The sequence below is a fragment of the Mustela nigripes genome, chromosome 10, assembly GCF_022355385.1.
Source record: "Mustela nigripes isolate SB6536 chromosome 10, MUSNIG.SB6536, whole genome shotgun sequence".
Taxonomy (NCBI): Eukaryota; Metazoa; Chordata; class Mammalia; order Carnivora; family Mustelidae; genus Mustela; species Mustela nigripes.
This window is the reverse complement of record NC_081566.1, coordinates 23,781,711-23,852,018: the sequence shown is the minus strand read 5'-3', so window position 1 is coordinate 23,852,018 and position 70,308 is coordinate 23,781,711. Positions and strand designations below refer to the sequence as shown.

The following is a 70,308-nucleotide window of genomic DNA, read 5'->3' as shown; positions in this document are numbered from 1 at the left end:
AGGAGCCAGGCGCTGGGGCCAGGCCAGTGTGGGGTCCCCAATTCACAGTGACGTGGGCGGACACCTGTGTCAGGCCCTGACCAGCTTCCACCTGTCTCTGAGGCATGCATCCCGTGCTCAAGGAGCCCGAAGGCTTCGAGGCGCTCTCTTTGGTCCCAGGGAGCTCCCTGGGGGAGAGGCTGGGGGCTTGAGGCCAAATGCCTGGGCTGAGCTGGAGCGGTGCCCTTCTGCAGGCAACTGAGGCGTGAAGGGGGGAGCGGTGCGCGGGCCACGACTCTCGGGCCTCCTTGGGCGACAGGGCCCTCCCCCCAGGGACACGTGGACTGGGGTGGGGCTCAAAGCGGAGGCCAGAGCGCCCCGGGCCCCACCTCTGGGACAGAGAGGGTCACCCGACAGCCAGCCCAGCTCAACGGCGAGAACAGGACCTGCAGGGGCCGGGGCCCTTCCTTGCAGGGCTAGGAGTTCCCGGGGCGCGTGGGCTAGGAGGGAGGGCGCGGGGCGGCGTGGTTCCCCGGGGGCTGGAGAGCCGTTGGTGGGGTGACAGGGGGGCGGCCAGGGGTGAGCTTGGAGCCATGCTGTGGAAGCTGGGCCTGGCGCTCATCCCTGTCGCAGGAGGGAAGGCTGGGGACGCGGCGGGGGGTGGGTGGGTCTCGTCAGGCCACGGACAAGGACAGATGGCATCCAGCGACCAAAGCCGGACACGGCACAGAGTAGGGAAGCCGGCACCGGCCTCCACTCCCCCAGGCCCCGCTGCGGCCCTCTGCTTCTTGCACGCCTGGCCTTGCCCATTCAGTTTGGTCTGGGGCCGACAGGCAGGGGCCAGGCTAGACCTTGGATGGGAACCAGATGAGAGGATCTCACCCAGTTTCTGAGCCACATCTGCCCACTGGCCCAGCCCTGGCGCTGTTGCCTTCAGGATAAGACCATTTCCTTTGACCCTCTCAGGGGTTTCCTCTGCAGGACCAGGGTGTTCCCGCTCAGCCTTAAGCACCTAGCCCACCTGCAATCAGTCACCCACTCCCCTTTGTGAGCTAACTCCTCCTGTGGTCCTAAACAAGTATAGAATCACCTGTTCCAGGAAAGCCAGATCATCACAGGGACTGGCCACTCGCCTCCCATGTCCCCACCATGCCTGTGACTGTACATGCGACACTAACTATCACGGCCTTGGGGTCCTTCAGAGGGGTCCCTGATTTTACTGTGTCCCCAGAACATAAATGAAGCTCTGGGCGACCATGAGCAAGTCCCCTATCTTCTCTGTGTCCTCAGCAAAGACAATAAAGTGTTTTTCAGATGGAGGGATCTGGAACAAAGCCAGGAGAACTGTTTTACCCTCAATTACCCTACTTAGCTTCAGAGCTCTTGGGAAGCAAAATGAGGTAATAGCTGTGAAGATGTTTCCGGAATTTAAAAGGGCCATAGGAGTGCAATCACTGTCGTTCCGAACATGTCGCCCCACAGAATCCCATCTTCCCTCCACCCAGAGGAGCCTGAAATCACAAGGGATTCCTCAGCCGCCTCTCCTGTGCCCCCTCTCTAGTTGCCAACCTCAAAGTCCCCTCTGATGACTCGGGAGCACGGCCCAGCATCAGACCCTCAGTCTCCCAGGCTGGCCCTCACCACCATGCACGGGGCCACACAGCCTCTCTGGGGCCTCCCCGTTCTGGAGCTGCAAGTTAGTGGCCCAGTTCAAGGAGGGAGGTTGAAGGAGACCGAGTCCCCCTTCTCCAAACCCAGCTGGCCCTGCAGAGGGCTGGAAGGTGGGCTGGAAAATCCTCTTCTGGGAGGCTCCCATGGGGCCGACCCCGTGCTGCTGCATGCAGGTGACCTCTCCACCTCTCAGGCCCTGGAGAGCCCGGAACCCAAGAACAGGTCCAAAGAGCCCGCAGAGAACAGAAAACAGGGATGTACTTGGCCTGAGTGTTGGCTCCACGGTCGCTTCTGAGGAGGAAGCGTGAAAGGCTGAAGAGAGAGGGGCGGACTTCCGGTGCCCAATGGAGGGGTCTGCAAGGAAGGAGGGAGAGCGGTGAGGGCAGGCCTGCCGCGGGACACAGCGCCCCGGTCGGCCTCACCTGGGCGTCGCTCAGCGGCCCACATCTCAGCCACCTCGGTGCACCTGCGAGGGCTGATCACAGAAGGGGCTTTTGGGGTCTTTAATCCTCACAGGAGCCCTGCAGAGAGGAACCATCGTTCCTCCTTTACACATAAAGACTGCCGTTCTCATTAAATCCGAAACATGAAAAGAAACCGCCAAGAACAGGCAAATCCACAGAGACAGGAAGTGCATTAGCGGCTGCTGGGGCTGGGGTGTGGGAGAAAGGGGAGCGACTGCTCGAGGCTGAGGAGTTCCTGCTGCGGTGATCAAACGTCCTACAATTAGGTAGCAGTGAAGCTTGCGCACCCCCATAACTACTAAAACCCACTGAGTCAGACACTTCAAAGGGGTGATTTTTAAGGTATGTGGACTGTATGTCAGTAAAGCTATTGCAAAAATTAAGAAGGCTGGACAGGAGGAAGGGAGGGAAAGGGGGAGGAAGGAGAGGAAGGAAGGCAAGGGAGGAGGAGCGAAAAGAGAAGGGAACGGCCAGACAGAATGCGACCTGCTGCTGAGGACACACGATACAGGGATCCAGAATAAGCAGGCGGGCCTCTGGCTCCCGTGACCTCCGGTGCAACACTGACGCGGGCGAGCGTGTGCGGGCGCTCACTCCGGGTCCGCATCTCTACCAGCTTCCTTTATACTCCTCCTCATTCAGTCTCTGAAGCCCTCCTCAGAGGTGCGTATCAACAACACCATTTGGTTAAATGGATTTCCCAAAGAGGAAAAATGTCTAGCTCTGGTAGAGCCAGTCTACTCTAGGTAGACCCTGATTCCAAAGTCCATGTTTTAACCTCTGCATCGCCCTAAAACTCATTGCCATTGCTAATGGCGAAAGCCCTGAGACTCCGTAGGGTCCATGTCATTCTTGAAAACTCCCTCAAAATTAGAATAAAGCCTGTGCCTGTTACTCTCGGGGCCTAGAAGCTCTTCCTTGGGTCTACCCTCAATGTCTTCGGCTGCCATAAACCCACGCGCCGTCCCCATTCCAGCCCCGGGGGAGCCCGGGGTCAGCAGGGGAGGGGTGGCCACGCACCGTAGAAGCAGATGAAGGGCTTCAGGGCAGAGCAGGCCAGTGCATACACTCTGGGGGGGTAGCGCGCGTAGGTGCGGAGCCCCGCACATAGTCCTGCCCCGAACTTAGGCACCTGGAGCCAGGTGGGGACGCTGGCGCCCAGGCCGCTCGACCAGCTCAGGGTCCCAGAGGCTGGGTTGAAGTAGAGGCCGATCCAGGCCTCAGTCTCCTCAGTGATGGACCTCAAGTCCTCCCTGCCGGCCTCGTCGGTCACCTGCTGCAGGTCGGCCAGGTCCGTGTGGTGGCCGCGGCAATAGAGCAGGGCTGCCTGCCAGGTCAGCTCCCGGGAAAACCGTAGGAACGTCTGTCGGCCAATCTGGACCACGGCTGCGGGCGAAGAACAGGGACACCCGAGGCCTGAGACCTGGACCTCTGATAGCCCAGGCCTCGCTCCTCCCCCAGGACAGAACTCTGGTCTGATTCAGGCCCTTCGTCCCCACTACCCCCGACCTGGGTGTGAGGTTGGATGAAACCCCTGATTTTCCAGGACTAAACACCAGGTTAGGAGAATGGAGGAGTTATCGTGGCAGCAGCTGGGAGCAAGGACATTAGGAAAAGCATGGGTGAAGCAGAGCTCTCCTCGTAGCGAAAGGCCCTATAAGTGAAGTCAAAGTCTCAGTTTTGTCACCTGTGCAATGGGGCGAGTAATGTCACCTGAACAGATTTAAAGGCTCCCATGAGAACCATGGAAACGAGTGGGTTCACACAGGACATGCAAATAATTAGCACTTAATTAAAGGGTGGTTAAACTCTGTGGGGGCGTGATGAGGAAGAGGGGATAATCCTGGCTAAGAGGCAGCCTCATGTGTGAGTCCCAGGAGCCTCTGGTGCTGGCTCTCAGGAGGCTCTGGGCTGAGGCAGAACAGAGAAAGTGTGGAGTACTCTTCCTGCCAGGAGAGTCAGGGAGAAAGACGAGCCTGGTGAGGGAAGACCCGCGGGACGACAGGAGGCAGAGTGGGCCCGTCCCCCTCGCCCCTGACTTCCGGTGGGGCTCAGGCATGCAGGCTGCCGACCTCCCACAGCCTCTACCCTCGGTCTCTGCCTGACACTGGCCTGGGCCACCCCTCACGAACCCCACCTGCCCTGCCGCTTGCCAGTCCTGTCTCATCTGTCGCACACCAGCCAAACATCCGATTCCAAACAATGGAAGGTAGGAAATGATGTGGCGTGGGATCCTGAGGGAAGGATTCTGGAGCCCCGCTGGAAGAAACGCCTCTATTTGCAGAATACAAAGCCACATGCTCAGATTCAAATCGGGCCTCCCAAAACCTCGGACACACACCTGTTCATCTAAGCCCGTCAAGATTTGCCTGAGGTTTCCCTAACTTTCCCTATCTAAGCTGATTTTTTTAAAGCTACTGTCTATTAAGTAACCAATGCTCCCCAGCCCTGAGCTGTGCTGCGGCGTCCGTCATCTGCTCAAATCCTCACTATAATCCTGAGAGGTCGATGTTGTGAACCTCATCTTACAGGTGGGAAAAGGGGGGCTCGGGTGGGTGATGATTTGCCCAAACTCATGTCATATTAAACGCAAGACGAGATTCAGCCTTGGAAGCCCCGGCCATCTTCACGCTGCAACTACACATTCCCTAGCATGCAGAAAACCACCTCTATAAAGCCGGTGGAGGGAAGGGTTTAGATTTCCTTTGTCATGGATTCTTGACACCAGATGTGAAGAAAGTAAAAAAAAAAAAAAAAAAAAAATTTAGGATAGTAATAATCAGAAGGGAAGTCCCCCTCACCAGCTGGGTGGGCCTGGGCTGTGAATAGGTGCTCCCTCTCCCCCACCTCCAAGCCAGTGAAGCAAGGGTGGTGGTGAGGGGGGCTGGTAATCACAAGAGCTGGGATACAGCCTTGGCCACTGATGTCACTGTCTGGTCGGAGACCTTTCAGCAAGTCACCTCCTTGTCTGAATTATAAAACAATAATAAATAATCTGCATACTCTTTCTCTCAAATAAATAAATAAATAAATAAAACTTGGGGTGGGGTGGGATGTGGTGTCCCTGGGTGGCTCAATCAATCAAGCCTCTGACTTCGGCTCAGGTCATGATCCATGATCTCAAGGTCGTCTGCTCTGCCCTCTCCCCACCCCCTCCCCCAGCTCGTGCACGTGTGCGCGCGCTCTCTCTCTCCCACAAATCAATAAATAAAATCTTTAAAAAAAATAATAATCTGAATAATAACCCTGGGTTGATTCTCTCTATGGGGTTCAGCCCAGGGACAGCAGAGCCTGGGGTCCCTCAGCCAGGCAAGGGAAGCAAAAGGGACACAGGCGGCATGACCTCCATGTGGATGACTCAGGAGGAAGGCAGAGCTCCCCAGTGTGTACCTGGCTTTGGAGAGGTGGTTGGGCTAAGAGCAGGCTCTGTGAAGAGGCGGTGCCCCACAGCAGGGTCTGCAAAAGAGAAAGAGACCACACATTATGGGGAGGGAGAGGGCTGCCGGGGATCCCCTCCACAGCCACCAAGCTGAAGGCAGGGGGGTAGACAGGCTCACCCGTTTCTATTACATGTATTCAAGAACTACATACACAGAGAGAGGGGGTGCCCCTACTTTGTGGCAGCTACATTCTAGGCTCTGGGAAAAGAGCAGAAATAAGGGAAACAGGATCCTCGCTCTTGAAGAGAATATGAGAAGCAGGCAGCCTTGCAAAGCAGGGGGAAGGAATACCCCCAGGAGAGCCAAGGCCAAGACCCTAAGTGGGAAGGACCAGCAAGTATCCAAGGAGCAGAAAGCAGTCAGTGGGGGCAAGGCCAGGGATAGGGGAAGAAGCCAGAAGGGTCAAGAGGGCCTGGTTGGCCTCAAAATGGATAGGATTCTAAGGGCTTAAGGGAACCTACTAAATATGTTCATGCAGAGTGACATGATTTGCATTTTTTGGAGCTCACACTGTGTTGAGAACTGACTATGGGGTAAGGCAGACCACCCCTACCTCCCCAAAGGAGGCCCAGGCGGTGGGCTTGGGGAGAAGGGGAGAAGTGGGTGGAGTCAGGATGCGACTCACTGGAGCCCAAAACAGGGAGAGGAGAGGAGAGCCTACATCCACGGTCCTTTCTTCCAGAGGACTCCCACCCCTGCACACTCAGCACCCCTGAACATCTCTCTGCCAGCTTGGGGAACCCAAGGTCAAACCTCACCCTTGTGGGGAGAAAGCAAAAACTGGCACTTTAGACCAGAAAAATGCCCTCTGGTGTCCAAGCATCCCCCTGCTGTGGGGTCCCAGCACCTTCCTAACGAGGTCAGCATCAGGGGCCAGCAGGAGGCAGGATGGGGGCGTGTTGAGTACCCTGGATATCCTGCTAGGAGGCCTGAAGGTGTGGGCTCCCACCCACTCCCGCCCAGGAGCAAAGTGGCTGCTCCACTCTCCCTGCCGGCAGGAGACAGAAAGCGGGCCCCCTGCTCCGTGAGGAGGAGGAGGAAGAGATGGAATCCGACTCTCGCTGCTGCAGAGATGCAAGTGGACACCCCCCCCCCCCGCTTTTCCTTTCTTCCTCCCTTTCTTTTTCCTCTTCTCCCAAGTCCCTAATTGGTAGGAGGAGACTTGGGGAACATTCCAGATTTTATTTTCTCTCTACCCTGATTTACACCTGTTTCTCTGATGTCAGAGTCTCGGGAATGAGGGACAGAGGAGACAGAAACTCAGGCTGCAGAGAGGACTCTCTACAAAGGTAGATTAGGCTACTGGTCAGTTGTCCCGTGAAAGACTCGAGACTGTCCCCCACCACCACCACCACCACTTGCTCTGAGAATGGGACTCGGAGTGGGACACACCGTAGTAGCAGATGAAGGGCTTCTGCGCCGTGCACGAGGCGGCCCCCAGACTGGGGAAGATGGAGATGGAGTACAGGGTGGCGCAGACGCCCTCCTTGAAGACAGGCAGCGAGCTCCACACCGGCGCGGTGAAGGCGGAGCCACTGGACCACCTCAGGCCCTGAATGCGCACGTCGAAGAAGAGGCCGATCCACGCATGCGCGCTGCTGGTGAGGGCGTAGAGCGAGCCCACGCTGCGCGCGCTGTTCATGCTCTGCAGGTCGGCCAGGTCCGTGTGGTGCCGCCGGCAATAGCGCAGCGCCTCGGACCAGCTCAGCTCCACCTCCACCCTCGAGAAGTTCTTGCCACTGCTCGTAGGCTGCCGGGCTGGGGTGGGAGAGGCTGTCAACGCCCAGCCGGCTGCCCCCTCCCAGCCCTGGTTCCCCAAAGAGCTTTCAGCCTCCACGCAGGTAGCCTCCCCAGTCTCTTCTTTCCCACTCCACCCCTTACGGTGGGCCCTGCACCCACACACCGCTCTGCCCCTGGGCCTTTGCACAGGCTGCCCTCTTGCCTGGAAGGACTGGTCATTCTCGACCCCCTGCTCCCCGAACCCCTCAGTCTCCCATGCTCTGGTCTCCTCTTTCCCTTTGCCCAACTAACCGCTCTCTGCTCTTGCGTCTTCCTGGGGAGGCGCCCCTTTCATTGGCTGCAGTGTTTAATAACTTTTAATAAACTTAATAACTTAATAACCTTTGTTAGTGCTTAATAACAAAGCCCGCGTTTAACTGAGCACTCCTGGCGCGCACCTGTATCTCATTGAATCCTTCCACCAAGTCCCTAGGATGGGCATCACCATGTCTGTTTTACAAATGAGGAAACCTAGTCACAGAGAGGTAAGTGACTTGGCAAGGCCACCTCTGGGGAAGGAATGGAGCTGGGATGCAGGGACTGTGGGTGGAGTTCCCAGGTCCTGGCCCTTGATCATAGCCTGGCATGGCCCTGTGGTAGGCAGGGCTCATCCCTAAGGCTGCACATTAGAGCCCCCTGAGGAGCTTTCCAAATACACTGATGTCCCAGCGCACCCTACAGCAAGGATCTGAATTTGCTGGGATTGCATCAGAATTTGGTAAAGGCCTCTCAGGAAAGGACCTTTTTGCTTGTCTGTCTTCATCACCAGGTGCAAGCAACTTGGGTGCAAAGAATGAGCCTTATTCATCATTGTATTCACAGTGTCCAGCATGTCAGAAGGACCCATTGTGTTGAAAATGAATGAATGAATGAATGAATGAATGAACTAAGGGGCAAGTCAAACCTCTCCTGGGAGCCAACCCCAAGCCCCAAGATCTCCATGTTGGCTTCCTTCCTTCCTAACTCCATGCCCTTGTGGGGTCCCCCCAGAAAAGGCTGCTCAAGGGCAACCCTGCCCTGCCAAGCCCTGCCTGTGTGGAAAGATGGAGGGGCCAGGTGGTAGGGGGGGTGTGGCTAGACCTTAAGGGATCGGCCTCAAACCAGATGCCCTAAGAGAGGAAAATAAGACTAAAAAACTGGGCATACACAGTGGGCAACATGTGCACAATCAGAAGGAGAGGGAAAGGGGTGACGGGACACTTGCCGCCCTGGGTGAATCTCCAGACACCCACCAGAATCCAAGATGCTGCCTGTGGCTGAGAAGAGTCGGAGGATCCCTGCATCAGAGAAAGGGAACATGAAAAAATGTCAGTCTTTCTTATGATGTGTGATTCACTTTGATGCTTTTTATCCTATTCTGTTTAATTTTTTAAAGTCACTGACCGTGGCCCATAGTCGATTTAGGACCCAGTGGGTCACAGCTCTCAGTCTGAGAAACTGGAGGTCAACACTGTGTCCCACTACCTCTCAGACTCCAGCCTCTAGCGCTGAGCTCTGGGTCTGTGTCCCACTCTCCATCTGTCACACATAGATCCACCCTCTGATGTGGTCTGTGCTGGGCTTCCCAGCTCACACCAGCATCCCCAGCTCCCACCCAGGAGTCATCGCGGGTCCCTCCCCTATCCCTCATTCCTGGCATCCAGTCATACCGCAAATCCTGTCATTCCTTGGATCTGGAAACTTCTTGAACTTTCCACATCCTTCCACGCCTGCTGCCATCCTTGCCCCAGCCACCATCCTCTCTGTGACAGACAGCCAGCGGGTCCCTCTGCTTGAACCCCTGGCCACCTCAATAAGTCCTCATGGTCCCCACCCAGTACAGTAGTTCACCGCACCGCTCAAGCCCTCAGTCCCAAGGATGCTTTTCTAGGAGGCCATGGTGGACCTCAGGCATCTTCTCCTCACACGCACCAGGCTCCACGTGGAGGGGCCCAGGCTGCTCCTTTTCCTGTCTTTACTCTCTGCAGTCCTTCATTCACCCCTCAGGCCCAGCCCAAAACACCCCGTTCAATAAACCTTCCCACCCACCGGATCGGCACAGTCACTCCCCGGGACTCTCCCTTCTTGTCACCCTGCTTATCTCCGGCACTGCATGGGGCACATTCTCTAATGTTCAGTTTGCTGTCCCCCAGTCAAATGTCTTTCCCCCATGACAGGGTATGCTCGGGGAGGTCAGGGTCCATTTCTGACCGGCAGGTACAAGGCACTTTGAAAGCAGCTGCCCGCGTGAAGACACAAACGAGAACAGTAAGTGCTAGGTTCTGGGCCCGGGTCTGCGGGGTTGGAAGGGGTGAGAGGAACCCAGCTGGCAGGGTGTGGGGGAGCAGGCTGGCAAGCAGGGGGGAGGTGGCCGAGGCTGACAGCTGAAGAACATGCCTTTCTTTCCACTTTGTCTCCCCTTCAACCTCTAACTGTGAACCTCCAAGGACAGGTGCCCTACCTTTCATGGGACCAGAGCCGTGGGCGTGCACGGAGTCGGGTGCCCTCCTGCCTTCACCCTGGGGACCCCGTGACAGGTAAGGGCAGCCTTACCTGCTGCGCAGCAGAGGGACAGTGACCTCCCCTGGATCCGCATGGCGGCAGCACCTGGAAGACAGAAGGGAGAAGACTCCTCCCCAGCAGAGGCAACACCTGGTCTTCTGGGGTTTTATACCTCACCCTCCACTCCCCTCCTCTTCCTACAAAAACTGACAGATTTTACTGAGCAAATACTTACTCAGTGCCTCCTGCCGGCCAGCTGCTATGTGAGGTGCTGGGGGCAGTTGTGGTGGGGGTGGGGGACACCCAGAAGGAAACATCCCTGTCCTGCAGGTTATAGGGACAGCAGCAGGACCTGGTAGTCAATGAGCAGAGAGAGGGGAGGGGAGGGGGGAGAAGGAGCCCTCGTGAGGGCCCTTGCTTTGCTGGACCCTCCTTCCTGCTCATCCATGTGCCCACACCACCAGGGAGTGGCCATCGGATCCCCAGCGTACACGTGGGAAGCTTGTGGCTGGGAGAAGTGAGCTAACTCACTTATGACTACCTGGTATATGGGCAGTGGCAGGACAGCAGCCCAAGGTCACAGGAAAGCAGAAGGTGGAGGCGGCGGGCCCCCAGCAAGCCCTACTTCAGGGACATCGGAGCACGCCCCCACACACACCCTGGTCTGGTTCTGCCTCCGCGATTAAGCGCAGACCAGAGACCAAGGCATTTTTTCTGGGGAGCCAAGAAGAGCTCTCTCTCTCCCCCTTCCTCCCTCCCTCTCAGCATCCTGTTTATGCCCCAGCTCTCTCCATCCCCTTAAGGGCTAAGCCTTTGGAAACCAGAGTCTGGAAGATTCTTTGCTGCTCTCCAGCCCCTCACACCCTCCCCAGAGGGAAGCGCAAACAGCCCCTCTGACTGAAAGGGCAAAGGGGAAGAGAAAACAATTATGAATGCTTCGAGCCAGTGCTCTGTCACAATATTCTCTTGTGCCGTGATGGCCTCAGATGGTGTCCTCCACGTGGCAGGACGCCTTTGTGCCAGGGCCTCTCCGGGGACAGAGGAAAGCCCGACGATGCTGGCCTAGATGATGCCAGGCCTGCCGGGACCCTCCTCCAGGGCAGCTCGGCCACTCATCCAGGAGTCGTCAAGTCTCGTGATTTAAGGGCCCAGCAAGGCAGCCCTGGCTGCCGGGGGGAACGCAGATGGCACCCCCTGGGGAAGCACAGCAGAATCTCTCAGTAGAGATCCGCTGTTCCGGTTTGTCTCAGGAGAATGTGCTGTTGCTTTTCTCTTTGGATTCCCCCTCCTACCCTGGACTGTCTGGTACACAGACAGAGACCCTGAAGCTGGAAGGAATCAGGAGACTTCAACCCCCAAGGAGGCCCGGAGTGCTGGTGAGGAGGGGAGGATGACAGCCCTGCTCCCAGGACCCGGGTTTCACGGGACTTGGGTTAGGGCAAACGGAAGAGAGAAACAAGGAAGCAGCAGGCTTCCTAAGTGACCTAGGGATGGACCGTTGGATTGCACAAGCGACCGGAAGCAAAGGGGTTCATGAAAATCCCCAGAGTTTCGTACCCCATTCCCCAAAGTAAGAATGCATTTCTGCCCAGACATGATAAACCCTTAAGTGTAAGTCTATGTAACCTTCACTTTTTCACAGTTGGTATATACCTTTTCTCCCAAACCAACTAGATCTGCATTCCCAAAGTGGGAACCTCATTGCCCACACTTGCTTTATTCCTGGGACAGGATCTTCGCCCCCTAGAGAGCAGGCAGGTGTTCTCCTGCATCTCGAGCTGCTAATGACTGTCTAGGGCCCTTGTTAGAGGTGCGCTTTGTGGCCACAAGGCCCCAGCCAAGAACAATGCGAGTGGGTTTCTCTAAGCCTTGATTCCAGATAATGGAAAAAATATGTATATTGGTCTCTAGCATTTCTTGGCACACAGCTTCTAGAACACTTGTCACTTCCTGGGTGACAGGAGTGGCTTTTGTTCTGCTGAGGTGACTCTAGGTAGGCTCCTGCATGGTATGGGGAGCTGCTCACCAGGAGTGCCCCGTCCCCTCGCCAGAGTTCATGACTGGTCATGCCTACGCAGTGACAGCTCCATTAAAATCCCCAGAGTACAGAGAGTGTCCAGGTGGGTGGATGAACCCATGGGGACTGGGGAGAGTGGTGGGCCACAGAAGGGGCACAGAAGCTCCGCCGTTCCCCAGCCCTTGCCCTACGCCTCTCTTCCATCTGACTCTTCCCAAGTTACTTCCTTTTGTGATAAACCAGCGATCTAGTAAGTCCAATGTTTCTCTTTCTGAGGGGCCCTCGCAAATTAGCTGAACCTGAGGAGGGGTCATGGGAATCTCCAACCTATAGCCAGTTGTTCTGAACTACAGACCACCACCTGGCTTTGTGGCTGGCATCCGAAGCAGGGGTTGGGGATTTGGGGTTGGCAGGCTTCCAGGACAGAGCCCCTACCCTGTGGGACGGACCACACACTATCTCCAGGTGCACAGCGTCAGAGCTAAGATTGCCGGGCCCGCAGCTGGTGTCACACAATTGCTGTTGGGGGGGACGTCCCCCCAACATCTGGTATCAGAAGGGTTGTGAGTGTGGCGGTGGCATCCGAGTGAGAGAGACACACAGGAAGACTGGGGACACTTTTCCTGAACAGTTCCCAGGCAGGGCTGTCAATTCCTTGGCCAGGAGGGTCATGACGGTTAGCTTACCAGGGTGTTAGGAGGACTAAACGAAATGATCTTTGCAGCGGATTTGACTCATTCCACAAATTCTAGTGTGCCACAAAACTGTACTTCTTGATTACCAACACCCCAGAATGTTGCCTCCAGCCCTTTGCTGCAGTCCCTGCCCCACCCCAGCTTCTGGCCACCCCCCATCTGCTTCCTGTTACTACAGATGCACTCTGAGCTCTCCGTTTGTTTGGAATTGCCCTCAGGACAGTGTGGGTAAGACTCGACCATTGGTCACACATACCCAGACTTCAGCACTCCTTACAGGCTCAGTGCTGTTCTACTGTAGGAACACACCGCAGTCTCTGTTCTATCTCCTGTTGGCAGTGTGCAGTCTGGTTAGGGGTCATTGTGCACAGAGCCTCTGAACATTCATGAGCAAGTCTTGTCTGGATATATGTGTAGTGTCTGTCTGTCTGTCTGTTTGTCTCTCTCTCTCTCTCGACAGGGGCTGCCGCAGGTTTCTTGGTACAAATAGCACCGACAGAAGCCTGGGGTCATGTGGGTCCCCTTGTCATCACACTGGCAGGCAGAACCCTCTCCGCCAGAGCTTTTGTGGGGGCCTGGGCCACTGTGGGAGGTGCTGTAGCCTGCACCTTGGTTTGTGTCTCGGCCTTGGCCTTTGGCCGGCAGAGCCCGAGACCCTTGGCAATGCGGCCTGAGCATGCTTCCCCAGCTTGGAGTGAGCAATACAGGCAAATCAACTGAGCTCGTGGCTGCTGTTCTTTGGGATCGTGGGCTTGACCCCCTTGGCCTTGACAAGAGCCTTGGTAGCCTCGGCACATGCACTCGTGGCCTTGGTATTGTTGGCCTGCGTCTTCTTCAAACTCTTCCTGTGTACCTTGGCAACACGCACGTTCCCCAGGAACTTGGGTTCTACCTCTTAAGAGATTCATATCTTTGTGACTAGGGTCTTCTGATGCCATTTCTGTGCCGTTTTCATGACTGGTTGTGCGTGGTGTGATTCTTGGACTTGGCCATGTCTACACGGAAGCCCGTGGCTCCCGAAGAGCCTCGGACTGGAAGAGAAAGAGAAAGTCTGGATATCATGTTCTTATTTCTTTGGGGTAGGTGCCTAGAGGTGGGACTGCTGGGTAGCAGGGTAAGATCCATAAGTGGGTGCTCTGAAGAAACAGCTAACTCTCTTCCAGAGTGGCTGTGTCATTCCCACCCCTCCCGAAACACAGGAGACTTCCAGTTACTTTGCTACCGTGGCAACATTAATTATGACTCTGAGCTCTCACCCTACCAAGTAAGGAAGAAATTCAGCCTCGTCTATTTTCAGGGCTGTTCCCACAACACAGACACACACGCACACACAGAGTGGGAGAAGAACAAAGCTTGGGTCTTATACTGTCTACACCACTTACCACTGAGATCTCCATTTTCCTGGATTACTTGACATCTGCCAACCCGGCCACCACTGAGCCCCACAGAGCTGTTCCTCTGTGAGGTCCTTCTTCCCTGGGGGCTAGAAGAAAAGCACAGTTAATAGCTAAAAATGTTATTCTGCCATATATGTAAAGCACTTAGCATAACCCCAGACTCATAGATGATGCTTAGTCAATGCTTCCTCCTCCTTAGTGGAGGGGAAAATTGTTCTCTCCCCCACGGAGATACGTTTTGAGCTGACGGCTAGGACTGATGCTGAGAGCATTACAGAGACAGCACGTCTGTCCTCTGAGAAGGCTCGCTCAGCTGCCTGATCTGAGCATGGTCTACAGTGGCTGCTTGGCTCCAAGTTCCAGCTGCACCTGGTTTGTGTTGTTTGATCCTGTAGACCCACAAGCAATATTCCAGTTAATAAAGGAACAGACATCTCTTAAGTGGACGTGCTCACCACCGACCACATTCTCCACCACAAATTGGGGCTCTAGGGTGAGAGGTTCTTGAGCTTTATTCCAGCTCATTGTTATGAACCATTTATTCCGGTTGTAACCCAAATCCACGCCAACCGTCTTCTGATGCAAACCTGAGTCTCAGGGCCTGGCAATAGGCAGCTGGTACACATATGGATTGAAGAAATGAATGAATGAATCATTGACTGTTGGTGATTTTATGGATGGGGACACGACATGTTGAAGTTAATCGTGCTCTGTGGGGCCATTTCTGCTCAAGAGAAACGTTGTGCTGGGCCTAGCCTGTCTAATCGCTGCATACCTGGGGAAAGTGGTGGGGCACCTGAGGAAGTCCCCAGGAGCCTTCCTTGGACACATTGAGCTCTTGGAGAGAACCACCAGGATCCTTTGCTCTTGGGCGCCCCCTATGGCCGGCACGCAGTAATGGACTTATAGTCCTGTTTCCTCCTGAAGAAATATTTTTCCTTGTGCCTCAAGGAAGAGGAATCCTTAGACTCTAAACTACTGCTAAGTGTATTTTTCATTTATTTGCCCCCTGCTTAAGTGCTATTTTAGTATATCATCTTTTTTAAAAAAAATTCTACTTTATTCCTTTAAAAGTAAACATTTCAGTTAATAAATATATGAAAAAACCTGTTCAACATCACTAATCATTAGGGCAATGTAAATCAAAACTGTAGTGAGATACCAATATACATCCATTAGGATGGCTACTATCAAAAAATCAGAAAATAGCAAGTGTTGGAGAGGATTTGGAGAAAAGGGAATCCTTGAACTCTGTTGGTAGAAACGCAAATTGGTGCCACTACCATAGAAAATAGTATGGAGGCCCCTCAAGAAATTAAAAACATAAGTACTATATGATCCAGCAAGCCCACTGTCAGCAAACACCCAAAGAATTGAAAGCAGTGGGGCACATGGGTGGCTCAGTCAGCTGAGCGTCTGCCCCTCTGACTCCTGATTGCAGCTCAGGTCATGATCTTGGGGTCTTGGGATGGAGCCCAGCCTCATGTTGCACGCTCAGCAGGGAGACTGCTTGAGTTTCTCTCTCCCTCTGCTCCTCTCCCTTACTGTCTCTCTCTCTCAAATATATAAATCTATTTTTAAAAAGCATTAAAAGCAGAGACTCAGAGAGCTGTGCATCTATGTTTATAGCAGCGTTTATTCGCAGTAACTAAGACATGGAAGCAACTCAGTGTCCATGGAAGGAAGAATGGATACAGCAGGGTGTGGTATATACATACACTGGAATACCCTTCAGCCTTTAAACGGAAGGACATTCTGGGGCACCTGGCTGGTTCTGTGGGTAGAGCATGTAACACCTGATCTTGGGGCCATGAGTTCAAACCCCCTCTTGGGTGTAGAGATTACTTAAAAATAAGATCTTTTAAAAATAAAATAAAATAACAAAATAAAATATAAAATAAAAGGAAGGACATTCTGATTCAGGCTACAACATGGATGAACTTTGAGGACATTATGCAAAATGAAATAAGTCAGCCAGATGAAGACAGATACTGTATGATTCCACTTAAATGAGGTACTCAGTCAAATTCATAGATACGGAAAGTAGAATGGGGGTTACCAAGGGCTGGAGAAGGAAGTGCTACTGTTTAATGAATACGGGGCTTCAGTTTTATAAGAAAAAAGAGTTCTAAGTGTATCTAACATCCCTGAACAGTACATTTAAAAATGGTTGAGATGGTAGATTTTGTGTACTTTACTACAATAAAAAATAATTAGAAAAAAATAAATGTCTCCTGAGTTAATATTTATATAATTTGACTCTTTTTCTTTTCTTTAACCTATTATGTGTATTATCTCCAATTTTGCTCACGCTATCTCTCGGGTTACTAAATTCTTTTGGTTTCATCTCGCCGTGTGTAAGCATGTCAGCCTTTTGGTTTAGGCTGTTCTGTTTCACATCATTTTCTTCAACAATTACCTCATCTTCTTAGTAGGTGCCCTAACTTCCTAGATTCATTATTGATTTCCTTCCAATGTTTTATTTCATTTTAACTATGCAGTGAGGGGTTCCAGGAGTTTGGGGGGCACACAGCCCATGCACCAGGATATGGCTTTGTCTGCTGAATCTCCCCCACCCTCACCCCAGTCCACTCCTGGGCTGGGTCCAGAGCCACAGGGGACAGGGGTACGATTACAAATAAAAACGAGGCGCCACTAATATCCCTGCTAAAGCGCTGCTGCCTGCCCTGAGAGGTCCTGGCCACCGTGTGAGGGATGGAAGGCAAAGGCGTTGTCCTCATGAACGAGAGGACGGGGGAGCAGCCACAGGTCACAGGAAGCAGGTGCCATACCCTCCACGTCTTTGCCTTCTTTAATTCTAAGAGATAAAATTTTAAAACGCCAGGAGGTAGGTACTCTATTATTACCCCATGCTCTGGAGAGAAAACAAGTTCAGGGTGTGTAAGAAAGTAGCCAAGGTCTGATAGCTGGTATGGAGAGCCCATGGGGTTTGCAGCCAGGTCTGCGTGATCCTGCGGACCTTTCCCCACCCCAGGCTGCTATGGAGGCCTCCCCTCGGGGCTACTGAATCCGAAGGGACGGAGTCCCCAGGTCTGCCGTGTGCGCGCTCCTCTCCTGCAGGCAGGCCGGCCTCACGTATCCTCCTCTCTCTCTCTCTCTAACCCCAATTTTACAAACGTCGAGGTGGGCTGCAGCGGTCCCGCGCCTCGGCCCAGGTGCTCTGGGGAGCAGGTTAGCGGCGGCCTGGGCTCAGGGCTCTCCCACCCAGCTCTGCGACTTCAGAAAATGATTTATGCTGAACCTAACAGCTTGCTCATCTGTGAAACCACGGGAAGGCCTACTTCTTGAGATAGTTCCTTGGATGAAATACACCACCCCCCCAAGTGCTTGGTTAAGACACGAGTTATCTTACTATAGCGATGCCCGGTCTCTGTAGCTGAATCCTTGGCTGTAGTTCACCATGCGAGGGGGCACCCTGGCAGGGGTGCCGGGAAATCAGGGCACCTCTTCAGGGGAACCCTAAGCCCTAAGTCCCTCCTCCCCAATGGGACCGCCCAGTGCTCCTGGCGGGGGGGGGGGGGGCCTTCCGCAGTGGTGCGTGGTGGGGGTCTGTACTGTTGCCATTGACTGAGCTGTGCCACAGGCCTAGGGGACGCAGGGGCTGGGCAGGGGTTTGGAGCTGGGTTTGCTCTCTTGAGAGCAGGTCCGAGAAGAGGCTCAGAAGGGGACCAAGACTGAGCGTCGCCGTGCAGACGTGGCCGAGGGCTGCTGGGGGATCTGAAAAGCAGAGCATTCTGTGTTGAAAGGATCGGGGATCGGAAGGTATGGACAAAAGTCCTCCTAGATAGTTTCCAGGGGACAAAGCACTGTGAGTGAGCAGAGGACGTGTGGCTTGGATAGAATGGGTCTTCCCACAAAGCTCAGCAGACAGAGAGCAATGCCCTCCCTGAAGACTTTGCCTTGATATCACCAGGCATGCTAGTGGCCCGGGAGAAAGCTCTCCAACAAGGAGAAGGGGAGGAAGGCAGGCTCTGGTATCAGAACAGCCAGAGGCCAAGCCAGAGGCCAGTGAAGGCAGATAATGAGCTGTTCTCCAGGTGAAGATTCGGGTCAGGAAGGCAGGAGAGACAGGTCATGTGATGGTTAATTTTATGGGTCACCTTGATTGGGCCAGGGGTCCCCAGATATTTGGTTTAACATTACTGGGGGGGGGGGGAATGTGTGAGGATGTTTCCAGAAGAGATTAGTATTTGAATTGCTGGACTGAATAAACGTGATTGTCACCCTAATGAGGGAGCGACCCAGCCCACCCTGTTGAAGGCTGAGGTCTAGTCCCATATACAATGCAGGTGTTTTCAACACCACATCATTGTTTCAAGCCTCTATCCTCAGAGCAGCCTCTGGGAGCAAGAAAGGCAAGAAGAAAGAAATCTTCCTCTCTGCCTGCCTGTCTTCCAGCTGGGGTGTCAGTCTCCTGTGCTTGGAATGGAACTTTCGCTGTGGGCTCTCCGGGGCCTCCAGCCTGAAGACAGCGCAATGTGTGACTTCTCTGCCTCCATGATCACGTGAGCCGGTTCCTCAAAATCTCTAGGTAGCTAGATGCATGGGTCTACCATAGGCAGGTCTCCTATTGATTCTATCTCTCTGGAGCACTCTAATACAGGTAACCAGGTGGAAGACAAAATAGAAGGTCCAGAGAATGTCCGGGGCGGTGGTGTGGCGGGAGGGGTGGGGGGTTGCTTCTGGCAGGCCCTAGCAGGAAGGAGGTCAGGTCAGGTTACCAAGTAGAATCAGCAAGAGGAACCTCATGGACACCAGACCAGCACAGAGAAGTCTCCTTCGTGTGGACTTCGGGGTTTCCAGTCTCTAATCCTCTGTGTCCTGAGAGCTGAGGGAGACGCATGTATAAAAACCTCAGGGCCGCTCCGCTTATGAATATCCCATTCTTTCCTGTGGCAGGAGCCCATAGCACCCCAGAGAATGTGTTTCCTGCACACGGTCTGACATGGTGAAATATGAGCTTGACCCACACAGCTCAGAGGACACCTTTTTCTACACTGTTTGGGCGGTGCAGATGTAAGTCCTGTCCAAACCGCTAGATATAGTGACAAGGCCAGGTAGAGGTGAACTTGGGCCAGATGGAGCGGAGAAAGCTGATTTGGTATGCGATGCACCTGCCGGGACAGGCTAGGCCCTCTCTAGCCTGGAAGGAGATGTGCCAGAGACCAGTGAACACCATCTAGGGCCCAGCATGGGAGGTGTGTGTTGGTTTCTGGCCCTCCTGGGAGCTTCTCGGGTATAATTTGAAACAACCCCTGTCCTTGGGGCAGGGAGAGCTGGAAGGAGGAGGCAGACATGGGGGCTGGCGGTGGCAGGTGCAGTAAGCGAAGGGGACATGCCAGCCCTGTCCTGGGCAGCAGCAAGAAGAAAGCGACCCTGCACCTGCCCACTGCATCTGAAGAGTTTCTAAGAGGCCTTTACAGGGTCTAGTTCCATAGGCCTGCAGGTGTCTTCAACACCACATCACTATGTCAAGGCTCTATCTTTGGAGCGGCTTCTCGGAGCAAGAAAGGCAAGTGGAAACCATGTACCAAGGGCAGGGGAGGGGCTAGGGGCCTGCAAGTGCTGGGGCCCAGCTCACGGGTCCATGGGTGTCATGTCTATTTGATGACCTTCCCCAGCGGGGTGGTGCCCCCACGGTTAGAGGGAGCCCATCATCTCCAGAGGTCCAGGCAGGTGTTGATGTTAGGAAAGCCAGGCGTGTGGTGCGTAACATGGTGGGTCCTGTGCTCGGTTTTAGAAAAGAACCTGGCTCTAGAGGAACCAGCGTGCTGGGAAGCTCACAAGGCCAGGAATGGGGTCCAGAAGAGCGTGGCAGAGAACCAGCTCCAAGAATGGGCCGGGGCCTCTCCTCTGGGCTCCCTCAGCCCCTCGGCCTACTAACCATGTTGTAAGTGCAATTCTACGGAAGCTTCTGTCAGCCCCACCACCGAAGGGTTCCTCAGAGCCAGCACCATGTCTTAGCTATCTGTGTGCCCCTAGGGTCCCGCAGAGTGCTTGGCACGGAGCTAGAGCTCAGTGAGCGTGAGCTGAAAAGCCCAGGGACTCAGTGTGGAGCCCCCTGCGCAGTGAGCCAGAACTGCGTGCTCAGAACCAGCCTGGCCTGGAGCCTGGGTGAGCAAAGTGTGTGGGTGACTTGTGGGGCTCAGACCCAGGAGCGCCCCAGGCTTCACGGTCCTCTGGATGGGATGTTGTGGTCATGGTTTCTGGAGGTGGGAGAAGGAAGGGGGCCACTTTGTTTCAAGCAGTAATTAGATAAAAATAAAGGAACACTTGTGTTTTAGGGGGCTTGGGAAATGAATATGGCTTGCTTCAGTGTTTGATTCCTTCCAAATTGTCTTCCTCTGTGCCATGATTTTCACACGAGTTTTGCCACCCAGAGGAATGATGTCACTTAAGGCCTCCCTCCTTCAGCTTCAAGTAGGAGCCCAGAGCCCCAGAGTGTTCATCTGTCACGTGGCCCATGAGAACCCCATAGTGAGAGGAGCTGGGGCTACAGATGGCTCTTCTGTAGGAAGACATGGGCCTGCCTGCAGAATTTTTCCAAGCAGCTGAACAAGATTTCTGGAGAAAGCACTCCCTGCAGAACCAATATACAGCTTGACATGCTGTCAGCCTTTTGGGACGAAAAGGCCAGCCAAGGTGTCTTGATGCTGTAAAACTATCTGATGTTTGGCCAAAAAAAAAAGTCAAGGGAAAGTCCTCAATATAAAAAACCATGAAGGACTTGCTTCCACACCCCCTTTTCTCATGGTCATTAAGGAAAATTACCAACCTCGAGGATCTACAGGATGTCATCAAATAGAAGTACTCGACATTTCACAGGTAATGTCCCCATGGGTCACCAGCCAGGAGTTACTGCCACATGTGTTTGAGTTCCCAACGACCTGCACTTAGCAGGAAGGCATGACCAACTCTGTCAGTCGGGGTTAGTTGCGGAGAGAACCCACATTATCTGCTTTGATTATGGGGAGGCTGAGTGAAAGGGCAAACACTCAGCCTGTAGGAGGGGTGTTCAGGCCCACAGCAGAGAATGGGCTCCTCCTGCTCCACAGACGAGATGCCTCGGCACGGGCATTTTCTCACGCTTGGACTGGGGGAGCTGGATAGAGGTTAGCTTCCCACCAGTGCCTTCTTGCCAATAAAGAAAAAAAAATCCACAGTCTTGCATAGAACTCTGGGAAACTGCCCAGTTCTTAGTCTTTATTTATTTATTTTTTTAAGGTTTTATTTATTGGACAGAGACAGAGAGAGATCACAAGTAGGCAGACAGGCAGGCAGAGAGAGAGGAGGAAGCAGGCTCCCTGCTGAGCAGAGAGCCCAATGGGGGACTCGATCCTAGGACCCTGGGATCATGACCTGAGCCGAAGGCAGAGGCTTAACCCACTGAGCCGCCCAGGCGCCCCAGTTCTTAGTCTTTAAATGAACTAAGGTTTCTCTTGCAACTTGGCCACCCAGGAGAACCCTCCAGGCTGGCCCCGCCTGTGCCAGGAGTGGTTCTCTCCCTGTTTCTCCCTGTCTCCCCAGTGTCTCCCTAGCTCATTGACCTTCTCTAACTCATTGATCTCTCCATGTGACTCTTGGCTCTACACGCTTCCTTGCTTTGATCACTACCCACAGCTTGAGGTCAGAGATTCCCTTTTCTCGGTGCAAGCCCGGAAACTTCTACCTACGGAAGAAGATTCACACCTTCTGGACCATTCTTCACATGGACCCAACTCTGAGGTACTAATGACCCTGGGGGCAAAATGGGCAAGCACAGAAAGTAAACCAGGTGTGAAAACAGCAATGGCCAGCCTGACCCCATAGGAGACTAACCAGCATCCAGTGTCTCTAAGTGATGGAAAACTTCAGATCCATCTAAGTTGTTGTCAGTGTTTGTTGGTAGAGCCCAGCTATAGGTGTCTTCAGGCAGGGGTCACTTTCAGGTGGCTTCCTGGGATTAGACACAGAGAGTCATCGGTAGCAGGCTATGGACCCTCAGCCAAGGGGATAGTAGCAGGGCCCATTCCCCAGGGAAGGTGCTGGCAGTCATCTGGGACCCCAGTGATACTCACAGAGCTCAGAACAGCAAGAGAAGCTTCAGAGCAGACCCACATTCCAGCACCTGCAGGAGGGAGGGAGATCTGCAGGGGGGTCCTGAATAGACTGGGGTTATGATACCTTGGACGAGCGAGATCATTATTACAATCTCTGTGTCGATAAGCTAGCCTGTTGGCGGTTCAGATGATGAGAGGAGGGAGGGCTAATCCCAGCTCCAGTGTCCTGTGTAGCCTTCTCTTTTGATCTTGTCAGCTTCCTCCCTTTGTACAAAAAAAAACCCCAGAAGAACCCTAACTCAAGTTTTGGTGCAAGGAGACTTGTTAGAATGAAACAGGAAAGATGGGCTGTCGCAGAGCCTGGCTACCTGCTGCTTACACCTATTTCCTCGTGTTCCCAGGAGAAGCTCAGCCACGTGCCCTGGCCTCCTTTGCAGTTAGGTGTGGCCTTGGGGTTGCATTCTAGCCAAAAACGTGGGAGGCAGCGTTGTGCAGGCTGCCCCCAGGACCAGCCCACAGGACCCTGCCCTTTGCCATCCTCCATGGACACCATGCGAACCCTAGTCCCCAAAAGGCCAACCCAGAGAGGCCACTCAGGTGTATGGCTTCAGTGATGGAATTTGGAGCTGTCAGAGGTTGGGGGAGGCTTTTAGGGTCTAGGGTAGCAGCCGTGGGGAATCTCTTAAAAGGGATGCCAAAATAGGCGGGGGTATAATTGCCGTCCTCTATCTGGACTCCCTCCAAAGAGAGTAAAGGGACACCAGCCAAGTAAGGAGGTCCCAGGAGCCATGCATAGCAGGAGCAGGAGAGCCTCTGACTCTTGGTGGCTCTTTATCTCCCAGAGCAAGCTGTTCTGTAACAGGTTCCCCTGGGTTCTGGAAGGCCCTGACAGACGTGTCCCCATGTGGGGGGAATGCATAGGTTAAAAAAAGCCTACAATCCTAATAACTGTGCTCTGACTTCTTACTTACCATTAGCTGTGTTGAATTATCTGGAGATTTACAACAATCTGTTCAGAATATTATTTATATATATGTGTACACACACACATATATAAAGGATTTTATTTATTTACGAGACACAAAGTGGGCATGAGTCAGGGGAGGGGCAGAGAGAGAGGGACAGGCAGACTCCCTACTGAGTGGGGAGCTGGACACAGGGCTTGATCCCAAGACCCTGAGATTGTGACCTGAGCTGAAGGCAGATGCTTAACTGACTGAGCCTCTCAGGTGACCTCAGAATATATTTTTTTTCCTGAAATAGAGGTACTAGAAGTTCATGATAGAAAATAGATGTCATTTTTTCATAGAAACAATAGAATAGGATTTTGATTCTCGCCAAGGTCTGACATGATATTTATAGAAATGATCAGAAATTGCACAGTAACCAATGTGTCGATGAGAAAAGAGATCTCCCCCGCACAGGGGAGAGCTTTCGGAGGTGTCTATAAATCAGTCAAGTAGGACGGTGCAGAAACCAGTCACGGTAAAGCTCTAAAAAGTGTGCGAGAAGCTTCCCTGGGGCTAGGAAGCCGAGAGCACAGACACCCAGTGCGTCATGGGGTGTTGTAGAGCGAACTATCCAGGTCATCTGTGTTAAACCGTGTCAGTACAAGGTTGACTGGAGACCATGGCTGTCAGGCCCCCCGGGCACCTTTATGAAGTATTGTGTCCTCATCCGAGGGCTGTGGAACACTGGGGGGTCACCTCTGGAATCACAAGAGGCCAAACTCAGAGGCCCCAAAGCTATTTTTAAATTCCCCTCCCCCATCAGCCTCCCAGACAACATTGTCTTCATGAAACTGAAAAACCAAGACCTTTGTGAAGAGAAGAAAGTTGAAATGACACCGGTTTAGAGAAAAGAGACATGCGGCTTCTCTTTTCTCTCTGTTGGGAACCCCCCTTTTCCACCAAACGCCATCGCGACGTCTGTGGGCTTCGTGCCCCCTGCCCTTGTCCCGCTGGGTTTTTTTTGCCAGGAAGGGGGGTTGGGAAAGACAAAGCCGGCATTCTTCTAGTCAGAGCAGCCTGTGGCTTGCCTGTAACCACGTTCTGTCAGAGCAGTGTCCGGTGTCCCATGCTGTTTGGTGGTGCCTCATGCCGTGGCAAAATCTCACAGGAGAACAAAGTAACACGAGATGGTGGATTCCTTGGCCCTTCCAGAACACACTGACGACGCTGCTGATGGATTTGGATGCGTGACTGGTACAGGCTGCGAGGAGGCTCAAGCCAGGAGCCGCGGGTCGGTTGTCATCACCGGCTCAAATGATGAGAAGTGTATGTGTGTCATTTATAAAGCAGTTTTTCAGGGAGACCCTGATTTCTTTTAGACCCAATTTCCCGATACACAAGCCAGTGGGCTCAATAGGTTAGCGCGGTTCATGGACCTTGAACCAGAGGGACTTGGCCGCGTCTGAACCCAAGACAGCTCTGGAGCCAAGGAAGGGTCTGTCCATATGGGGACGTCGCGGCAGAACTCCGTGCAGACTCAGGGGAGAACCAGCTGTCTGGGGACACCTCCTGGTGGGTAAATCCTGCTGGGGGAGGAGACAGCATCTCTCGCTCCTGGGGAGCTGTGCCTGTGGCTGAGGCCACATGAGGCCAGGCCCTCAGCAGGGGGACTCTGCAGGAGAGCCCCTCTCCCCCCTGCAGGAGGGCAATCTCGTGGCTTCAGAACCTGCGCTGTCCCTCATCATCAGCTCGAAGATGTGGTGACACTGCCCACCAGCATGGGCAGCTGGGCATTGTGACCTCAGCTGTTCCGCACACAAACAGGTGGTCATCCTGCCCTTGCCTTGGCCTGTAATCTGCATAGGACAGTGGCCTGGTCACAGGGGCCCATTGTGGGGAGGTCGGGAAGTTAAAGAACACTCTGGCCTCCTCCATCATGTCGGCCAAGAAGGCAGAACTGAAGAAAACAAGCCTGGTAAGGGAGGAACACTGCTGGACATGGGGGCCTCTCGAGTTCCCGCGGGACGGAGCTGTGGCATGGTGGGGGTGGTCCACAGAGCTCTCTGATAATTCCCCCACTTTTCTTTCTCTGCTCTGAGCTCCAGGTGGCCTCTCAGCCGGGAAGGAGGGTGGGACTAATCCCTGCCTGGGGGTGGGAAGGAAAGACGCCTTTGCTGACTCCTTCTGGAACAAAGACCAAAGTAATGGTCCTGTCACCCCCAATCCCCCTCCCCCAGCCGAGGCCATGCCAGGCCCCAGCGAAGGGCACGTCCTTGGCACACAAGCACCATGTTAGATGGTGGGATTTGCGCCCCCAATTTGCAGGCGAGGAAATGGGGGCTCAGAGGGACTAGATGACCTCCCGGGTGGCACAACCAGTCAGGAAGCAGCTGAGGTTAGACCAGGGGTCCGTCTCTCCCAAAGCCCACACTCCCGAAATGATACCCACTCGGTTTCATAAAGTTAGCTCCAGGTGCTTTCCCTGCTCAGGCTTCTGCAGGGAGAGGGCAGCCCGCTGCCTGGGTAGGTTTGAGCTCAGAAAAGGAAGATAAAGTAACCAGGTCCGGTTGTCTTGAATCGGGTCCTTGGGTGGGAGGTAGTCTGTGGGCCTGAGATCAGGGGCAGGAGGACAGGCAGGCCTGGGCAGGGGGCCCCTCGAGAGGGCTGGTGTGATCCCCCTCAGTCCTGATGCCTGACAGGCAGACTGCCCACCTCCTCCCTCCACAGAGCAAGAGCTACAAGGCAGTGTGCCTGGAATTGAAGCCCGAGCCGACCAAAGTAAGAAGCTTTTTTGAGGCCATGCCGGCAGCCAGGCCTGAGACCCGTGGGGAGGTGACTTGGAGTCAGGGGTCATTCGCTGTTCCTGGTGGCCAAGACCTGTCCCAGGTGCTGGGGAATACACGAGAGAGAGAGACAAGCTCTCTGCTCTCACAGAATTTAGCACTAGTGACCAATCTGATACGGAATAAATAAGGAAAACTCAGTATTGTCACCTGCTAGACAGAGAATTAAAATAGGGAGGTCGGGCCCTGAGCGCAGCAAGAAGACTGAGGAAGGGTGCTGTGGGCGGAGGCAGGAGCACGTTAGAAGTGTCTGAGGCAGGAGTGGGGCCAGGAGAGCAGAGCATGACAAGCTTGAGTGAGAGGAGAAGGTGGCGGGAACTCTTGTGTGGGGGGGGCAGCCAGCTCTCACCTCCACCTGCCCAGGCCCGAAAGGAGGAACCAAGACTCAGGAGATCTCTCCTCCCTCGCCCACCCCACACCTGCAATTTCCGACATTCTGCGTTTCCGCTTTCCACCAACAGACATACGACTACAAAGGAGTGAAACAAGAAGGGCCGTTTACCAAAGCAGGAGGAACTCATGAGCTAAGGGTAGGTGTGCCGGCCCAGGGGTGGGGTTGGCGGGGCGCTGTGGAGACCTGGGCCCGCCGACTCTGGCCGGGACGGGTCTCCGGCTGGCGTCCGTGGCTCTGCCCCAGCGCCTGTGACTTCACTCCCTCTGCTGCTTTTTGTTTTAGCTCTGTATTTTGAAGTAATTTCAGACTTACAGAAAATTTTTTAAAAATTGTGCCATGAATTCTAGTCTACCCTTTGCTCAGATTTCCCAAATGTTGACATTTGATCATGACCCCCCATATATATATATATATATACACACACACGTATAATATAGGCTTCCTGAATCATCCGAAAGCATGTTTCTCTCAAATTCTAGTGTATACTGTCAAAAAACAAAAACAAGAACAATCTCTTACATAACCACAGTACAGTGATCAAAATATCAAAGGACATGAACATTGATTCAGTGCTTAGTCTGTTTTTACCAATGGTTCCACTAAGGTCTTTCCTAACAGAAGAAAAAACAACTGTTTTGATGTGTTCCTTTAGCTTCCTTCCATCTGGAACAACTCTTGAACCTTTGTTTTTTTGGGACATTGTCATTTATGAGGATTATAGGTCATTTGTTTTGCAGACTGACCCTTCACTTGGGTGGCCTGATGCTCCCCACTGGTTAGATGGTGGCTGTGCATTTTGGGGGGTCATGGAAGTGAAGGTGTACCCTTCTGGGCATCTTATTCCAAAGCACATGGTGTCTCCATGTCCCACTCTCCCATGTTCTTAACAGCATCCTTTCCTTCCCCCGTAGCGGGACGCATCTCTCTGTCCCTCCTCATGAGCATCGCCCCAGGATCTTCCTTCCACCCAGGACATGGCCTTAACTCCTTCCTCTCTTCTCTGCTTTATTTCCTCAGAATGAACTCAGGGAGGTGAGGGAAGAGCTCAAGGAAAAAATGGACGAGATCAAACAGGTAACAGGATGAGACTTTCTAGGACGCAGAGGGAAAGGGTAGGACCCCAGAAAATGCGTGCCGACCTCTGAATAGTGAGGGGAATCCAGAATGTCGTGGAAAAAGCCCTAGCCTACCTCAGCCTGATCTCCTCCGGTGTTTTGGTGCAGCTCAGGAGATCTAGTTCTTTTTGTTTGATGCTTAAACCCAGGCTGTGAACGCCAAGAACTCTCTAAGGTGTCACATTGATTGTTGAGGAGCTAGAACTTTTGTGAGAGTGAGAGGGACTGATTGGAATGCGGGGGCCGTCAGGGACCAGTCCCATTCTCCTCCCTTGAGCCTGCTCCAAAAAGCAACAAAACTCTCCTGTTGCTTCTTGGATGGAACCACCTATGGCACGCTTGTGATGAGAGGTGGTGCTTAAGCAAGGAGGAGTACTGGAAACTGTGGGCTGAGCTCCCCAGGGGAAGCCTTGCAATAGCTAGATCCGAGCCCCGCCCAGGCTGGTGGAGTTTGCGGGGTGGCGGCGGCGGCTTCACGCTACATGCACCCTCGTCCCTTCGTAGACTCCTTGGGAAGAAAGGGGTTTTGACAGGCCACGACACGTCCATTCCCTGAACTTTATCCAGCTCATTCCAGAGAGAGGAGCAGCTGCTGCCCTGCTTTTTTTTAAATGCCCCAGAGATGACTCCGCATTGAGTAATATGTGCTTGCCTTTCTTCTTCGTTAGATAAAGGGCGTAATGGACAAGGATTTTGATAAACTCCAGGAATTCGTGGAGATTATGAAGGTGAGCATTTACTGATCTGGGTCCATACTAGAAATGATGGAAGGAGAGGCCCGAGCCTGCCCTGCAGCCACTTGAGAGTCTGGTAGGAAGACCCAAACTCTGTGGAAAGCAAGCAAGCAAGCAAGCACCAAGCAGCATGAGAGCGAGAGTTAACTAGGAGTCTGGAGAAATAAGGAAAAAATGTGGGCCAGGGTAACCAGACAAAGCCTTACAAAGGAAGTGAATCTTAAGGTGAGCTTTGAAGGCTACATTAGAAGCTTAATGCAAATCAAAGCAAAAGCCCAATAAGCTTAGTTTTGAACTCAGACGTTACTAGGAGAACCATTAGACTCTAGGATAGTGGTTCTCAAACCTGGATGTGTGCTGGAATTTCCTGGAGCATAAATAAAGAAAATAGAGCCCAGGTCCAATTTGGAGGGGGCTTAGACCCTTGGATTTTTTTCTTCTACATTCTCCAGATGAAGATTTGAGAACCACTGATGTAGAAGCATAAAAAGGCAAAGGCAGATATCTTTAAGGTTTGAAGAGTTATCAAGGGATACTACCCCTGGCAGAGATCTAAAATTCACACAAAGCCACAATAATCTTGTCTAGATAACCAGTCAAATGAACAAAACCAGTGTAGATAACTCTTTAACAACCTCTCTACCCGGCACGCCTGGGACGATTTAAAAAATCAGTATACCCAGGCCCTGGCCCAGATGAACTGAATAAAAATCTCCTGGGGGAACCACAGTTGCTTAAAAATATCAAAGTGATTCTGGTGCTTTTCTCTGCATAACAATCAGATCCTAAACACTTCAGCAGTGGTTATTAACCTTGACTCCATATTGCAATCTCCTGTACTGGAGCTTTGACCTTCTACCCAGGCTGCACTCTATACCGATGAAATCAGAACCTCTTGAGATGAGATCAGTAGGGTTTAAAGATCATGACGTGATTCCATTGTAAACTCAAGGTTGGGAACCACAGCTCCATAAAATTTAAAACATAATAAAGATGATTTTTTTTTACATGTTAGAAGAAAAGGATTATGTATTCCTATTAAGGATTATGTGTTCATATTAAGGCTTATGTATTCGTATTAACATTGCTTGATTATATGAAGGAAGAAAAAGATTATGCATTCATATTAAGAACACTGCTTGATTATATGAAGAAAAACTTAATTCAGTTAACATTGTAAAAACTGAAATAGTCCATAAAGTGAATTTAAATGATAAAAAAACAACAAGAGTAAATTATGTATAAATATTCAACCAGATGGTCTAAATACAACAGAAGAAGTCACAAAGGAAATATTGATATACTTAACAATATAAAAAATTTAAAAAACATAACAGGAAAGTTTCGTGTATGGAATTAAAAGGCAAACAACAATTTGGGGGAAATAATTTTCCACAAATATGACAAACACCAATAAAAGTTTCTATCAAGCTCACATAAATCAATTAGAACCAAATAGGAAAATGGGCATAGGGTATGAACAAACAATCCACAAAAGAAAATACAACTCAAAAGCAAGAAATGTTTTAAAAGGTTTACCTCATGCATAATCAATTAAATGCCAAATGAAAATAATTCTTAGGCCATTGTCACATTCAAATAAGTGAACTTTATTTTTTTAAGATTCTAAGTATTTATTTATTTATTTTAGAGAAAAAGTGTGGGTGTGCAACAGTGAGGGGAGGGCTCCGAGAGAGAGGGAGAGAGAGATTCCCAGGCGGATGAAGCCTGATGCAGGATTCCAGCCCACCACCCTGAGATCATGACTGGACCTGAAATCAAGAGTCAGGCACTTACCCGTCTGAGCCACCCAGATGACCAAATAAGCGAATTTTGAATTAATAACAATTACAGAACAAGGCAGAAATGTACTCTTATACTGCGGGTCATAGTATAGGTCTATATAACATTGGAAATAAATTAGACAATAGGTATCAAAAAATATCAAACCCCTTGACTTATTAATTCCATGCCTCACAATTTTACGTATGAGAATAATCCAAAATACTAGCGTGGGTGTATGTAAAAAGATGTTCATCACAGGATTATTTATAATGGCAGAGATTTGGAGATGACAGTTTTCAATAGTGGAGTAGCCAAATAAATTAAGGGGTATCTGTGGAATGAAAACTGGAACTGTTGGAAAGAGTGTTTAGAAAGGATGCTTCTAGGCACACCTGGCTGGCTCAGTCGGCAGCGCACGTGACTCCTGACCTCGGAGTAATGTGTTTGAGCCTCATGGTGGGTGTCGAGCCTACTTAAAAAAATAATAATAATAAGAGCACTGTCGTGGTTAGATGGTTAGATGTTCACATTAAGGAGATACTGAGGCAAGGGCATGTGGGAACTCTTTTGTACTGTCTTTGCAACTCTCAGTAGATCCCAAATTATTTCAAAATAGAAAGTGCATTTAAAAAAAAAAGAATGCTTATAACGAGAAGTAATAAAGCAAGATACAAATAATCTATAACAGGCTGATCTCAGTTAAGTGAAAAAAAAAAAAAAAACCTAAGTAAATATTCAGAAGAAAGACTAGAAAGAAATATACCCAAAGGGTTAATAGCAATTATTGTTAGATGATGAGATTAATTTGTTCTTTTATATTCCCCTATAGTGCCCAAATTTTCTACAAAGGGTGTGTATTCTTTCTTTCTTTCTTTTTTTTTTTTTTAAAGATTTTATTTATTTATTTGACAGACAGAGATCCCAAGTAGGCAGAGAGGCAGGCAGAGAGAGAGGAGGAAGCAGGCTGAGAGCCTGATGTGGGGCTAGATCCCAGGACCCTGGGATCATGACCTGAGCTGAAGGCAGAGGCTTTAACTACCTGAGCCACCCAGGCGCCCCTGTGTATTATTTCTATATGAAAATGCACACACGGTGTTTTGTTAGTGGGCAGGATTGGGGATTGAAAAGCACAAAGGAGGTTATTTTGGGCTCAGGAACAGCTTGGGCACAGCACGGAAGCAGGATGAACGTGAAGTGTATCACGGTCAGTGGGGAGACCAGTCCTACACATGGGATTATCTGGGGAGACTGTGAGAAATGGAATGGGCACAAAGGCAGTAGACAGTGAAGGCTTCTGAAAGACAGGCAGACAGGTTGGGACTTGGTTGTGTAAGCAGTAAGAGGCCTCTGGAGATTCTTAATCAAAGAACATGCTAGAAGCAGCACTTCAGAAAGGCTGACTGTTCACAAGGTGGCCTGGAGGGGTGTGGGGTGGGGGAATGGGAGACTGGGGGTGGGGGCTGTCTGGAGCAATCGATCAGGCAGGAAGCCACATCCCTGCTCAAGAGGAGGGATGCTGGACCAAGTGTGGGAACAGAAGGAAAACAGTAAATCTGAAATCTGGAAGATGCATCAAAGGAAAAATAATACTCTTGGTGAGTGATGCAACGTAGAGAATGAAGGGGAAGCAAGCGTCCATGACCCCAGAGGCAACCGGGACGGGTTGAAGGGTCGAAGGAAGTGGTGACCACGACAAGGACAGTTGGCAATCAGTTGATTTAGAAGAGGAAACCAGGAGATCACTTTGGGACATGAATTTGAAGTAATAGTGAGACTTCTAAGAAGGGGGGCATTTTGACTCTGATATTTTGAACCCAGGGGCATTTCCACTTCAAGGATATTTTTGCTGTGTTTATGAGTACAGATATTTTAGTCAAAATGTATAGCACTTAAAAATGCTTTTCAAGAAGGTGGTTTTGAAATCCTCTCCACCCAGAGTGTGTGGTTCCTTGACCAGTTTTCCACTGCAGATCAGTAAACTCTTGCCAAACATTTCATTTTTTTATTAAAATTATTTTTGGAAGCAAATTATATTTCATTTATATTTTATCATGTTCAAGCCAACCCTGTGTTTCTCCAGAACAGATACGATCCATGATACCCTCTGCCATTCTAGATCTTCTTTTGTGGCCAATTTTTCCAGATCAAACTTTACAGGTCTGAACTCGTCAAAAGGATTTTACTATTCTTTCAGTTCTTAGTAAATAATAGACGTGATATGCCATTTTGAGCTACTGTTTCTTTTATGTTGACCATTTCTGCCAGAAATCGGGTTAAAGAAGGAGCAAACGTACATGCGCAGGATCTGGGCGCAGGGGTCAGAAAATCGGAGTCAAAAGTATCTTTGAGGGTTGGGTCACAGGATTTATTTTCTCGGCTCCATCATTTTATAGGCATGGAGCCAAAGCAGATAAGAGTCTCACCCAAGTGTAGGATCAGATAAAAAGACTTTCTGCTTTCTGAGTCCTCTGGAGACTTTGGAGGAGCCCCTGACGACCCTGCCTGTGCTTTGGCCTCAGCATGGAGTGGGTGAGGATGGGGAAGAGGGGGTGTATGTCCCCCAAGGCCAGTGAGGATTCTTTTATTTTTTTTTAAATTTTATTTATTTATTTGACGTAGAGAGAGAGATCACAAGTAGGCAGAGAAGCAGGCAGAGAGATAGGGAGATGCACGCTCCCTGCCGAGCAGGGACTCCATCCCATGACCCTGAGATTATGACCTGAGCCAAAGGCAGAGGCTTAACCCACTGAGCCGCCCAGGCGCCCCCTGTGAGGATTCTTGAGGGAGGAGGATGCTGAGGTCATCTCTAAGCGGCCGGCAGAGAGAGGCGAGAGAAAAGGCTTTCCCACGCCCTTCAGCGTGACCGTTCTAGCTTTGGGTTTTCTCTTGAAGGAAATGCAGAAGGATATGGATGAGAAGATGGATGTTTTAATAAATATACAGAAGAACAGCAAGCTGTAAGTGTAGCGCACACCCATCTCTCCTCATCCCTAACGAATCTCCTCCCTTCACTTTGCTAAGCGTCCTTGGGTCCGGAGGACTCTCAGACTCTTCACGGTCCTGTCTTGGTTTCCGGAACCGCAGTGGCTGGGGGTCAAGGTCTTCCCTGGCTGCCCACACTATGGTTATCTCGTTGTTATGTTGGAAATGGTCTCCCCAACTCTGCCCCTCCCTGACTCCCCAGTCCCCTTAGAAGAGGGCCAAAGGAACAGCAAGAACTCAGGCTGATAGGAAAAACAGACCCGGACCCACAGCTCCGCCTCAAGAAGATGGATGGGGCTGACGGAACACCGCTTTCTCTCCACAAGAAGATGATGGCACTACAGAAACCAAAAAAGGACCCTCTGGATGCCCTTCATCAATGCGGGCCATGCTGCGTAAGTGAAGCCTTACTCTGGTGCTACCCCCCAGGCTCCTGCTGCTCCCTGACCGCCCCCTCCCTCCGCCACCCCCCTGTCGGGTCCTCTCACTCCCTTACCTCTTGCTGTGAAGGGATGGGATCTACCCCTCTGTTGGCCCCAGATGCCTCCCTAGCCCGGAACCCTCCCTGGGGTCCTGCCCTCAGCTCAGGGGGATTCCAAAGCCATGACCAACACAGACCCAACCCTGGCTGGACCTGCTCCTGAGTACCACTGTATTGTTCTGTCCTTTCCTATAGCAAGATCCGATGGGGTGCCCAGCAGGCTGGCCATCTTGGACCAGGGAAAAATGATCTTTCTTGTGCCGTTTCTGTCCTCTACAGGAAAAATGTTTGTTGTGTGCCCTAAAGAACAACTACAATCAGGGGTAGGTAGACCCCCGTAAGAAGTTCTTGTCTCAGCCCAGTGCCCTGTCATCCCAAAGGCAGTGGGCTCGGGCTGCGTTGGCATCACATCCCACCCGGTCGTGCAGACTCTGCCCCCCTCCCCCACCTCATCCACTCAGTCGTAGAGGACATGGCACCAGGCAGGAGGGCTTGGGATCCCCAGCCGGGAGGCTGCTGCCCAGAGGCTCCCGTGGTGGGGGTGGGGGGTGCCCCCCTGGCCGCTGAGCTGACCTTGCTTCTTGTTCCTGCCTCTCTCCCCTCTCTAGCAGCAGAAAACTTCCGTATCAAGCCTGGCCACCCTGTTCATCCTTGGCTTCTGGAGCTGCTTTCTGATTTATCTGTACTTCCAACCCTATGTGGTGGAGGACATGCTCCCAACCTAGGACCGCCGCGGATCCCACCAGCAGCTCCGGCTCTTCCTCCCCCGACTCCTCAAGCTGCACAGCAAAGGCTTGTGGCCCTCAGACCTACCACCCTGTCCCAGGCCTGCCCCCACCTGGAGATTAAAATCTTCGTTTAAAGCCAAAGCAGGTATCACTGTTTTGAATGTCAGCCCCAAACTTCAGTGTCAAGACTGTCACTTGTTGTTGTCCTAGATCCCCATAGTTCAGACGCCAAGTCCTCTTCCTGCTTCCTGCCGGATCAGTGGGAAAGCCCGTCTTGCCCATTCTCAAGGTCATCCCCCTTCCTCTCTGACCAACACCCCCCACCATTCTACCTGGTTCTGCAAAGGCCTCCCGGCTCAAAAGGGCGGGGAGCTCCCAAGGATAACAGCTGCCATTCTGTGTGGTTGCAAGAGAGACCTCATTACCCTTTGCACCTGCTCCCATTGTGTTCTTAGCTCCTGCACTGTGTGAAGGCTGGCGAGTCAGTGGGGGACCCCGGGGCCCAGGATCTAGCCGGCACTGCTTCCCCTGAGGTTTTGTCTCGGGGCAGAACTCAGGGTCCCATTGCTGTAGGAACTTGGTTCCCTTCGTGGGTTCTGGGGATCCACCCTCTCTACCCTCCTGATGGTTTCCTGTCCCCTGACTGAAAAGAGACATATCCCTTCAAAGGCCTTAGGCCTCTACGAGAGTGGGGACAAGCCAGTGACCTCCCAACGGCTCCACTCTGTGTCCTGCCCCAAATGCCCTAACCTGACCATCAGCTTGAAATGAAAGCAAAGGAGGGTACAGAGAAAATGGGATCTCTGTAAACCCGCCTGCGTGCATGTGACGGGGGGGTAGTCTAATGGCGGAGGAATTGATAGGGTTCCATATTTTATTTCACACCAGCTTTCTTGTTTCCTGTCTTTGCTAAGTTTGCTGCTTGGACTCATAGCCAGCCTAGCAAATAACTGACCACGTTCTTAACAGGCCGCCTACTAACGGGCTGTGTGTAGGCCTCTGATTCACATTCTGATACACTTGTAACAAACAAACCCCAGAACAAACCTAGGCCTTGCCCTCAAGGACCTTATAGCTTTAAAGGAGACATAAACATGTTTATTAAAAATATGGGCCGTTTACAAATAAGGACAATAATCACAGCACGCGATGAAAGCTAAATGATTTAGAAATGGGAAAAAGAAGGATGGGTGTAGACTGCTCTTGTCCTGCTGCCACGCTAAAAGATGACCGCACACTGAACAGCTTACGCCAACATAAGCTGGGTCCAAAATGGGTCTCCTGGGGCTAAAGTCGAGGCATTGGCAGGCCTGCATCCCTTCTGGAGGCTCTAGGGGAGAATCTGTTTGTCTTGTTTGGCTTCTAGAGGCTGTGCCTGCATCCCTTGGCTCCTGGCCCCTTCCGTGGTCAAAGCCAGCAATGGCCATCCAAGTCTCCTGCATTGTGCATCGCTGTGACGCTGATCCCTTTCCCTACTCTTCTTTCCCCTGGTGAAGCCCCTTGTGATTACCCTGGGCCCGCCTGGGTAAGCCGGCCTGCTCCTACTCTAGGGTCAGCTAATGAGCAACCTCACCTCCCTTGGCTGTGTAATACAGTATATTCACAGGTTCTGGGGATTAGAACCCACACATCTTTGGGGGCTGCTATTCTGCCTATCACAGGGGACTCACCAGACCCTGTCGCCAGACTTCCAAATCTTCAAACACTTGGGGACACTGCATTGTATAGTTCTACGCTGTTGTCATAGACCCACAAATCTTCCAATACTCTTTCAAGACAGTCTCCCCCCTCACAAGGGCGAGACACAGTGACCTGCTTCGAATGAGTAGAATGAGTAGAAAATGGCAGAAGTGATGGTGCGTCACCTCCAAGACTCATAAATGACAGGTGACTTCATCTTGCTCTCAGACGTGGGTGATCTTCGTTGCCATGTAGTGGCCCTATTTGAAGGGTCACAAGGCGAGGCACAGAAGCCACCCACTGAGAGCCATGTGGGGGTCATCTGGCAGCCCCAAGAGAGCCTTCAGTTGACAGCAGCCCCCATCAACATCTTGACAGCAACCTTATGAGGAGCCCCCAGAACTGGAACCGCCCAGCTCGGCTCCATCCAAGCTCCTGACCTGCCAAAACTGTGAAGTGATGGATGCTTGTCACTTTCAGTTGCTAGGCGTTGAGGTCCTTTGTTACGCAGCAAGACATAAGACACAAGCATACCTCCTGTTCATTTTTTAAAACTTCAAAAGTTGAGCCACAGAGTATGGGGTTCTATGTAGAAATGTACAGTTTGGTGAGTTTTTCATGAATGTACATCACTAACCTTATTCTAGAACTTTTCTAGTACCCTTTTCCCACCCATACCTACTCTGCTCCCCTGTTACCACTCTTCTAGTCTTTATTTCAATGTATTATTTTGCCTGTTTTTGAACTTGATCCAGATGGAACTATATATGTGTTTTTTGGTCTCATTTCTTCTGCTCGAAATTACGTCTGTGTAAATCATGTGTATTGTTGTGTGCACAGCAGTTTATTATTTTGTAATCGCGGTGCAGTTCCCATGTTGTGAATAGGCTATCACTTATTTATCCATTCTCCCATTGGTAGCCCAAATGATTCTTTTTTTTTTTTTTAAAGATTTTATTTATTTATATGACGGAGAGAGAGATCACAAGTAGGCAGAAAAAAACAGGGGGGGAGCAGGCTCCCTGCTGAGCAGAGAGCGCAATGCAGGACTCAATCCCAGGACCCTGAGATCACAACCTGAACCAAAGGCAGAGGCTTAACCTACTGAGCCACCCAGGCACCCCCCAAATTATTCTTTTTAAACAGGCGAAGTAAAAGCAAGTTTCCCTGTTGCCCTCTGTGCATTTGCCCGGTCTTTAAACACCTTCCCTGATCCATGGTGCCCTCTAGATCACTTTATATCCCCTCTTTTTCCCCCAACAAAAGTATTTATCAGACTGAAGAAAACCTTAAGCCTGGGACTTGAGCCCTCACCTCGCCAAAGCTCAGATCTACCTGTCTGTCCAGGCACCGGCCTTTGTGTCAAACTCAGTACAGACAAAATCAGACTCCCCACCTCTGCACCCGGATCCCTTCTCTGCCTGACTTCCCGACAGGGGTCTGTGTCCTCGCTCAGTGTCCGGAAGCCGGCACAGGAGGATCTCTAGACAAGGGCTGGACCTTGTTCCCCGCCAGGCTTTCCTTCTGACCCCATCTGCCTATCTACCCGGTGCCCTGCCTCAGTGTCCCAGGGGGAAATCTTCCATGCTGTAGAGCCCTGAGAAGTCAGGCCCTTGGCCTTTTTTCCCAAAGCCCCTGTGGTTATTTTAGGATTTCTGAGAATGTAGGCAAACTACTGATTACAGCCAGGCAAGGGAATGCTCCTTCCTCTTTACCCTGCTCTCTGTCGCTTCCTCCATGGTAGGTCTTTGATGGTTCTCAGGACCTTTCCTGGCAGAGCTGAGGAGGAGAGAAGAGGGCGGGTTGCTCAGAGAGCACACAGCACTGGCTTGTTACCCACTATCCCGGCCCCTCAACGGATGTGTGGGTGTGCGGCTAGCATTCCCGATTTTTGACACGGGTACCACTAAGTCATTCAAGTTTTACACTTTCCCTCCCTTCCTCCATCCCTCCCACAGCAAACATGCTACCCATTCCCAAGCAATCTTTACGACATTCCCAACGGGCGTCCCCCAGTCCTCCAACTCCTGTGCCTACTCTAATCCAGGCTCGTAGCATCTGGATCCTAAACCTCTCAGAGGAGCTTCTGACCCACTTCCCTTGGTTCCAGTAGTTTCCTCCAACCTGTAATTCATTCTCACCACTTCCGCGTACTTGGTCCTTAACCACCGCTTTCTACTCCAACACTGTCCCTTGCTCAAAAGCCTCCAATGCCTGTTGCTCATGGGATAATGTCTGAACTCCCCAACGTATTGTTCAAGACCTTGCTTTTCTGATCTGATCTTAGATGCCTGACGTTTTCTCCCCCTCTTCCTACTGGTAAGGCTGCATTGTCGGGTCCCACCTGTGCTCTGCTTGTCTCCACGCCCTTGTGCTCCCTTCCTCCTCCCATTTCCACGAAGCCTCAGTCATGCCTGCTGGCCTGCCCTCGGCCCCCACAAGCTCCTCAAGGAGGACTGAGCTGCTCAGCCATGCAGAGACATTTCCCGCCTGTGGATGTCTTTTCCTCCCCATGCCCCTGGTTAGTGTCTAGAGCCATCGCTTCCATTGTCTTCCTAATCCTCAGTGTGGAGGGCAGAACTCTGCACTTGGCAGGCTCTTAGGAAGTGTTTGTTGCCTGAACTGCTGTGTAGGCTGAGCTGGCTCTCTTGATCACCGCGCCCCCCAGGACCTGTGGCCATGGCACTGTGCCCCAACAGTGCCAACCACGGTCTCTTCCCATGTAGATCCCCGCAAGATTGAGCAGGCTCTTTGGAGGTGCTGAGAAGACTCTCCAGACTGTCCAGACTTCCATCCCAGATCCTGTCTGGCAATCTCCTTAGGTGACTGTGCCCTGTATTTAGATGGGCTCATGGGATGAGTGAGGAAGTTTCCCTCTTGAGACTTGATTTTGTGGCCAAATTCCCCTTAATGTTTTTTTTTTTTTTTTTAAGATTTTATTTGTTTATTTGACAGAGAGAGATCACAAGTAGACAGAGAGGCAGGCAGAGAGAGAGAGAGAGAGAGGGAAGCAGGCTCCCTGCTGAGCAGAGAGCCCAATGTGGGACTCGATCCCAGGACCCGAGATCATGACCTGAGTCAAAGGCAGCGGCTTAACCCACTGAGCCACCCAGGCGCCCCCCCTTAATGGGTTTTCAAACCTATGCAGACCTAACACAAGGTCATCAGGGAAACCGAGCTGCCAGGACCAGCTAAATCTTTGTGCAAATGATCTGCAGTGCTGATCAAGCCCTGCGGGCTAGAAGCAGTGGTCTCTGCGGTCCCTGTCCCTCGGCTCTTCCCAAGCTCCCTGAGCCCCGGTTCCACATCATCTGATTCAGAGGCGGCAGAAAGACAACAGGGTGTGTGGAGAGGAGATGTTTTCCTGGCTGCTTAACAGCTGTCACATCTGCCCTTGGGAAAGGACCTAAGGGAGCCAAAGCCCATCATCTCTGCTGACCGTGCATGTGGGGCAGCTTCGCCGGTGAGCTCATGCTCTCTCCATTGGTCTCGGTGTCACCTCATCTGGACTGGAATTACACTTGCTGTCTTCTCCCAGAGATGCTATCCCTGTCCCGTGCACAGAGCCTTTTGAAGGGTATCTCCCCAACCCGAGCCCCCGCTTCTTCGGGCTACAGGTCGCAGCTGATCAGACCAAGGTGGGTCTCCAACTCCACCACCCACACTTCCTTCCCCGGGAATTGAGAGTTGGGTGACACTCCGCTGGCCCCCAGAACTGAGGACTTCTAAACTGGGGGCGGCCCAAGAAGCAGAAGAGCAGGTCTGTAAAAAAAGACAACAGTTTGCAGAGAGAGAAGGAGGAAGCAGAGAAGCCGAGAACTGTGGAGAGCCACGTGGGCTCCTGCCTCAGCTCTGTGACAGCCCCGGAGCGTGGTCCAGTCCTGTCACCAAGGGCGGCTTCCCATTACCGCTGAGGTGGGCGGGCATCTCAGCCTCTGAGCCTACCTCTGCAGCTTGCTGTGGGGACTCCCAGGCCCAGAGCGGCGCAGGGAGCAGCGCTCAGCCCCACACACAGCTGCCGCGGGGCAAAAGGGGCACCACACGCAGGGACCCCACGACAGGGCCAGTGCCCTTCGCTCCCTTTGCTCTGTGGCTCTCCAGGCCGGCCGGCCACACTCCCAAGGGTAACAGGAGGAGGAAGGAGCAGCGCCTGAAAACGCCTACGTCATAGGGGCGTGGTGAGGGCAGCATAAGAGGATATGCAGAGGCGTTTATTTATTTATTTAAAATCTAAAAAAAAAATTTTTTTTTAGAGGCGTTCATTTTTTAAGTGAGAACTGCCTGACAGTGATGATGTGAAGAATTGCTTCTCCTCGGTTCAAAGGCCTTCAGTTCCCAGGCCCAGTCTCCCGTCACCTGGGCTGACTCCGGTCACAGCCACTCCAGCAATGAGATGAATGTGGATCAAGTTCATGCAACAAATAAACAAATGACCTACAGCTGTTTGGAGAGGAGGCAGGATGTGTGTATTGGGAAAGCAAACCATAGGAAAATACACGAATGGTAAGGGACCAGGCTGGGCTGGTGCAGAGGACAGAACAGGTGGGTCCATTGTAACGCAGCCTCTCGGCTCTGTAACTCAGTGTCTGGTTCCCACAGAGGGAGGCCGATTGGCTCACCCAGGCCACCCAGAGATCACGGGTGCCACGGCCCCAGCCTGGTGCTAGCAGTCACCATAGAGATGTGTGGCTGAGTCATTTGGTAGCGATTAGGTGGGCAGGGCTGGGCCCAGGAGGAAACCTGGCTGTGTCATCCATTTCTGTCCCCGCCATGGGGCCTGGCAGAGTGCTGACTCCCAGCCTCCCTCGCCCTGGGTCGCCCTCCCGGGTCTCAGGTCACAGCCAGCTCCGAAGGTGGACAAGGATGGCTTCAGGCCACCACCACCATGGATGCGAGCCCAGACCAATCTCTCTCAGACTCAATAGGTCTGATTATACCCACGTCCATGCCAAATGACTGCCCACCTGCCTTCCTAAGCGGGCTACGCTGACTGGCTCCAGGGGCCCCCCGAGGCACCCTGCAACCCCCTCGACAGTATCTTTCTTTCTTTCTTCCTTTCTTTTTTTTTAAAGATTTTATTTATTTGACAAAGAGAGACACAGCGAGAGAGGGAACACAAGCAGGGGGAGTGGGAGAGGGAGAAGCAGGCGTCCCGCTGAGCAGGGAGCCTGATGCGGGGCTCGATCCCAGGATTCTAGGATCATGACCTGAGAGGAAGGCAGACGCTTAATGACTGACTGAGCCACCCAGGCACCACCCCCTTGCCTCAGGACGGTATTTCAAAGGTGATTTGTCCTCTCTGTGTGATCAAGGTGGCTGTTTGCTACTGCTCTCTATATTAAAACGAACACAACACAGCAAGTTCCATCTTCAGAATTGAGATGAAAGAGTGACTGGAAACCTGACCCTGATTCCAACAGTCAAAAACCCAGAAGGTGGAGAAACGCGCCCTCTCGGGCGATGGAATGACATCTCATGGCGGTTCTGCCCATGTGACACTTGAACATGGATATCAGCTTTCCAAAGTGGTGACCAAGAAGGTTTTGTTTTGTTTTTAATGGGTGATGAGTTTGTGGGGAGATGAGCGCCTCTGCTGGAAGTCTCTTTAGAGTGACATTTCTGAGGGGCAATCTGGTGACACATATCAGATGCCTCAAAAGACAGAAAACAATTACGGATGGATGCCAAGACTTAGCTACAAGGGCACTTGTCATGGAGTCATTTATAAGATATACTTAAAAATCAGAAACAAGGGGTGCCTGGGTGGCTCAGTGGGTTAAGCCTCTGCCTTCGGCTCAGGTCATGATCTCAGGGTCCTGGGATTGAGCCCCACATCGGGCTCTCTGCTCAGCAGGGAGCCTGCTCCCCGCCCCTCCCCGCCTGCCTCTCTGCCTACTTGTGATTTCTCTCTGTCAAATAAATAAATAAAATCTTTTAAAAAATCAGAAGCAAAAAAAAAAAAACCAGAAACAATGGAAATGGACACCAACTATTTCAATAAATTACAACTTACCCGTGAAGGGGCATGTGCTACTGATACTAATAATAAGTTGTTGAAATATACTGAATGCCATCAAGAGATGTTTAAGAATATAATGGTAGATGAAAAACAGCAAATTAGGAAGCAGTGTTAGTATAATCCCATTTTTGATAAAAACGCGTGTGGGTGTGTGTGTAGATGTGCACGCATGCAAAGAGGGGTGCACGAACTAGAAAGACTTAGAAGGATATACATAAGAGTAACAGCAGTGCTTTTCTCTGCACAGGATTGTGACAACTGTCATTCTTTGTGCTTACCTATAATTTCTAGGTTTCGACAATCAGCTTGTATCATTTGTATAATAAAAAAAAACAACAACACTTTTCTTTTTTAAGGAAGAGGAAGGTAGCCCAGGAAGCACTCTTCAGAATAGAGGTAAAGTCAATTGAGACCACCTAAAATCTCTGCTAATGGAAAGTGCCTTCGACCCTTCTACTTCCTAGGAGTGACCAGGCCCTTTGCACTCACAAATGTTCGTTCCTACTTCCTCAGCTAATCACATACTCAGCTTCCTCTCCTCAAAATTACCTTCTCAGTGATACTTTCTCTATTATTCCAAGCAAATAATAACATGCCCAGCCTCGGCATTCTTTATGGTCCATACTTGGCTGCATTTTTTCTCTCCAGCCCACTTGTCACCAACTTCCATAGTCAATATTCTACTTGTTTGTTGTCTGCCTTCTTCTACTAAAATGCAAGCTCCTCGAGAACAGAGATTTTGTTACTGTCACTGCTCTGTCCCGGAGCCTTGGGCAGCACCAGGCATAGAGGATGGGATCAACAAACACTTGCTGAAAGGACACGTCAGTGTAAACATGTTCACTATATCCAAGTGCTTCAGGCCCTGTGCTAAGAGCATCACCTGCAACCTTTCACTTTATTCTTCCAACAACCCTGTAAAGTCATTCTATTGTTTCGGCGAAGTCATTTGAACGGCCACTCTCCCTATCTTAAGCTGGATGAAATAGGCATGGAGAGAGGAGGTAGTGAAAATAACCCATCCAAGGTCATGAAATAAGTGGTAGAGTTGAAATTTGAACCTGAGCATTCTGATTTCAGAACCCATTTCCTGGGGCGCCTGGGAGGCTCGGTTGATTAAGCATCTGCCTTTGCCTCAGGTCATGGTCTCAGGGTCTCAGGGTCCTGGAGCCCCACGTTGGGCTCCCTGCTTAGCTGGGAACCTCCTTTTCTCTCCTCCTTACTTGTTCTCTCTCAAATAAATAAATAAAAATCTTAAAACACACACACACACACCCCAAAAAACCCATTTCCTCTCCACTCTTGCATCTCACGGTGTGGTTTCCCTAAACCAGACCAGCAGCATCAGCACCATCTGGGACCTTGTTAGACTTGGGGAATCTCAGGCTATATTCCAGACCTACCGAATCAGGTTCTGCGTTTGAACAGGACTTCCCAAAGTGACTCTATGCCCACTGGAGGCTGAGAAGCAGTGCTCTGTGCTAGGCTATCAGATATATGGAAAATAGGAGGCCTTCGTCTGACCAAAGGGCTGCCTACAGTCTGGGTTAGTCTAGCTTTGGGTTTGTACCCCTCGGGGTTGTTCTCCTGCCTGCTACTTGCCGACCCAGGAGCAGTTCAGTATCTGCTGGTTGCAATCCTGGAGACGTGCTGGAAAGGGTCTCATGCAGAGACCAAAGCACTTGGCTTCTCTCTTCAGCTACCCCTTGTGCCTCCAGGGGAGAGCCAGAGTTTCATGTGGATTAGTGAACGCTCAGGGCCAGCCTCTGCCCGGGAGCCAGCCAGGGTTGCTTCTCTTTCTTGGGGGAAACCTCTTAGTTCATTTAGGGAAAAGGAGACCTGTGCCTCTCAATCTCATGCGACAGAGCCCCCTGACATCAGAGATGTAGCTGAACCAAGACTAGAAGCTCACCAGACTTCAATCTTAGGCTTGTTTTGAAACAAAACCAAAACATACTTTCTTCTTCTTTTTTTTTTTTAAATTTTTTTTTTAAATTTATTTGTTTGACAGACAGATTACAAGTAGACAGAGAGGCAGGCAGAGAGAGAGAGAGGAGGAAGCAGGCTCCCCGCTGAGCAGGGAGCCCGATGCGGGGCTCGATCCCAGGACCCTTGGGACCATGACCTGAGCTGAAGGCAGAGGCTTTAACCCACTGAGCCACCAAGGTGCTCCCAAAACCTACTTTCAATTAAATCATTACTGCCTGGGAGCCCACCCTGACACTCATTTTTATCACTAGGAGCCACCTTCAGCTTGACATTCACTGAACAGTAGGCCTGACATAGAAGCAGAAATCTTCACTCCTAATCTTGCCCAAGCACATTAAAATCAAAGGTATTCTCTATAAACCCTCCTGCAAAAGCTGACTATTGAAAACCCACCAGCAGAGGGCGCGAGAGCCCCATCAGTCTCTGCCCACTGACTTCTCCAGTAGGAAAAGCTGCAAGGTCGCTGAAAAGAAAGTCAGACAAGATGGGTTGGTGGGCATGGTATCTAGACCCTGGGTCTCACTCTGGATTCGTCTTTGTAATTTTGTGGGATCCCAAGACAACTGACAGTTCTGATTTGTCCCTATAGGAAAACCAGTGATAACCACATAAAGAATCATTTCCAAAAGTCCTCCCATAATCCAGTGCTTGGAAATCACCAGAAGCGTCCCACACCCATTCCTTTACCTACTTACCCAGTGCTTTGCTGAGCGCCTGCAAGGAGCCGGGCGCTGGGTAGCCCATGCACTTCTCAGAAAGTGGTGCTGTCACAACAGTGAGATTCAAGACTAGCCCTCAAAAGCCTTTTAAGTCTTTAGTATGGAAAATAGAATTAGACTATTTTCTGTTCTGGGGTAGAGAAAAGGAACGGCAGGAGGACAATGTGGAAGAGAAGGGAAGTGTGGGAAGAGAAGGGGAGATGAGCAGGAATAAGAGGACCCTGGGGCAGGGGAAGCCAAGTTGGGTTTCAACCCCTGCTTGTACATAAAATACTAAACCTAAAAGGTTTGTCTCTGGCATACTCCCATTTTCCTTTCTAGACCCTGAGTTGGGTCTAGACTCTCATCTCCCCAGAGCCCAGAACTCCTTCCCACAGCACATGCCAGCCTGGCCTGCCCACCCGGCTCCATGTTCCTGAGTTTTCTATCCTTCACTTCCTCTCCCTGGCCTGCAGCGGCCCTTCTCAGCTCAGTGTTAGTAGGACAGCAATTAAACTACTGCACCCCAAGTGATATCTTCTGGAGTCCGCAGATACCCCCCCCCTTTTTTAAAAAGATTTTTTTTTAAGATTTTATCTATTTATTTGACACACAGAGAGAGCTCACAAGTAGGCAGAGAGGCAGGCAGAGTGAGAGGGGGAAGCAGGCTCCCCGCTGAGCAGAGACCCTCCCCACCCCATGCAGGGCTCAATCCGAGGACCCTGAGATCATGACCTGAGCTGAAGGCAGAGGCTTTAACCCACTGAGCCACCCGGGTGCCCCCAGATCCGTCTTTCATTGCTAAGTTCTCAGACAGTGGGCTGGAGGGCCAAGACAATTTCAGGCTGTTTATTCGGGGATGATAGTTTGGGAGCCAGGCATGCCACGTTGGTCCCATACAATCTATCAGAGGAGCTGGCAGGAGGGGCATCTCTGGGGGTGAAGGGTTGGTACAGAATGGTCATGGCAGGTCAAAGATTTGCAGGTCCCGGATAAGTACCTCTGAGCCATTCTGAGTGTGTGTGACAGTGACTTTGTGTGATTCTGCGTGCTTGGATGAGGTCAGAGGGGGAGGGTCAGTTCAGGGGGCAACTCCCCTAGGAAGGTACCTCTCTGAGCTCATTCTGCATTTAGTGCCTACACCCCGCTAACTACTTATTACTTTTGGAACCTGGCCACCCAGAGTGTGGCCCAAGGACCAGCATCACTGCATCATTCAGAAGCTAGTTAGACCTGCCGCATCTCAGCCCCCCAGGTCTACTGACTCAGACTCTGCTATTTAATGAGGTATCCAGGTAATTTGTAAGCACGTTACAGTTTGAGAAGCGCTGCTCTAGAGAACACTCCCCCCACCCCCACACACACACCTGCTGCCAAAAAAAAAAGAGATTTTAAACTCCTCAAGACGGTCTTTGTCTATCTCTACAGAGTCTGTGACCATAAATATTTGTTGACTCAGAAGTCACACATGTTCATCCTCAGAGAATGCTGAGTGGCCACAGAACTACAGCTCTGACTTTAAGACCAGGATCAACTAAAATTTGAGGTTCCTTTTGGGATAAGAGAATAGGTAACTTTCCGACATTCAGAGTGAGATTTCCTACTAAAAGCAATCAGGGTTCCTTAGTCAAATGGCTGATTCTAGATCTGGGCAGAAAGTGAACAAGAGACTTGTACAAAATGTAAGAGACTTCTTGGATCAGGTCTAAAGAATTCAGGAGTCAAATAGAAGAGGCTCCTACTGGCCAAAATGTGGCCATGTGAGCATTAGCAACAATACTAACTACAATGAATCCAAACACATCAAATGTATTAAAAGCTGTAAATTAGGAGTAATACTCAAAACAGAGCAAAACAAAACTTTGTTCACCGTTGCAGGATGCTAGGAAAGCAACTCATTATTTTGCAGATGGTAAATAAAGGAGGAAAATCAAGCAATTCTTCTGGATATCAAATAATAGAGAATGATACCTGTCATTTCTCCTTCACTTTTAGGCTGCAGTGATGATGAAGGAGAAATGATAGAATCAGAAATCACTATTTTGAAACATTTAATGAACCAAAATATTCAAGCATTGGTCCTCTGTAAAATCAAATGTCATAGGAATATGACTCCTGTTGGAAGAACAGATCATCACTGAAACCAAACCTGAACCCGAGTAAGTTCTAAATCCTGTACCAATTTACAGGAAAAATAGGAACACAGAACTTGTTAAACTATACCATAAGGAGATCATCAGCAAAGTCTAGATTGTGAACAAATCTACAGGATAAACAACCTGTGTGTTCAACAAACAAACTTCAAGGGGGAAAAAAAGAAGTGACCATAGATGAAAACAGACAAAAGTTCTATCAACCAATTTCAACATGTGACCCTCATTTGGACCTTGATTCAAACTATTTAAAAAATTTTACTATTGGGCACCTGGGAGCCTCAGTTGGTTAAGTGACTGCCTTCGGCTCAGGTCATGATCCCGGAGTCCTGGGATGGAGTGCCGCATCTGGCTCCCAGCTTCATGAGGAGTCCGCTTCTCCTGCTGACTTTCTCCCCTCTCATGCTCTCTCTCTCACTCTCTCCCGCTCTCAAATAAATAAAATCGTTTTTAAAAATTTTATTATTGAAATACACTTACTATATGATGTTATATTAGTTTCAGGTGTATAGCATACTGACTCAAGAATTCTGTTACTCAGTGCTCACCACAATAAGCTTAATCACCATCTGTCACCACACATCATTGTTACAATGTTATTAGCTACATTCCCCATGTTGTATCTTTTCATCTCTGTGATTTACTTATTTTACAACTGGACATTTGTGCCTTTTAATCCCCCTTCCCTTATTTTGCCCACCCCTGTCCCCTCTGGCAACTACCACTTTGTTCTCTGTATTTCAAGACTCTGTTTCTGTTTTCCTGTTTGTTTTGATTTTTAGATCCCACAAATAAGTGAAATCATATGGTATTTGTCTTTCCCTGTGTGACTTACTCCACTTAGCATACTACCCTCAAGGTTCATTCATGGTGTCACAAATGGTAAGGTTTCACTCTTTTTTTATGGCTGAATAATAGTCAAACTATTTTTTTAAATCCATGGATGACAATTTTGAGACATCAAGATACTTGAACAGTAGAAATTGTGAATTTGTTCTGATGTATAATAGAATTGTTGTGTTGAAAAAAGAAGAATTCTTTTTGAGTGATTTATTAACACTTTTATAGAAGAAAATTGAGCTGAGCTAAATTGATAGGTGTGGGGTGTGGGGCAAGTTTGGCCGTTGTGGTTGGCCAAGAGCCAGGAATGTGATAGTTAACGATCTATTCTGTGTACTTTTGTGTATGTTCCAAAGTCTTTAAAATTAAAAAAGCTAAAACAAACAAGAGATATATAACAAAGTGTCGGTCTACAAAAGAGTATAAGCAAAACAAAATAGACTTTAGTCCAAGGATCCAAAACTGTGTAAGAACGATAAGATGACCTTCCTTGTCTCATTCTCAACTTTCCCATACTTAGATTTTTTTTTTTAATAATGTAATAATTTTCTTTCAGAGGTGTTCTATAAACTCTCAATTCACAGTCTGGAGAATATACCAGAAACCAAAAAGTTATCCAAACTCAAGGAGAAACAGTTGGATACAGAAATAATTATGGAAGCTATGGGGTCCAAGAAGGGCATAGCTGAGTTCACACCAGAAGCCCACTGACGGAAGGCCTGAGCCAGACTGAAGATGTGTTCACCACCAAGTTGGGAATGGAAATAGTGTGTTGGTTTAGCATCCTTCTCCCTACCAGAATCAAATGTTAGAGGCTGGTTCTTTCCCATGGCTACACATTCAAATCCCCTGGGGAGTTCTGGAAATGGGCTGCCTCCCCGTCTCCCCAATCCCCCTTACAGGATGCTCTCTGCAGGTGATGTCCATGTGCAGCCAGAATTGAGGCTCTTAGTATCTGGACCACACAGGCTTGGGATTGCAGCCGGTCTGGGCATATCCAACCACAGCTGGGAAATGGTGGCAGTCACTGCTGAGTGAATGACAAAAGAGAGCTGACGGGTGAAAGGCTGGGTGTCAGCTTCATTCTATTTGCTGTGAGTCACTTGAGGTCATCTGGAGCCACTGTCGGACCTGAGTCACTCTCTCTGGGTCTCTGGGATGTGGCTGAGGTCCAGGGAGGCCAGAGCTTGGCTCCAGGGGGCTCAGCCCTGGGCTTGGGTGGCTGCAGGTTCCAGCAGGATACGTCCCATCTCTAGGGCTACTGGCTACTGGGTAGAAGCCAGGTGGGACAAAGCTGGGAGGAAAAGGCTGCCAGGGTGCTCAGATCAGGCTTCCGCAGTATGCTGGGCTGTGAGTCAATCCCGAGTGACACCCAGCAAGCAGTGGGCAGTGCCAAGCGGGGATTCCATCTCCATGGTGACCAGCAGAAGCCAGGGTGACCCACAGGCCAAATCCCTCCCTGCAGGATCTACGCCCAGCGCTGAATAGAGACTTTCATCAGCGTCAAGGCAGAGAATTCTACTGCTAATTGACATGGAGCACAGAGATTTCAAGTAAATGTGTCAGGAGCCACTGATCCCTGGCAGTTGAGGTTGGGGGGGGGATGGTTTCTAAGCAATCAGGACACACTATGGGGAAATACGACTCAAGTTCCCAAAATGCCCTTCTCAGGTATTACCTGTGACACAGAGCAGGGCCCCTCCTCCTCCTTGCCCAGTGGTAGTGGGATGGGCACCTCCCTAGCCAGCTCAGGTACTGCTTGGCCTCCTGGCTGATCTAGTAGGAGACTGCCACTTTCAGGTCCATTTGGCCCAGAGGAAAGGCTCCTACACCTCCCGGATTTGTGACTCAGATGACCTTCTACCATACCCTCCTTCTGCTCCAGGTGTGACTTCACCCTTTGCCTCAGCCCCACCCAAGTTGACCAGCCCAGCATTGCTCATGGCTTCCTAACCTGAGATCCTTCTCTCTTGACCTCTCAAGAGCTCTCCTTCTCAGGAAGTCCTATTGGCTTCAATCTGGCTTTCATGGGACATCTCCCTCTCTGACCATGGCCCTAGAGGTCGTGGTATCACTTACTTGCCACCAGGCAACACTAAAGCAGGGATTTGTAAGCAACCAACCAAGCAAGCAATGAGAAGTTTAAGACCTTCAAAGAACTGCAAGCAAGCCATTTTGGTGAAGCAGAGTCCATGTGAGGCCAAAGGAAGGCAGAGTCATGTGAGTATAAGGACTATGCAATCAGGACAGTTTTCCGGAGGAGACTGGACTTGAGCCTGGTAAGGAGGACAGGCTGGGTATTAGTTAGGTGCTGAGAAGTGGTGGGGCTGAGCAGCCAGCTCATGGTGATGGAAAAGTCAGGAGCAAATGGGCTCTGGGAATCCTTGTGGGCAGACAAGAGCGAGATCCACAGTACGTAACCACTGGCCCTTACCCACCAGACTGTGGAGGTGCCGGCTGTGCCAGCTGTGACCCTCAAGTTGCTGGGTTGGGATCTGGGGTCTCCTGGGAAAGGACCAGGGTAATCACGGGCAGGTGGCATTTGTGTTGGGGGCAGTGGCTCAGGGCAGCAGTTGCTTACCAACCAGGATGGAAGCAGCTGGGTATTTCAAGCACCCCGAGGACCATGAGTAGTTGCACTGTCTGAAGCTCTACCCAGCCTGTGTGTGGGGCAGTGGCCACAAGATGCGCAGCGCCCAGGAATTCTGATGGGATGCATAAGCTGCATCCTTGTCTGCAGGAGGACACAGCTGTGAGTCAGGAGCATCCGCTTTCCCTCCTTCTCGGAAAATATTATGTTCCAGCATAGCACAGAGAGCCCAGAGGGCAGCCACTGGTGTCGGGAATGCTGACCGGTCTCTATCCTGGTCCAGCCAACACCCAGACAGAGCCCAGGCCCCACCCGAGAGACGCATTAGCCTTGCAGCCCTGTCTCTGACTCAGAGGCTTGCGATCCCCTCGGGAATCAGACTCCGGCCTTGGTTGGTCTTGTGAAGTCAGGTAAATTCCCAGGGACAATGAGACTAGGAGGTTTGATGACTTGTCAGCTCATTCAGAGCCAGAAAAATCCGAAGACTGTCCCTGGGACACAGTGGTTGGTCCCTGTGCCATCGGGTCTGGCTTTCTGGGAGAGAAGCCCTCCCCTTTACAGAGGGCGTGGACTCCCGGAGGCAGTGGTGGGGGTTTGGCGGGGGTTGCACAGCAAGACTTGGACAGGCCAAGAATCCTAACTTCAGGGAAGGGGAGAAGAATCGACCCTATTACCAGGCAGTGGAACGAGACGGCAACTGGGGGCGCAGCACAGCCAGGGCGGCCAGAGTCCTGGGGGGCAGGTGCAGGCACTGACCAGCTGGTGCCAGCAGGGAGGGAACATACTGGAGTGGATGTGGAGACCCTCATGGACACTGTTAGCAGGAAGCCAGAGAACCACGCTTGGGACACGGGCAGGTCCCACGGCAGGCCAGGGCCATGCCACTGCTGACACTGTTGCACCCCCAACATGGCACGCTGCCTTCATAGGGGTCCCTTGGCCTCGCCGCCATAGCTATAAATACATTCTCTTCTGTCGCTGTACCTTCTCCCATACGGGTCAGAACCCGCAGGTGGCCAGACCAGGAAAGAACAGGTGCAAGCTCTTCAGGACAGGGAGGAAGAGCACGTGGCCCATGAACACCCTGAAATTGTGTAGAAAATGTTGCTTGTGCGCACATGTAATTTTTCTGGAGCAAGGTCAGAGCTTTTCATGGGGTCCTCAGATGAAAACGAGTGCTGCTCTAGAACAGTAGTTCTCAACACTTTCCTAATGCCCCTGAGGCCTGAAGGGATCCTCTGGAAGATCAGTTTCCATCCCACCCATTCAAGTGGGGCTTTAATCCCCTCACCTAGGTCAACACTCAGGCCCAAATGCGCCCTCCCTGCCGTTCAGCCAGAACCACATACCTAACCAGGATGTTGAAAAGTCATCTCCTCTGAACACATCCAACCTGGAACTCTTGATTCATGTCACCCCCCGGCTTCCCCGACCTGCTTCTTCCCCCAGTCTTCGCTGTCACAGTTAATCATGGTCTTCTTTTTTCTGAAGAGGGAGAACTGTTAAACCCTGGGTTCAAATCCCAGCTTTGCTGCGGGCTGGCTGTGTGACTTTATGCAAACTGATTAAATTCTCTGGGCCTCGATGCCCTTTTCTGTAAAATAGGGACAATAATACCTTGTTCATAGGAGAGTTGTGAGATCTAAATGGCTTTACAATATGTCAAGGGTTTGGAAGAGCGTCTGGTTAACAGTGAATATTAGCAGCTGTCATTCTTCCAGTTGCTCCGGACAAATCCTAAGAATGAGCCTTTCTTCCTTCCTTACACATTACACCTCAGTCCGGGACAGACTCCTGTCCATTCCACCGTTGGAGACAGATCCCAAATCCGGCCTCCTCTCACCATCTCCGTTGCTGCTGCCTTTGTCCAAGCCCCAACGGCACTCCCACTGGCCTCCAGACAGTAGCCCTGCTTCTGCTATTCCTGTCCTCCCGTCCTCCCGGCACGAGTTCCCCAAAGGGCAGTCAGAAGGATGTTTTACAAGTGCACATCAGATCCTAGCCCTCCTTTGCAGACTCAGAACATACATCACACCCCTTATTTCAGCTAACAAGACCCTACCTGCTCTGGCTCTTGCCCATCACTCACATCTCACCTCCCACCACTTCCCCTTCCTCCCTTGGCTCCCCTCTGCTTAGAAGAATGCCAGGGTAGAGGAGGTGCCATAGGGGCTGTTTGCCTAGGATGGCAAGGGGAAATTCCTCTGAGATGACACGTGGGCACACTTGCATAAGTACTGGAGAGAGCCCTACGGCAGAGCTGCGGTGGGGAGGGGTGCATGCACACATTTCTTTGCCGAGACCTGGTTTTCTACAGATGGTGCTCAGTGCAGCTCCTACACCCCCACAGGGAGCAGCCCCAGGCCTGGGGGTGCAGGGGTGAGCTGGAGGAGCTCGGCCCCGGTGGCCGCCTTGCCTTCTTCCTCCCACGTCAGCCAGATGCAGGGTGAAGAGCCTATGGGCTGTGAGAACAAGCCCGAGGGATCCATGTGTTCTATCACTGCCTGGCTTGAAGCAGCATCCTCAGGGCAAGGAGGTCAAATGCGCAACATCCTCCACTTCCCCAAGCTGCCCTTCCCCTCTCTGCGCCCCTCTCTGCTCCTTAGCTAAGGGGAGTTACCAGAGGAAAATAACTCTTCACTTTTCCGTTTTTCCCTTTTCTGAGGCCAAGAGGGGGGGGGCAGACCTCTAGGGGAGCTCCTCTGGATGCTGGAGTTGGTTCAGGTGGTGGGGACTGAAGTATAATAGGAAGGAGCAGCTCAGAGAATAAATGAGTGCTTCTCAGTCGCGTTTAACCCAAGACTCCAAAACACAGACGGGCCAGAGTCCTGCACACCTCTTGATTCTACCACCAGCTGCAAGAGTCCCCCGCCCGGAGCCTGCATACTTGAGAAATTTAAAGCGCCCTTGAAATAGTAGATGTTACCGTCTTCGTCCGCACTGTTAGTATTACTACCGTTCGGTTTCTTCTTTTGCTAAATGTGGATTCGTTCTTGGCAAGGAATGATAGTAACCTTACACCGAGCATCTCTCGGCGCCAGGCATTGTTCTTAATTGTCTGGGTGCTCAGCCCGCGGCGGTGGGAGGGAGCTGGGATCGCGGGGGCGTGCAGTTCCCGCCACGCCCACTGGGTGGCGCAGGCGCCGCACTTTGTCCAGACCCTGGTGCAGGAGGCGCTGGGCTGACTTGGCGAGTCCCATCAGCGACCAAGGACCCGGGTGCCCAGCCCTGACCAGGCAGGCCGCTGAGGGCCTCTCCTGGGCGTTGGTTCCGACAAAGACTTTTAGTTTGGAAGAAACATTTTGGGGATTCCCATCTCACAGAGGAGGCTTCAAGGCCAAGGGAATGGGACAACGGGAATGGGAGTAAGAATGTGGGGGGTGGAGGGAGGAAGATGGGGAGGACTCTCCTAGAGTGAAGTGAGGAGGCACAGGTGATCAGTAGTCAAGGCCAAGGCTGTGGTCGGCCTTCTTTAATGGTTAATCAGAGGTACCTGAGGGGCTCAGTTGGGTAAGTGTCTGCCTTTGGCTCAGGTCTTGATCCTGGAGTTCTGGAATCCAGCCCCACAACGGGAGAGAGCCTGCTTCTCCTGTTGCCCCTGGTGGTTCCCCTTTTCTCTCCCTCTGTCAAATAAATAAAGTATTTTAAAAAAATAGTTAACCAGTTTGCTGCATCCTGATCTTAAGGTTCTTGTGCCAATGTCGGGGGGAGGGGAGTGGGGGAGTGTGAGGGAGGCTCTCCCAGGTGAGCAGAGCCAAGTGGGTCAAGGCAGGTGGGTAGATGGGGTTGGAGACCAGTGGGACTAGACACCTTGTCAGGCAGGGCCCGTGTCTGCTGGCCGGTCCCCTCTCTCCACCTATGGGTCTTTGCTTGGCATTTTCTCCACAGTTTCCAGAGTCCGGTGGGAAATTACCCTCTTCTGACTTGACCCTTCCTTCACATCTGGACAAAGAACCATTGGCCCCATCTAAATTTGGTTTTTGCTTGCAGGAGGAGAAACCGGTGAGGCTGAGCTTCCCAGGAACACCAGCCAACAAGCAAGTGGATCTGGAAAGATTGCCTAAGGATTTATGGACACCTCTAGTGTCTCCCCCTTCGGGCACAGGACCACCTTCTGCTTCTTTGGCACATCCACAGGACATCTAGGCTGCCTCTCTGCACACAGCAGGGACCTGGTAAGTGCTTGTTACCTGATGGTGTACTAGGGAGCTGGAGAGCCGCCTCAGAGTAAGCTGACCCTGGGCTATTCACATCAAATGTGGATTTCACCTTCTCGTTCCTAAAGGTTCTAATTCAGGAAGAGGAAGATGGAGCCCTGCAATCTGCATTTTTAACAAGCCCCTGGGATCCTGAGGCGCTAGTGGGCACTAGGACCACACAATTGAACAAACATCAGCCAAGGCTTTTAGGTACCACCATGGGACTGCGAGACGCTTGGGGTCCGAAGTCCCATCTACCTTTTTGAGCCTCGACCCCTGCTCAGTGTGGCTCCAGCCTCTTCCTTGCGTAGCATTTTATCCCCTGCCCCTCAGCCCCTACAGTTTCCCTGCACCTAATTTAGTTTGTTTGCTTGTGTTTCCTGACCTTGCTGGAATGTTGGGTCTGATTCTTTCAGAAGGTAAGCTTTTCATGGGCATCAGACTGAATGAACTTTTAGGATACTTCAAACTGTTGCGCAGTGTGGGAGGAATTCTGTGACAAATGACATTTTCATTTTATAGCCGTTCTTCTAGAACCTGCAATTTGCAAGCACTTCATTTTCTTTTCTTAAATGGAGAAGGTCTGATCTGCGCCTAAACCACTGCCACCAGCCCACCCTCAGTCAGCCCACACAGAGAGCGGGGCTGTCCATCACTATGTCTAATTTTTAGGAATTGGGGGGGTGCATTGGTTTACTTATTTAATTAATTATGGAAAATAAATGAGAAAATGCCCACATCTTTTTTTCTTTTGGGGTTTATTTTTCCTTAGCTCAACCCTCCATCATAAAAATGGAAGGTTGACAGGCAAATAGATTATACCAAGAGTCCTCAATTGGGTATTTAATACTGCATTTTTAAGAGCCATATTTTAAAATTGCTCTGATAATACCAGGCACGATGTCCATGGCAGTGAGTCAACAGCACCTTCCCTGCGGGCAGCTGCCCTCTGATAACCCCTGAGATGCTTACACAGCCCCAGGAAGGATCATCATAGAGCCTTAATAAGGTAGGAGGCTGAGTGTTGGCGCCGGGATGCTCTAGAGACAGAAGGCAGGAGCTGGGCCAGACAGGCCTGTTGATTTTGTGCCTTGAGAGAGAAGCGAGAAATGGAAAATTATCTCTTTACCTTCCCAGCAAATACAGGGCCTTGCTCAGAATTTCCTCTGACTTGGTCCGGGAGATGCTGGCTGCCTGATTACATGGAGTCAGGTCAAGAAAGAAACTGTCTGTGAGGCTTCAGGAAAATGAATGTTCTCCCTACGCTATGAGGGCACTGGTAGCATGAGGGGAGGGAACTAGAAGGAGTGTCAGAGCCAGCTCCCCAGGCTGGGGGGAGGGGCGTGCCCACGGCAGGCACTTCCTAAAAGTTACACTTTGAAGTTAAATTTGGTGATGGTTTTACCCATGTTTAATGAGGCTTCAGGAAAGCACACACCTCCTTCTCCGTTGGCAGGATGCTAAGCTTGCTGGAATCGTCTCTGCTACGGAAACAGCCACTGAGCACAGAGAACTTGCTCTGCGGCAGCTCTGGGCGGTCTGGGGACCCCACCCTGGGACCACACAAAGGGACAAGTACACCCAGATCTTCCAGGCGGCCGCTTGGTTCCAGGACAGTGACTCTTCGGGATTGGTTCTGACCACCCAAGTGCCAGGTGTCCGTTTCCACTTCTTTCAATTTCCCCGAGTCCCTGAGAGATCCGTCCGCGTGATTGCCTGCTTACGGACAAGGAGCACAGGATCTGCTTACAGACAAGGAACACGGGGCCGAGTGAGGCCAATGGCCTGGACCCAAGTCACAATCCCCTGCTGAATAGGGTGCCACACCCCGGGCATCCTGGGTGCCTATAACGTCGTGGGCGAGGGCTTCAGTCCGTGCACCTGCAGTGAAGGGTGCAAGGCAGGCTCAGGGACCAAGCCAGTTGTCACTCACAATCCAAATCCCTCCCACTTGATCGCTGCTTCTGTAGTTGAAAAGCCAGGATGGTAATTTCAGCTTGTTCACTGAAGTCCCAAGAAGTTGGTTTCCATGGCTTGTCTGCTTTAGGGCTGGGGCTGCATAAGGCAATTACCATTTCATGCCCTAAACTGTTAACAATCAACTCTACAGTTGCAAACATACACGTGACAAGAGACAAGCCCCAGCCCACTGGGAAGACAAGTGTCTACAGGACAGCTGCACAGAGCCTCAGGATTTACCTTCCGAGTCACCACCGGGCTTCCCACAATGGCACGAGAGAGAAAGAGGAAACCCAAGTGTTCCCACCCTGCCTTGTCACTCGTCATTACACCCAGCAATCCACGGAGGGGACAATGCTGAGCCAAACTTGGAAGGCCAGGAGGAAAGCACCAGGGTGGCCTTGGCACAATTCAAAGCAGCCTGTTTTAGACGCAACTTTGCGCTTCGGAAACATCTGAAACCTCCTTGGCCCCCGAGCATGGCACGGTTCATCTGAACCTTTTATTTTTTTAAATTATTTTTTATTTTTTTTAAGATTTTATTTATTTATTTGATAGATCACAAGTAGGCAGAGAGGCAGGCGTAGTGGGCGGGGTGTGGGGAGAAGCAGGCTCCTTACTGAGCAGAGAGCCCGATGTGGGGCTGGATCCGAGGACCCTGAGATCATGACCTGAGCTGAAGGCAGAGGCTTAACCCACTGAGCCATCCAGGTACTCCTCGTCTGAACCTTTTAGAAACCAATTTTAGTGCACGTGCTGGAGGCAAGGAATGGCTTTCTTTAAGGAGCGTGTCTTTGTGTTGGGAGCTGTACCAAAATAAGATGGGCAGAACACGGGGTCTTGCCTGGATGTTTTCTAGACAGAAACTTAAAGAAAAAGAAGGCCCCAGAAAACACACAATGACGCTGACAATGACAAAGAAAGAGAAGGCTATTATCAATTTTAATACAGATATAACCGCTATTGCTCTACTTCATTTGACACCTGGTTCCGTCTCCAAGGGAAGCTCTTGGAGCAATGCTAGCATCTAAGTTCTCTTCTGTCTTTGCCCTCATCTGAAGTTTTTATCACGTATAGAATATACATCCTCAGTGTTTTAAAACAATCCATTCTTATATCTCATTGAACTTTACTCTCCAGTACTCAGGTTGGGGTCAAGGACTACATCTCTTGTGAAAAGAATGATAATGCCTAGTAAGCACTACCTTTAGATCTAGGCAAGAGATCCCTTTCAAGGGATAATCCCATGTCCTCCTTTCTGGAACACTCTCCAGGTAGCCAAGACCACTTCCTAAGTGTGTCTTCCCTGGGGACCATGTTGCCAGTCCACGGAATAGCCAATGGGCAGCTATGGCCAATGGGCAGCTACTCACAGGAGGTCTGCCCAGATGCAGGTGCCTGGACATGAGAGCTTTCAGGGCCCCAGAGACTTTCTTCTCCCCTGGGAAAAAAACAGGGGGATGGGCTGCAGACTGGGTACCAGGAAACACCTCCCCATGCCGCCACATGCTAGTATGGAGTTTCAATGAGGCCAAGATGTCTACATTTGAACTGGACTTCCCAGACCCGCTTGCTCTGAGAAGCTTAAAAGGCAGTGAGGTAGGGGTGATAATAGGCAGCTGTTGCCTGGCTTGGAGTAGGTGGGGTCAGGAGGGGTCTTCCCGCATAAGGAATGCAGAATGCAGACTTCCCGTGGATCTTTTTCTCTGGCTCCCACACGTGCTGGATATGTCCGCGAGCTCAGTCCCTGAGCACTCTGTTGAACTCTCATCTTGCCATTGCTAAAACCTATTTGGAGCCCAGAAATGAGTCACCAAAATAATGAAATGCCCAGCGTAAAACCAAAACCATGGTTGGAAGGGCCCCCGGGTGGCTCAGTTGGTTAAGCATCTGACTCTTGAACTCATCTCTGATTTTTTTTTTAAAGATTTTATTTATTTATTTGTCAGACAGAGATCACAAGTAGGCAGAGAGGCAGGCAGAGAGAGAGGAGGAAGCAGGCTCCCTGCAGAGCAGAGAGCCCGATGTGGGGCTCGATCCCAGGATCCTGGGATCATGACCTGAGCCGAAAGCAGAGGCTTTAACCCACTGAGTCACCCAGGTGCCCCTCAGCTCTGATCTTGATCTCAGCTCAGGTCTTGATTTCAGGATCTTGAGTTCAAGCCCCGTGTCCCAATGTTCAACCAACCAACCAGCCAACCAAAACCATGGGGGAGGGGCGCTTTCTGAATAAGTAACTTATGAAAAAGAAAGTGGAAACGCAAGGCTCTGTAACGAATTCAAAGATTGTTCCAAGATGGAAAGAACGTTTAAGGCAAAGGGGGTGGTTAGAAGAGAAAGGCAGCTGACATTGAACTGAGAATATACCAGGGCTCTGTCTCAAAAAGAAATGGGCATGATGCGGAGTAATCGTTCTGCCAGCTGCTACAGTCATTTAAAACACACAGAACTCCATCCTTTTAGACAACACTAATTAATGTGTGGGTAAGTGTACACGGTTAGCCTGGATGGACGTTTGCTTCTACACTACTTGAAAGAAAAGATTTACTGAGAGAGCTCAGAGGACAAACAAGAGTGCAAGGGGAATGTTAGGTTTAATTAAGCAACCGGCTCTTGAAAGCACTCTAGCACAGTAATTGTTGGTACACAAATATACCGTGAATTACAAATGACTCATCCATTCTTTGAAGAAGACAGAACAGGAGCTCTTCTTGGAAAGAACCGGGGAGCATTTTGAGTTGTTGAAAGGTAGCAAATTGCATTTTGTGGTCATCAAGCAATAATTATTGTGTCCGCTTAAGCCTAACAACAGGTGACATCTGTTAGATGTTATATTACCTGCTGGGCCCTTGGTTGAGGGTCTTCTGAACTTTTAGCCCTCACCATAGGCCTATGAAGAATTGGGTATGAGGACTGTGGCCATTTCACCGATGAAGAAACTGAGGCATTGGTGCCTTACCCAAATTACCCAGCTACATACTAAGGAAACAAAGGTACAACATGCTCTGGGGCTTTAAGGGTATACTGTCTAGTATTTCTCTGAGGTGGTACATTTTTAAAGTTTATTAAGTTTGGGCCAGCCTTGGGGGCCTGAATGGCTCAGTTGGTTAAGCTTCTGACTCTTGATTTCAGCTTGGGTCCTGATCTCAGGGTTGTGGGATCAGCCCTGAGACTGGGTCTGCACTAAGTGGGGAGTCTGCCTCCCTCCCTCTCTCTCTCTCTTCTCTCCCTCTGCACCCCCCATACATTCTCTCTCTCTTGCTCTCGCAAATAAATAAATACAAATCTTTTTTAAAAAGTTCAGACCAGCCTCATCTTCTAGCTGATCTGAATTTCCTGTTTCACTAAAGTAAAACAATATAAAGTATTTTTCTAGCCAATTAACTATTGTCATGTATTATAAGAGGAATGAGGGGGGGACCCTCATTGTCTCATGGAACACCGTATCCGCACTTGGGAACTGACTGCCCAAAGACCGTTCTTTTTTTTTTTTTTTTTTAATTTATTTATTTGCTAGAGAGAGAGAGAGCAAACACAGGCAGAGAGGCAGGCAGAGGCAGAGGGAGAAGCAGGCTCCCTGCCGAGCAAGGAGCCCAATGTGGGACTCGATCCCAGGACGCTGGGTTCATGACCTGAGCCTAAGGCAGCTGCTTAACCCACTGAGCCACCCAGGCGTCCCCCAAAGACCGTTCTTATTTCCAGATTGTACCTCAGTATTTATTATGCCTGAACAACGACAAAAACAGTGATGATTTTGTAACAAAACCTCAGGGAAGCTATTAACAAGTTGGCATTTCTAATTTGTGTGAAAGTGCTCATTTTATTTATCTGAGAATTATAGCAATGTTGTTCGTTTAATTAGGAATCTGGAACTGTGGAAGGGAATCTTTTTGGCGAAGGTCATAGTGTTCCAGACAAGCATGAATGCAAACGCAGGAGGAAGCAGGTGAAGTATCTGCACGTCCGCTTGTTTTCCTTTGTCCTCTCATTTTACGTGGCTTGACAGCTGTTTAACAAAGGAATCGTACAAATACGCTGTCGCACTTTACAGGACTTTTGATGGCAAAAGTCATAAGATCCTCAACATTTCCTTCAATTCTGTTGGAAATGAACAAAGGTGAACACATTTCACAAATACCGACTTTATTCTCTGTGGTGTCCTCATTTTACAGTAGCAAATGCTGAGTGTTCACCTCAGTAGGAGTTGCACGGGGCTCGAAAATAGCCCCGAAGAAAAGTACTTCCAACTTTTTTTTTTTTTAAGATTTTATTTATTTATTTGACAGAGATCACAGGTAGGCAGAGAAGCAGGCAGAGAGAGAGGAGGAAGCAGGCTCCCCACCGAGCGGAGAACCAGATGTGGGACTCAATCCCAGGACCGGGATCATGACCTGAGCCGAAGGCAGAGGCGTTAACCCACTGAGCCACCCAGTCGCCCCAGTACTTCCAACTTTTGACATCAGCTAAGGAAACTACCTGAGTGCTATAAGGCAGGTTAAGATCTAATGGTGGTTTGTTTTGTTTTGTTTTGTTTTTGTCGGCAATAGTAAAGCATTGCCAAGGTCCTATCTGTGTGATACGCATTATAAAACCAAAAGGGTGAGAAAGGTTTGAATGAGAAGGTAAGGGGAAAGCAGAGACTTTGAGAAAAAAATAGCTGGAAACTGGAAAGAGACAAAGAGGCTGGGAAGGGTGGCAGAAGGGGCCACCCACTGTTGGGGTCTGACACCCACATGGGCAGCGGAACATCGCTCACCTGAGTGAGCCCAGAGGTCTGGCTATCTTGCGGTTCCAGGAGGGCGCAGATGGGCAAGCCACAGCATGGGCCAGCCTCCTGAAGCCACCTCACTTCAAGATCTGGATTCGTTTGCTCACATTAACCATTTGTTTGGCATTAATTGTGGGCCAGGCGCTGGGCTGGGTCAGGGGACACACCCATGAACAGGGAGAGCAGGTCCCTGGCCTCTTGGAGCTGACGTTCTGGTCAGAGGAGACAGTCTATAAACAAGTAGAGAAAATAATTGTGAGAGTTACAGAGGATGACTTGTGCTGTGAAGAAAATAAAGCAAGGTAAGGGGATTGAGGGAGATGGAGAGGTAGAGGAGCTATTTAAATGGGAGATTACTAAAGCCTTTTTGAGGTCATGGCATCTTAGCCAACTACCGGAAGCTCATGGGGGAGAGCACACCAAACAGAGCAAGCGCCAAGGCCCTGGGGCAGGAAGGAGCTGGATGCATTTGAGGACAAGCAAGAAGGTGTTCCTATAGCTCAAATGTAGAAGGAGAGAGAGGGAGAGGAGGTGGAGAAGTCGCAGAGGGCAGATCACGTGGCCTGCTAAGTCATGGCCAGATTATTGGATTCTCTTCTAAGTGGAATGGGGAGTCATCAAAAGACCTTGAGTACTGGGGCGCCTGGGTGGCTCAGTGGGTTAAGCTGCTGCCTTCGTCTCGGGTCATGATCTCAGGGTCCTGGGATCAAGTCCCGCATGGGGTTTTCTGCTCAGCGGGGAGCCTGCTTCCCTCTCTCTCTCTGCCTGCCTTTCCATCTACTTGTGATTTCTCTCTGTCAAATAAATAAATAAAATCTTAAAAAAAAAAAAAAAAGACCTTGAGTAGGAAAGTTCTAAGACAGATTTACATTTTTTGAACATGACCCTGTGAAGACTGGGTTGGAGGCAGACGACAGTGAGGAGGTGAGGGAAGAGGTGACTCGTGGCGAGCTCTGTTGAGATGAGATGAGATGAGAGCAGCAGCGGATCTGCGACCTCCAGGGGGCTGAAGCCCGTCTGTGGGCGGACACAAGGCTGAAGCGAAGACTCCTCCTCCTGTCTGTGGGTGTGAGGGACCTGCTGCGCCCAAAGGAGCCAGAGAAAGGATGGGTCGCCTCGGGGCCGGGCCGCACCTCCAGTCCCCCAGGACCCAGGCCCGCAGGGGGGTTCCCACAGCTTTGAGGGAGTTCTTACAGGCCCATGGCGGTGAGCCATGGTGAACAGATGGCCAGCTGGAGTGGAGGGAAGATAAAGAGAGGGAGGTAGACTCTTGTCTTGCATCTGAACGTGGGTGGGACCCGAGGGAAGGGGAGGAGAGATGGTGTGAGCTTTGGCGCCAAGATCTCCAGCAGAGACTCTGTGACTCTGGCAAGAGGACAGCTGCATGTTTTCTGTCCAAACATCCAAGTTACTCCTTTTCCCAGGTGATGCTTGGCACAGTACAGCAACGAACAATTCTTTTTTAAAAAATCAGAATGGTATTTAAACATACAAAGAAACCAGAAAACAGGCATAGTGCCTAAGGATGTATAACATACGGGGCAAAGCAAAATTAATTTGGAAGGACCTCCTTTAAAGTGTAGGAAAAGATCCTCAACATTTCCTTCAATTCTACTGGAAATTAACAAAGGTGAACACATTTCACAAATACCCACTTTATTCTCCGTGGTGTCCTCATTCTACAGTAGCGAATGCTGAGTGTTTGCAGAGGTTCTCAGCGCTTCCCCCAGCTCTGGTTTCCCCAGCAGGGTTCACGTCCCCCCACCAGGAACTGTCTACCTCTCCGGTCACTACAGAAGTTGCAGTCTCAGCCTCCGGGGAAGCAGCGGGAGGAGGTTCTGTCTGGAGCGGCTGAAATCCCGGTGGCTGCCTGGAGCAGGGGACTGTGGAGCCTGCAGCGGAATGGAGGTGGGAGGTGGAAGATGGGAAATGCTCCACGGTAACGCACTGAGGCTCTGCTGTCCCCTCCCGGGCGCTGTGGCCGGTCCGTGCGGTCTTCTTGCGTCCTCCAGCCTGGCACCATCAGAGAACAGCCCCACTCCCACCAGCTCCCGGAGTCTTCACGGGGCTGGGGTCATCCTCCGGCCAAGCGCGAGAGATGCCCTTCCCCGGGGGCCTCTGGAAAGCACCGTGTTCATGCACGCGTGCATCTGCAGAAGCCAGGCCAGCAACTGCTCCGGCTCAGCTCCCCTCCCTCTGGAGGTAGGCGAGGCTCCCGGGGCAGACTCCGGCCTTCCCCGAGCCCCTTACTGAGGCTTGCATGCCTCCCATGTCATGTGTCATTTGTTAGGACTCCCAGCCCGGGCACAGGGGCCAACGCGCCCCATCCTTCCCCCTCCAGCCTAGTGCAGAACCCGAGGGGGCGAGAGGAGCAATTTATGTTTCAGTAAGATGGGCCTGGCAGCCAAGGACAGGATGAGTTACCTGCGGCAGAACCCCCTCCAGGCTCCTGGCCCTCCCCGCAGGGTCTCCTTCACCAGGGCAGGGCTGAGAATCTGCATTTTATTTTATTTTTTTAAAGGTTTTATTTATTTATTCGACAGATCACAAGTAGGCAGAGAGGCAGGCAGAGAGTGGGGGCGAAGCAGGCTCCCTGCTGAGCAGAGAGCCCAATGCAGGGCTCGATTCCAGGACCCTGAGACCATGACCTGAGCCGAAGGCAGAGGCTTAAGCCACTAAGCCACCCAGGTGCCCCGAGAATCTGCATTTTAAACTCCGGCCCCAGTCCCACAGCTTGTGCTTCTGATACGTTGACGGTCAGACCGCACGGAAGACTGGGTCAGGGCAAGGCAAAGCTGGAGGTCAGGAGATCTGTGGGAGCTGCACTGTGCAAAAGAGGCCACCGACCCAGAAGGCACCAGGCAGCGCCAGAGAGAGGAAGGGGTGGACATCGACCCTGGGGCCAGCGGAGGCAGCGGCCACAGCTGGGAGACCCAGAGACCCCCACCCACTTTTCCTGGAGGCTGTGCACCTCTCCTACAGTGCAGAGCCTGCTCCCTCTCCTGCTGGCTCTGGCGGGCTCTGCTTCCCTGCCCGCAGCTGTCCTTGGGCTGGGGGGGTGGGGGGCTGGGCTGGGGGGTGGAACAAGCCAGGGCCCCTACCTGGGAACACTCAGGTTACAGCTGTGCCTTGGCCTCCGACAGGACCTCTCCGTGGCCCCTGCCTGATAAAGTTACCAAATTCAACCGGTGACAGACTTTTAGAAGAGGACAGAGTGAAAACCATGGCTGACCCCAAGGACTGTCTTTCAAGCCCCAAACTCACTTTGCGGTAATGACTGCACCTGACACTTCCAGAACCCTCTTCTTTTGGGGGATTTAAAAATGCCTCAGCTCCGCATGGGCTTCACGACCCCAGACCCCCCCCCTTTTTTTTAATGATATACACAACGGATTGTCACACATGTGTGTAAAAGTTACTTTTTTCTTTTTCATCTATTTGTTATTAAGTCCGGGGAGCATTCATCTCTTTTTATAGACACGGATCATTTCTGGATCTAAATGGCTCCCTAATTTCGGAGATTCTGTCTTGTTGCTGCTCTTTCCTTGAACAGTTGTCCTTTTTATACTGACGAAGGACATGGCCTTGTGGGCGGTACTATGAGCCTTAGAAAACCATTCTACTCAGAGAAGCTCACTCGAGCAGTTTACCTCCTGTGGGCTCTTTGTGCATTCGAAGCACCTGGTTTTAAATACTTAAATACTTAAATACTGGTCTTAAATACTGCGGATCCCCCTACTCCCCCACCCCCTCCATGGACCTAGACTCCACTCAGGGAAGGGGTCCTGAGCCTTCAGCCCAAAGACTTCATGGAGATGATGAGATCCTTCCACAGAGGAGGTAGGAAATGGAGATTTGGGGTCAAAGTGATTTCTTAACTCCCTAGATAGAAGTTTCTGGGGCAACGTTTGCGAGCTAGGGCTCAACTGGCATACGCAGTGTCAAGGCAGCCTCAAATGAGGGGACGAGGGAGGCAGGCAGGAAGCAAACGTGGCGAAGGCAGTGTGTTACTAGCCTCGCCACAGTGCGGCAAAAAACCGCCACCTTTTGCTTGGTCCTACAGCCTGTCTTCCAGATAAGCAGATCCACCACACTCCGGAGTGGGAGAGGAAGGCAAGGGAGTTCATTCGCTGGCTCTTTCCCATCTCCTGTCTTTGACCAAAGTTCTCCAGTGAGGGTTCATGCCTCCCAGTTTCGAGCTGTGTCCCCTTGCCTCTCCGGTGGTCCCTGGAGAAGCCAGACCTTGCATCCCACAGTTGGTTTATCCAGATTTGGCCTTGCATTAGGCATGATAAAACTCATAATACAGAAGCCCAGTGTTCCCCCAGGGGTATGAGCCGCAGCAGGGGACAGGTGGGGTCCCCTCCATGGGTGCACGCTTGCGCGCGTGCGCGCACACACACCCACACCCACCCACCCACACACACACACACACACACACAATGTGGCTCAGCGATAAACAAGGAGTTCGGGAATTCTAAAAGGAAGTTATTCTCTAGTCTTCCCACTGAAACTGTGGCCCCTTTAGACTTCCAAAAGCCACTCACAACTTATTCCTTCCTCTAGACTTACATCTGTGTTTAGTAACATAAACCAGTAAGAAGGAAAGTCCTAGAGAAATTGTATGTTGTGGTGGGGGGGGGGGTATTCAAGCCTCCTCAGCTCAGAAACCAGGCATCTCATTTCTCTGCTCGCACTCAGAGTTACTGTGCAACCTCGTGAGAGTCAACAGAGTGCACACAACAGAGGATCCTTTTGGGAAATCAATGAAATAATGCATAAGCTCTTCTAAAACGCTGGTGTGCTCTGGCAAGGGGCCGTTGTTATTACCAGCACTCCTTTCTGCCGCCACCCCCCACCATCCCTCTTGCGACACTGTTGCCTTCTTTCAGGGACCCTGTTGGCTTTGGTGGCAGCTGTGTTTCTAGGGAGTCTCCCTCCAGTTCTGACCGCCAACCCCTTTGCCCCTCCAAGCTCATCCAACCCTTGAAACAACCTCTCCTCGGCTCTCTCTTTGGGGAGAGTTTTGACCTTCATATTTGGGATCTTTGAGCTATCATGGTTTGCCCGGGCAATGATGTCGCAATTTCACATTAAGAGGAGCTTTCTTTTGAAACAATGAGTAAGCTTTCCACGAGTACCAACATGTCAAGAACCATAACAGCTTGCATGAGAAAACCTAGTCTTACTGTGTCCTAGTTCACATTCAGGCTGAAAAGAAGTGCCGGTCGTTGGCTTGTGGGTTTCATGGTTCAGCCCTTTCCCCCACTTAACATCCTTTCCTAGATATTGTCTCATTTTAGCTTTCTGGTAAGCCCTGCAGAGTAGGAAGGGCATCTCCATTTTCCAGTGGGGGAAGCAGAGGTTGAGAAAAACTGACTGATTTGCCCAAGGCCCAGGAGAGCCGGACTGAGGCCAGGCAAAACAAGAAATTGTGTCTTCTCGTTCCAAGGATTTTCTCTGAAACCCTGCTGCCAACTGTTTTGGCCTGTCCTCATTCCCTCTAGTCTTGATTTTCATAGCAACTCCCTTCTGCGGGAAGTACCCTGGCTTTGGCCCGGTGTCTGTGTTCTGGGTAACACAATGCCTTGACCTCACCAGGGGTCAGTCCTAGAACCATCAGCTTCAAGGGATCAAGGCCAGCCTCCTCCTTGAGCTCATTTGAGGCCTAACTGGCTGGCTGAGGGAGACTTGACAGACTATGACCTGCCCCAGAGTTCAGATCAGAAGAAAGGCTCTTGGCGTTTCAAGCTCATATTTGGGGGCTCCCCTGAGCCTCACCCTTCACCCCCATCCTCTGAGACACGGTGGCCAGACTTCATAACTAGAGGTCTTTTATTGTGCTGACTGTTGGCTCTGCTGGTTTCTGTTCTCCGGGGACCGTGCAGAGTGGTGGTATTTTGAGAGGGGTCTGGGAGATGGAGTGGAGTGGGCAGGGGGCGGGGCTGGAGAGACAGAAAAAGAGATTGAGAGGAACCTGGAGAAAGCAGAGATTGAGAGAGGAACCTGGAGAAAGCAGAGATGCCAGTGGGGATGGGATGTGGCTCCCTGTTGTCTGTTTACCCCCTTTTGTTTCCTTATGAAGGTACCCTCGAACTGAGGTTACTAACTGGTGCTTGGGGAGTTGATGGTGTGTGTGTCTGTGTTTGTCCGTGCGGGCATGCCCACAGCCAAAGTGGGATGGCACTAGTTGGGCGTGAGATCAAAACAGGGGCAGCCCTTGGGGAACCTGGGTGTCTCAGTCGGTTAAGCATCTGCCTTCATAACCCCAGGCTCCCAGGATCAAGCCATGCATCGGGCTCTTTGCTCAGAGTTAGTAACCTGCGTCTCACTCTGCCCTTCCCCCTGTTTGTGCTCTCTCTCTCACTCTCTCTGTCTCTCAAATACTTCTAGTCACATGCAGGCTACAGAATGCTGGTCTACATCATCAGGGCCTGCGTCTCGGAGTCTGAAGATTCATGTTCCTCAAGAGTTCCTCCTCCGAGGCGCGTGGGTAGCTCAGTTACTTAAGCATCTGTCTGTTTATTTGAGAGAGAGAGCATGGAGGGAGGGGTACAGAGAGATGGAGAGAGAATCTTAAGCAGACCCCCCCCCCCCTAAGCACAGAGCCCCATGTGGGGCTCGAACTCACGACACCAGGTCTTGACCCGAGCCAAAATCAAGAGTCAGATGCTCAACCGACTGAGCCACCCAGACATCCCCCCACCCTCAGTGTAAGTTCTGATGTTGAATGACACTGGTCTGAAGAGACAGCAGCACTGACCATGGTATAGATCAATGGCCTTCGTCGTTAGTTGGCATGTGTCCAAACTTTGCCAGTCACCATTTCATCTCCTGGCTCTATTCTGCCTCACATGCGAATCCATCTTCTGTCTCTGTGCGATGGCCAAGCCCATATACACTTTCTCAACAGGGAAGGGAGTCCTTGCTTGTTAACCCAGCCCCTCCTTGTTCAGCTAAGGGTGTTTGGTGCAGAAACACACCAGGGGCTTGTCTTGGGCCTTTCAGCTGTTGTAACAAAATGCCATAGTCCGTGAACAAGAGAAAATTATTTCTTACAGTTCTGGAGACTAGAAGTCTGAGGTCAGGGTGCCAGCATGCGGGGGTGAGGGTGTCTTCCTGGTCACAAGCAGAAGTTTATGGAAGAGGATGACTGGATGGATGGCTTAGTGAGTTAAGCATCTGCCTTCAGCTCAGGCCATGCTCTCCTGGGATGGAGTCCTGCATTGTGTTCCCTCTTGGTGGGGAGTCTGCTTTTCCCTCTATCCCTCCCCGTACTCATCCTCACTGTCTCATACATACTCTCTGTCTCTCAAATAAATAAATAAAATCTTAAAAGCAAAAAAAAAAGACGTTTCTGGAAGGGGCTAGGGAGCTCTCTGGGCTCCTTTTATTATAAGGGCACTAGCCCCAGTCACCTGGCCTCTGCCTTCATGACCTAATTCCTTCCCAGAGCCCCTGCTTCCTAAAGCCATCACACTGGGCATTAGGATTTAGCACATAAATGGTGGGGGGCGCCTGGGTGGCTCAGTGGCTCAGTGGCTCAAAGCCTCTGCCTTGGGCTCAGGTCCTGATCTCAGGGTCCTGGGATCCAGCCCCACATGGGGCTTCTCTGCTCAGCAGAGAGCCTGCTTCCCTTCCTCTCTCTCTGCCTACTTGTGATATCTGTCAAATGAATAAATAAAATCTTCAAAAAAAAAAAATTTTTTTTTTTAAATGGGGCGGGGGACGTCACAGTCAGACCAGTCAAACCTGGCTAGTATCTGCTTCCATTGAGGGTCCCACCTTCAGCGGTAACTAGGTTTTTGGTGTATGTGTTTTTAAAAATGAAGATGCAAATACTTATCCATATTCACATATATGCAAATGATGGACATTTACAAACCAAAGGCAGGGAAGGTAATTGGGTCTTTTTTTTTTTTTTTAAGATTTTATTTATTTATTTGACAGACAGTCACAAGTAGTCAGAGAGGCAGGCAGAGAGAAGGGGAAGCAGGCTCCCCGCTGAGCAGATACTAGATCCCAGGACCCTAGGATTATGACCAGAGCTGAAGGCAGAGGCTTTAACCCACTGAGCCACCCAGGCACCCTGGTAACTAGGTCTTAAATGACAATAACACAACCGTTTTTAAGAACCATTTTTCTTTTATCAGCCACCGTGTAGATTTCAGGGCACATTTTTCTCATTTCGCTTGACACACGAGAAAATTGTTGCAAGCTGGTTGAGCTGTAAGGTGAACTTGGCTGTGATATTGGGACACAGCTCAGCAGAGACAGCAAGGTCAGCTGACCGGTGTCCTGTTCTCTGCATCCTGTATCTCCTGACCTGGCTCAGGATCCCTGCTTTGTTCTCCAAAGGACTATCAGATTAGTACCAGAGTGGTCCGGGAATGTCTTTTGCACAGTGAATGGGTAAGAAGCAAAGAGGTTGGTAAATGTTTGAAAGTAACTTTGCCTTGACCTACGAGTCTAACTTCCTTTTCTCAGCTGGGTCTAGAGATTCTTGGACAGGTGGGGAAAATACCTTGCATCGAACATAACTTTAAATCTCGAGTCCTGCTATGCCAGCTGTATTCGGTAGATCGTCTGGAGATCATCTAGTGGAACCCAGACCCCAAGATCTTGGGATTTATAAAGTTTATAGCTCACGCCATATCTGCTGCAGGATTGGGCAGTGGCCCAGGACAACTGTCCTCACATGGTGACTCAGCATTTCAATCAATCTTCCTGCGCTGCCCTGTCAATACGTGTATCCCCAGTGGCCAGGATAGGGAAGGAGCTAACAAGAGCAAATCAGAGCTCCCATTTCATTTGCAAAACCAAGTTCCAAGGCCAACACTGAGCTCCAAGCCCACAGGTATATCCATTACTGGTTCCCGTAAAGCAAACCACTCCAAACTTGTTTTTAACAACGGCGTTTATTATTCCTCATGATTCTGTGAGTAGGCTGGGCAGCTCCTTTGCTGGTTTTTGCCTGGGTTTACTTGCACACCTGTTTTTGGCTGGAGGATCAGCTGGGCTGAACCGTCCTAGATGTCTGGCAGTTAGTGCTGGCTGTTGGCTGGGGCACCTCCCTTCTTTGCCACGAGACTTCTCATCCTCCAGCAGGTTGTGCTGGCTTCCTTCCATGACAGTCTCCGGGTGGTGTTCCAGGAGGACAAAGACCAGAGCTACAAGATCTCTTAAGCCCAAACTCTAGACCCTATACACTTCTGCCACATTCTTGGTCCAGGTCAGGTACATGGTCAGGCCAAATTCAAAGTGGGGAATTAGTCTCTTGGTGGAAGGAGTGATTGGTATTGTAGTCCCATTGTTTTAATCTGTTATATCAGGGTACGTGTACAGCCTGTTCATGTCATTTGTGGCAGTTACAATCTATGAAGTCATTGCAAACACCAAGTTAGAGAATGTGGAGCCA

The 70,308-nt window shown here is 50.9% G+C and overlaps 2 protein-coding genes across 2 annotated transcripts in view; one reads left to right on the top strand and one right to left on the bottom strand.

Moving 5' to 3' along the window:
* Positions 1–9,908, bottom strand: part of CLEC20A (C-type lectin domain containing 20A) — a 15,382-nt gene extending 5,474 nt beyond the window's left edge. The window contains exons 1-5 of the mRNA XM_059413935.1: positions 9,866–9,908; positions 9,524–9,606; positions 6,947–7,361; positions 5,505–5,570; positions 3,135–3,500 (exon numbers count right to left, since the gene is read on the bottom strand). Coding sequence (XP_059269918.1) covers positions 3,135–3,500; positions 5,505–5,570; positions 6,947–7,361; positions 9,524–9,606; positions 9,866–9,908 — 973 coding nt within the window. The remainder of the gene's footprint in view (positions 1–3,134; positions 3,501–5,504; positions 5,571–6,946; positions 7,362–9,523; positions 9,607–9,865) is intronic.
* Positions 9,909–24,869: 14,961 nt separating this feature from the next.
* Positions 24,870–34,825, top strand: TEX35 (testis expressed 35). Its single transcript, XM_059414037.1, has 9 exons — positions 24,870–24,908; positions 25,661–25,711; positions 26,238–26,306; positions 27,188–27,244; positions 27,954–28,013; positions 32,697–32,761; positions 32,989–33,181; positions 33,547–33,590; positions 34,649–34,825. The coding sequence occupies exons 1-9, from the start codon at positions 24,870–24,872 to the stop codon at positions 34,764–34,766; spliced, it is 696 nt and encodes a 231-aa protein (XP_059270020.1). The 3' UTR covers positions 34,767–34,825.
* The last annotated feature ends 35,483 nt before the right edge of the window (positions 34,826–70,308 follow it).

Excerpts from the sequence above, each read along its gene's own strand:
- TEX35 (XM_059414037.1), top strand. The coding sequence starts at position 24,870 with ATGTCGGCCAAGAAGGCAGAACTGAAGAAAACAAGCCTG. Across the intron at positions 25,712-26,237 it reads TGAAGCCCGAGCCGACCAAA|ACATACGACTACAAAGGAGT; the intron begins GTAAGAAGCTTT and ends TTCCACCAACAG. Across the intron at positions 33,591-34,648 it reads AAGAACAACTACAATCAGGG|ACATATCCCTTCAAAGGCCT; the intron begins GTAGGTAGACCC and ends GACTGAAAAGAG.